Source organism: Nicotiana sylvestris, chromosome 8, assembly GCF_000393655.2.
Source record: "Nicotiana sylvestris chromosome 8, ASM39365v2, whole genome shotgun sequence".
Lineage (NCBI taxonomy): Eukaryota > Viridiplantae > Streptophyta > Magnoliopsida > Solanales > Solanaceae > Nicotiana > Nicotiana sylvestris.
The window spans coordinates 167,128,408-167,200,496 of NC_091064.1; the positions used below are offsets into that span (position 1 = coordinate 167,128,408).

The 72,089-nt window shown below is 39.5% G+C and overlaps 2 protein-coding genes across 2 annotated transcripts; one reads left to right on the top strand and one right to left on the bottom strand.

The window, feature by feature from the left end:
• Nucleotides 1–23,305: 23,305 nt before the first annotated feature.
• Nucleotides 23,306–25,113, top strand: LOC104224892 (uncharacterized). Its single transcript, XM_009776610.2, has 2 exons — nt 23,306–24,168; nt 24,663–25,113. Exons 1-2 carry the CDS (start codon nt 23,306–23,308, stop codon nt 25,111–25,113), a joined length of 1,314 nt encoding a protein of 437 aa, XP_009774912.2.
• Nucleotides 25,114–51,903: 26,790 nt separating this feature from the next.
• On the bottom strand, nt 51,904–55,636 carry LOC138875967 (uncharacterized). The gene is made up of 8 exons (XM_070154847.1): nt 55,237–55,636; nt 54,884–55,161; nt 54,447–54,725; nt 53,937–54,291; nt 53,406–53,698; nt 52,947–53,123; nt 52,221–52,730; nt 51,904–52,149 (listed from the first exon to the last, which is right to left on the bottom strand). The coding sequence occupies exons 1-8, from the start codon at nt 55,634–55,636 to the stop codon at nt 51,904–51,906; spliced, it is 2,538 nt and encodes an 845-aa protein (XP_070010948.1).
• Nucleotides 55,637–72,089: the final 16,453 nt, after the last annotated feature.

Consider the following 72,089-nt stretch of genomic DNA (forward strand, 5'->3'; position numbering starts at 1 on the left):
TTTTTCATAACGCACCAATCTCAGGTGACGCTGAGGACAATACTAACTTACTTTAAGCATCAAAACTCCATTCCTGCTCATCTGAGCCCATGATATCCTTGTCAATACCGAACTGCAACCTTGATCCTTACTTCAATTTTCATACCACTTACTGCACCCATCATGCCAATATGCGATAGAACATGATTTTCATCATAACTCCGAAACCACTAATATGTTAACACTTCATCATATAAAACTTTTCACTTAACTCACTTCAGGAGAACCATAGCAACACACAGGTGAATTCCCATAACCATGGAATATGCAAATCTTCAAGTAGTGGTCTAAGCCACCCTATCCCTTTCGGGATCTGCCTACACATAACAGGCCATAATGGTGGAATACTTCTGAATAATATCAATTACGATGGCCGACAAGCCTCACATGTACCGCCACAAATCACTTGCATAACTTGATCACGCTGAAGGAACTGATTACTACCACCAATATGCCAATTCAACTATGGTTAACCAGTCTACCTTCTTCCAATTTATCCTTGATTGCCTTAGAAATAACAACTCCATTCAACACATAACACACTTCATCTGCACTCATCCCGAGTGACCTGAATCACGAGACCATGTTGTCTCAAATCCCACGAACCATTTCATACCTCCCAATTGCTATACTGCAGGTCAAAACATCATAGAACATTCTGGGCACCTCCTCATAAGCTTCTACAAAGCTTGATTCATAACTGTACCTATAGACTCGATAGGCACCACACTTAACCCCTTTTAATCCACTAGGATCGTTATTGAGAGGCACCCGCTCTGACTTGGCCCCGAACATAATCAACTCCATGAATCTTCTAGCACATGAATACCTTCTCGACGAAGCACCCGACAGAATCACTTCCCTTGAAACTCGCATCTATACAAGGCATAAATTCTAAATCCTTCCCCATGTCTGAACATGAGCCAATAAGGACAATCATAGCACACCTTTAACAATTCCTTTGCTCAAATTACCACTTATATCCTTTTCCTGTAGCTGAAATAACCCATCAATATGTTAATAACCAGAAACTTCGCAAGTAGTTAACCATTCAACCCAATCATAGGCGGTGGGACTCTCCCACTTAGCTCGAAGCCACTATTACACAACTCTGGAATTCACTAGGATTCTTTATCTCTTATTGACATAACCTTGCGCAATCAACCGCCAAAATTCTTGGAATCTTCCTGTAAAATCCCTTTTATACTCTGAATCATTAACCACATTCGCATAACCGATCTCTTTGCTGTACAACCAATAGAATTCTTCGCAGAAGCCTCGCCAACCATGCGACCGCGAACCTGCTCACAGGGAATAACTCACCTGTGGAAATCACTTCCCGACATCTTCCAACACTGCTGCATGGGGTACAATCACTACGACATTAATAACCCATCCTGCGTCCGAGCTCACTCCTTAGCTGCATAAGTCCATTCATCCCTTGTGGACATCAATTAAATGTGCGACAATATCCTTCCAATTCAAAATTATGTTGTACCTTTCTTCGTATCAAGCAACTCTCTTCCGACGTATCCAATCTCCCGCCGCATAATAGTCAATACTTCTAATTAAATCCGTCGACCCCAATCAACAATCACTAAAGTTCCCAAATCATTCCAAACTCTCCTTAAGGTGCGTAGTCATCCTATCGCAAAGCCCATATGCAACTCCGCCACTCTCCCACTTTGGCGGAACTCACCCCTTTAATCGACTACTCGACCTTTGCTTCTTATACTTGGCCTTCTAGAAATTTTAAGCATCGCCTCACACTCCTCACATGTCCTTCCCCATCCTTTGCTGCTCAGTTGTTGCCTTAAGTAAAATCTATCTTCCTAGCGCTTGAACCCACAAATCGCTACTAACTTTAAACCCTTCCGAAGATCATCTTTCTCGAGCCGTCAATATTAGAATCACCAATTCAATCCTGAATCACCGCATCTCGCGATCTCTGATAGCCTTTTCTCCAATATTATTTCACAATATCTTACCCCAAAGGCGAATTGCAGAAGACCATAACACTAGCGAACTTAACATATTCAATCGCGGACGATGACACCACATCACAGATGAAAATTCCATCATGCTTGAAATCACCAAGTCTTGTTACTGCATCACTCCAAATCTGGACGTCCCTAGGCCAATTGTTTTTCCTCTACCGGAAGTGAAATATCAGATCTTTGAATCGTGCACTGAGTAGGCTTCCTTTCAAATCATTCACTGCCCCAACACATAGGCAAGTATACTACTATCAAGTCATTACAGTGCGATAACCAATCGTGAGCATCACAACAACCTGTGCATAGCCTCTATGCTCTAAAAAGCACAACTACCGAGCAGAAACGATAGAAAAATCCTTCCGCAAGGAGACGACAATAGCCTAATCAACTATACCGGGAGAAACATCCCACACCACGTTCGTAGTACCATTACAATTCCTCAATTCTCGATTTATAACTAGCGATTCGCGTCGCGTAAGGTTGAGTAGGAAGGAAACAAGGGCATAAGCCTCAAGGAAATCAAGTCGCACGATGAGGAATCAAGAAGGGAAGTACTCCTAACAGCCCTGTAGCCTCCCAAAGATAAGTACAGACGTCTCCATACCGATCCGCGAGACTCTACTAGACTTGCTCATGACTAGCGAGACCTAAGGGAACCTAGTGTTCTGATACCATGTCGTCACGACCCAAAATCCACTAAGGGTCGTGATGGAGCCAGACACCACTGTCAGGCAAGCCAACCACAATTTACTAGCAATTTCTCATTTTAATTATTTTGAAATCATTTCCTTTAAACAAATAAATAATAAAATCCGCTGGATAAATGAGGATGTCTTTACCAAATTTAACTACTAAAAGATCCTGTGATCATCCCAGAACCCGGTGTCACAAGTGCATAAGTATCTACAAGTGAATGAAATAAAATACAGTGACTGTCGGGGATACAAGTGGACAGAAATGAAAATGCAATACAATACTCTGAAGGAGACTATGTTGGCTACGGTCGTCTCGATAAATGCAACTCACCTGAGTCTCCATATCAACCATGCCGCTATGCCACTAGCCACACATAAACCTGTGCAACAAAAATGCACAGCAAGTGTAGTATGAGTACGAAAAAAATATGTACCCAGTGAGTATCCCGTCTAATCTCAAAGAAGTAGAGACGAGAGGTCGACTTCGACCTTTACTAGTGGTCCAATAGTAATATATTATTAATGCGAGAAATCATGGATTTATTAAGAACAATAGTAATTTCAAATAAGTTACTAAACAGGTAAGAGTTCCTTTCTATTAAACGTCTCCGGATTCATAATCCATTAATTAACAATTATCTCAAGTCGGGGAGAGCAAATATCAATATCAATAACTCTCAAGGCAAGCAATACAAGCATGCGCAAATCATGCCGAGATCGTACGGCCCGATCCAACAATATTTAAACTGTGCACTGCCAGAGAGTCGAATGGCGCGAACCATAGATGCATTTATTTAATCTGCCGAGGCGTTCGACCCGTTCCAGAATTTAAACACGCACAGACAATCAATCAAGAAGTCATCAGGAAACAATTATCCAAAGAAAAACAATTCTCTTTTAACAATTTTGAAAAAATGAAGTTTAATTCTTTTTAGAAATCCATTTACCAATTCGATAGGATTTAAGCAATCAACTGTCAATAAGGTTATAGATATTTCAAGTATAGCATGCTTTTGGGTCCTAGACTACCCGGACAATAGCATAATAGTATCTATACACGGACTCTCATCACCTTGTGCGTACGTAGCCCCCACAAATAGGAGCACATAACTAATTATTTCACCTATGGGGACAATTCCCTCTTACAAGGTTAGAAGGAGACTCACCTCGCTCCGAAGATCCATAACCGGCATTTCCACGCCTTTCTGAAGACCCAAATCGATGCTAAATGCTCCAAAGCTAGCCAATAATTATGCAAATCCATTAATATATGCTCAATTACTCATTACAATCCAATTTAGAGCAATTCCTAACCCCCGATCGAAAAGTTGACAAAATTGCCTTCGGGGCCACGTGCCCGGTTTCCGAAATTTTTCGAAGATAAAGTTTACCCATAACCTAAAGAACCCAAATATATAATTTATTCTCAATTTCATGCCCAAAATAGTGGTCAAATTCCAAGAATATCAATTTTCTAGGTTTTCCCTCAAACCCCAAGTTTTTACAAATTTTCATGCTCAAATCCGTAACAAACCCATGCATTTAACGTCTAATTAGTGGAAACAACTTACCTTGACATAGATGAAGAAAATCTCTCTTTCGAAAGCTCCAAAATCGTCCAACCCGAAGTGAAAATGGGTGGAAATGAACCAAAACTCGATTTTTAAAGAGAGCTCATTGCCTCTAGTCCTTTCGCACCTGCGGTCTCTTGACCGCTACTGCGGTCCCGTAGGTGTGGACCAATTGCCACTTCTGCGATCCGGGGCTCCCAGCCCATTTCCGCTTTTGCGCTCCTTCTTCCGCAGGTGCGGTCTAGCTTCTGCGGTGACCTATCTGCATCTGCGGTCCCAGCTTTCACCCTTCACCACCGCATCTGCGGCCCTAGTCTCGCAGGTGTGGTTACACCAACAACCAGCAACTTCAGCCTTTTCCAAAATTCCATTTTCGATCCGTTAACCACCCGGAATCCACCCGAGTCTCCCGAAACCCTAACCAATCATACCAACCAGTCCCAAAACACATTACGGACTTGCTCGAGGCCTCAAATCATATCAAACAATGCTAAGACCACGAATCGACCACCAATCCAAGCTTTATGAACTTTAGAATTTCAAACTTCTACTTTCGATGTTTAAACCTATCAAATCACGTCCGATTTTGCACACAAGTCATATTTGCCATTACGGACCTACTGCAACTTCCGGAATCGGAATCCGACCCCGATATCAAAAAGTCCACTTCCGGTCATACTTCTCAAAAACCTTCAAGTTTCTATCTTTAGCCAAATGACTCCAAAATGGCTCACGGGCCTCCGAATTCACTTCTGATCGCGCTCCCAACACCAGAATCACCATATGGATCTATTCTCAGACTCGGAATCCCAAACGAACATTGATAACACTGAAATGCACTTCAACCCAAACTTATGAAATTCCTTCAAAATGCTAACTTCCACAATAGGCGCCAAAACGTTCCCGGGTCTTCCAAAAATCGATCCGGACATATGCCCAAGTCCGAAATCATCATACGAACCTGCTGGAACCTTCGAATCTCGATTCTGAGGTCGTTTACTCAAAAATCCAATCTTAGCTAATTCTTTCAACTTAAAGCTTCTGAAATGAGAATTCTCTTTCCAAATCAACTTCGAACTTCCCGAAATTCAATTCCGACCATGCGTACAAGACATAATACCTAAAGTGAAGCTGCTCATGGCCTCAAACTACTGAACGACGCGCTAGAGCTCAAAATGACCGATCGAGTCGTTACACCGATACTCTAAAATGCACTTCTCGGGTGGAAAGACCTCCGGACGGCTCAAATCTAACCAAATTAACTTCAAATCACAAATAAAACACATAAGAAACTATTCCGGATAAAAAAGTCTCAATCTTTAACAAAATCCAAAAATCGGTCCAAAAGTCGTCCCTCGGGCCCGCACCTCGGAACCCGATAAATTTTACAAAAACCGAATACCTATTCCGATACGAGTCCAACCATACACAATTTATTAAATTCCGATACTATTTGGCCCCTCAAATCATGATTTTTTATTTTAGGAATTTTCTTCAAAAACCAACATTTTCCTCAACCCAAATCACAAATTAAATGATAAAAAGGAAGATAAATTCATGGAATATAATCGATTCTAGGTGAAGAACACTTACCCAATTATTTTTCTTGAAAACCCCACAAAGAATCGCCCAAAACCGAGCTCTAGAACTCGAAAAATGGTGAAAATGGCAAACCCTCGGAATAGAGTACTATGTATTCTGCCCAGGTCTTAAAGTATCACGAACGCGGAGGAAGTATCGCGTTCATGAAGAAGAAAAATGAAGGTTGCCCCATTTGTGCTTCGTGAACGCGACAGCACGCACGCGAACGTGAAGGAGGTAAATATTATGGCCCAGAGATTGCTCTTCGCGAACGCGTGAACTAGTACACGAACGCGAAGAGTGGAACGGCATAACTACGCAAACGCGTGAGAGGAACGCGAACGCGGTGAAGGATAAGACAAAGCTTCGCGAACGCGAGGTCTTAAACGCAAACGCGAAGAAGGAAAATGAAGCAACCAGCAGAGACACTTCGCGAACGCGAAGGAGGATATCATATACCAGAAACAGCAGTTCAAAAACAAGAGAAAATGACACGTAGGCCACCCGGAACACACCCGAGGCCCCTGGGACCCCGTCCAAACACAAAAACAAGTCATATAACCTAACACGGACTCGCTTGAGGTCTCAAATCACATCAAACAACGCCGAAACGACGAATCACACCATGAATCGAACTTAGGAACTTTCAAACCTTCCAACTTCCAAAACGCGTGTCGAAACCTATCAAATCAACCCGGAATGACGACAAATTTTGCTGACAAGTCCAAAAAGATATAACAGAGCTGTTCCAACTATCGGAATCGCATTCCGACCTCGATATCACAAAAGTTAGCTATGGGTCAAACTTCTCCATTTTCCAAACTTCAACTTTTCCAACTTTCACCGAAACACCTCAACTTATCCTACGGACCTCTAAATCTGAATCCGGACACGCGTCTAAGTTCAAAATTACCATACGAAGCTGTTGAGATCACCCGCAACCCATTCCGGGGCCGTTTACTCAAAAGTCCAATTCCGATTAAATTCTCACTGTTTAAACTTCCAAAACTAGTTTCCTTCTTCCAATTAGACTCTGAATCATCTATTAACTGAATTTAACCATGCACGCAAGTCGATATAGATAATATGAAGCTATTTGTGACCTCAAACTACCGAACTTGACGCAATTGCTCAAAACGACCAATCGGGTCGTTACAAAAAATTAAATTTTTAAAAAAAATTCTTTTTCCAAATTTCCGACGGAATTCGACAAAAACTTCCGACGACTATTTTCAGTTGGAAATTCCGATCGAAGTCCAGTCGTTTTCTAGTAGTGTCCCGATTATATTTTGTGAAAGCTTGTGGCTCTTAGAGATTATCTTTGTGTGTTAAATGTGAGGGATGTTTGAATGATGAGATACTTAGAGATTAAGGAGTCTTTGACCAAAATTACATTTAAAGGACTAGATATACAAAGTATAATTTTCAAACTCGTAGTATATGAGGATATATATTTATACCTTTTTCACATATGAAAATATAAAATTCAAACTCGTGACAAGCCAAGACTCTGCAAAAGTAATCAATAAAATATTGTATTTAGAAGTCCATTTATCTAAATTGAATTGTAATGTTGAGATATTGAGTAGAGACGGATGATAATTAAGTAGGTAAATTAACACCTTAGGTCGTGAAGGAATCGTTGTATATCACGAAAGATAGATAGTTACGAGCTATACTTGCAAATAATAATGATATTTATTGCAAGTGATTGGACAAGAAAAGTTGATTGTCTATAATATAAAAGAGGACTAATGGAGAAATCTGATGGTTGATGAATCAGCTTATGTTTCTGAAGAAACCAGAGCTTTCATGGAAAGTCTAGTTTCTCTTTAGGTATAGTGAGTGGTTTTTTCTTTTTGGTGCAGGGATAGTGAGTGTTACCTAGGGGTGTTCACGGTTTGACGGAAAACCGATTCAAACCGAAAATCGAACCAAATCGATTAAGTAAATCGATATTTTTCTTGATTTGGATTGGTTTTGGTTATAAATTTTAAAAACCGATAATATTTGGTTTGGTTTTGGTTCTATTTTAAAAAATCAAAAAATAAACCGAACCAAACCGACTAATTATATACAAAATTTAATAATTATTTATATACAATATAATATCTTTTTGTAAATAATTTTAAATTTGTTATGCATTTTAATTGTTATTTTGAATTTTGGTTTATCCTTTTATATCTTAAAAGACTGCCTAAGCCCAAAACAATAGGACTTGACCAATTTTCTTTTCATTAAGAGACTCTAATTCTCTAACCCTCCGCACATACTTTTGCCTAACAGAATAGTTCGGAAAAAAACCCACCACAAGAGTAAAGAAAGCAAATTCAAATTGCAAGACAACAATGGCTAAAGCTTGAGAAAGCAAACTTTTAGTTTGTTTTTTGTTCATTCTTTTCATATAAACAGGTAAATAAACTTTCAGTTCTGAAAAATATATATAAAAAAATATAAATTTAGCAAATTATTTTCAGATTCTTGTCTAGCGTTGTTTTACTATTATCGACTTATCATTAGGTTACTAAGAACCGAAAAACCGAACCAAACTAACAACAATCAAACTGATGGTTTGTATTTAATTTGGTTTGGTTTTGGTTTTAAAATTTTAAAAACCCATTAAATTGGTTTGGTTTTGGTTTTAATCAAAAACCGACCAAACCGAACCGTGAACACCCTTATGCAATACTATGAGATATATATTGTATTCCGGTATTACATCAATATTTATATAATTTCTTATTTATTTTTAGTGTTCTGCATAGTATTTTGTGATTTGGTCCTCGTATTTTGTTCAATAAAATGACTCATAGAGTTTTATGGATGGTATTTCTTTTGTCCTCGCTGAGCTCTGTCAACAGTTAATTCGGCATCATAAATTATAGTCTTCAAGGGGAAAAAAAAATTATATTTTAAGCCTATGTTGTCTTGAAAAGAATAATTTTCTCATGTTTTGACTTTTCTTTGAATCATGAGTTAATTTCACAATGAACTAATATAAATTTATTATAACCACTAATCTCACAGTGGACTAATTTAAATTTATTATATCCACTTATGTGCATATTGTTTCTAAGAAATATATATATATATATATATATATATATATATATATATATATATATATATAAGATGACGTGGCACCTCTCTTTGGCCAAGAAACTTAATTATCTTTTTTTTCTCCATTTTTTGCCTTTTCCCCTCATATTTACCTTTATCTTATTTAAAAAATTCAAAAAATCAAAAATTCAAAGCATTTATTTCCCCTTCTGCCATAATGCATGTGATTAATGTGTATTAAACATTAGTAAAGGCAAAAAACGTTTCATTTAATGTCCAAGGAGTTATATTTTGGAGAGTTACAAAACATTTTTGGAGAAATATACATATGCAAGAGGAGCTAGAGTGGGAATGCACTTTAACAAGGCATTGAAATAGCTTTTCTTGCAACAAATTTGTTCTGCTTACCATGGTTTGGGCCATCTCTATATCAAAGTCAATGGAGCGAAAAAGATCTATGCTAAGGTATATGAGAATTCTATCCTTTTTTGGGGACAAGTAAATACACTACATGTTTTACATCCTTGAAGTACTTCTATTTTAAAATTTAGAATTTCATAATTGTTCAAAAAGAACTTTGGGACTGACATAAAGGAGTTAGTATTTTAAAATTTTTGAATTTTTCGTGCCTCTGCTTCCTTGATGTTTCCTTGCACTTCTCAGAAAATATTTTAGGCCTCTCAAATCTCTATATATTGCTTTAACACTTGCGTTCTTTGCTTTCTATATGTATTACTTTAACACATTGATATTTTTCAGATAATACTATCATTTGAATCTGCAAAATAGTTTAAAATTCATGCATCAACAAGAATGAAAACTATAACAAATGAAATAATAAAAATTAAGAACTGTTTCTACTCAAATCTTTCTCATTCCTTGTAAGAAAAAACTTAAATCCATGTATTACAGTGCCAACTTTTCATATTCCTTTTTAATGGAATAAAAAGAAATTTTAGTGTCTCAAAATTTATCTCTTTTCTTCCTCCATTCTCATGTTCGCTGCTTTTTTTCTTTGTTAATTGATTTGGTTAATTCGAAATAAAGATGGTTTTAGACATTGCTACAAAATCATAGAATTTAATATTTTTACTGTTGTTCATATGTGTTTATGTGCAAACAAATGATTATAACTTAAATTGTCATTTTTTTCCTTACTTTTATTCACTTCGGGCTTGATTGGAGTAATACTTTTCTATACATGTGATGTTGTAGTTAAGCACTCCAATGGGTATTTAAAAATTAAGGATATGTCAAAAGATGTAAATTGTTATTTACATCCGGCAATGAGACAGGGTGAAACTAGGAAGTATATGTTGTGCCCCCTTTTTTTCTCGCGGAGATCGGATTTCGACATTTTGGGGATAACTCCTTTCCTTTTGGGAATTGGGTGTGAGATTTGAAGAGTCGCCACCTAACGGATTAAGGTGTGTTAGGGCACTTAGAAAAAATAACTCATGAACTAGTTTACATTACCAGAGATTGGGTAAGGGCTCGAAATTACTTTGAGGGGAAAGTGTTAGGCACCCTTCGAGTTTCACAACGGTGGGTCCCGGTCAAACTCAATTTAAGAGAATTAGTCTTATAAGCAGATAAACAAACAGATATTACTTTAAAAACAAGGAGTAAAGGGGTCCTAGGTTTTTTAGCCTATAGGATCATTTCTATGCAATACTTGGTAATCATCCCCAAATTGGGGTGCTACATATAACATTAGCGCACATGTCATCATATCCTTTACTATTCGATTACCCTCCCTTTTATTATTGTTACATAAGCGTTCTAATAGCACCCAGTATGTGCCTTATGCGTGCATTACCCGTCCCTTACCTGTGACCTTGGAGGTGTTTATGACCTCTAATTAAGGTGGTTCTAGACTCACTTATGCTGGTTAAAAGGAGAAAACTAGGCGACAAACAAAACAGGTAGGACTGTCACATAAAAGATCACTTAAGGGCTCATATTTACCTCCACAAACAGACACAAAGCAAGTGCACGTCATTTACACAAACAGTTTTATAAGTTTAGGAGTCTTATAGGCAGGATATCTAAATGAGTATAAATAGAATATACAACAGTTTTATTTAAGCGAGGCAGTGAATACTTATCAGATTGCCTACTGATTTTATCACTTACCGAATCTGAACACGTTTCAAGCAGCAAGAAAATCACAATTGTAACCTCAGGTTTTAACTGTCTTATAGGTTTGCCTAAGTGATAGCCGGGCAGAAACCTATTAGCATGGTATCTAAATGGTAAATAGTTACAGATTTTATCTTCAGACCCTATAGGCATGCTTTCTAAGTGCCAAGACTGATTACAAGCATTATTGTTAGTTTGTATGAGTCCACCAAATAGTAGATTACCTGGTCCTCCACAAGATTCTGCTGAGAATGCTAATAAAATAGTATGTAAATAAGGCAGAGGATTTTTACGTGGAAAAATCCCACACAAGGGGATCAAAAAGCCACGACCTACACCAGTAGGCTTTTAACTTCACTAACTTGTAAATGACTTATTACAAGCCACTTTACAATGACTCCTATTGCAAAGGATTTACTCAACTAACTTGTGAAATTCTTACCACAAGCCACTTTGTGACTTTCTAGTTACAAAGACTTTTTCTAACTTGTGATGCTTTCACAACAAGCCACTTTGTAATTCTACAATTACAAAGACTTTTGCTTATGACTAAATCTGGTCACAACATAAACTCAAGGAGTTTACGGATTTACAAGAGGATTCCTAATCAAACACTTCTAGCTAAGCAGTTTAGGAGATATAACAAGTACAATAACAAAGTTACAATTCAACTAGGACAACAACAAGCTATCTTTTAGGAACTGGTCTGTAGTTGCGTTCAACTTTGTTCTTCAAGCTTGAGAGGATTGATTTCTCTATTTTGGCAAGAAGCTTGAATGAGAAACTGAAACCTACAAGTTATGTTTTGTATAAAACTCATTGTAAGTACATCTTGATCACATCACTTGAAATAATATGAGCACTTTATTTGGTTAGAGAATGAGCGGGCGCTGGAGACAGTGCAATGTGGCAGAAATAGTGCCGTCAGTCACTTCATTTCTAGCTGTGTCCAATTGACTTTGTACTGCTATGAGGAAACCACAAGAGTATTAGGTCCTTGTGTGGATTTCTAGCTCTTGAAGCTGTAGTAGTTCACCTTTAGCTGGAATCCGTTAAAGCTTGCAGTATAGTCCAAGTAGGTCAGGTTCCTTATCTAGTTCTTAACAGTAAGTTTATGTCACGACCCAAACTGATGGGTCGCGACGGGTGACTGAGTCCTACCTGTCAAACACCCCTAAGCATACGTCTATGATATGAACTTGTATAATATCTTCTGATTTATGAAGATAACATACATGAAGGAAACCTGCCAACAAGGCATATGTACGTATATCTGCAGAATATAGGGGGCGAGCCGGCAAGGCTGCTATAGACAACTATACATCCAATAACTGAAAGTCGACAAGGCCACATATATCCCAACTAGACATACTGTCTATAGACCTCTAACAGAAACATAACTATACAAAGATGGGACTGAGCCACGTCATACCCATATACATACATATATATATATATATATATATATATACAAACGTATCATACCAACATCAAAAGTAGCTCCGAACTAAATGGAGCACGCCAACTCTCGCTGATCAGGGATCCTAAGAAGGGGGACCGTCAGCTTGCCTACCTGCACCTGCGGGCATGAAACGTAGAACCCGTGTAATAGGGCGTCAGTATGAAAAATTTACTAAGTATATAAGGCATGAAAATTTGTACGTAAAAGACATAGATGAAACATAGAATATAGAAACACCTTTAAATCTGAATAACTTTGTAAATTCTAAAACGTTTATAATGTCATGCACATACATATAAATGTCGTGTTATGCATAGGTATGAGTGTACATAATATCATCAAGCCACTGAGGGCATCCCATCATATAATCTCGGCCACTTTGGGCACATCATCAACATATACCAGTTGATCAAGTGGTGGTGCGTATATAATGCCATAACCTCTTCCCATATCCCATATACATATACATACATATATACGCGTATATAACACCGTCTGAGTCATATTTCAACCATTGTGGGCAACATCATCATATACCAGCTGATTAGGTAGTGGTGTGTATATAACACCGTAACCTTTTTTTCGTATCCCATATAAATATAATATACATATATATGCATATATAACGCCATCTGATCATGGGTCAATGCATATGTATAAATGAATGAAATGCATGAAAAATACGTAATAATCTCAATATTCCTTCCGGATAAACTTTTACAACTGCGTATTATTCTAAGACTCATGAACAGAAGATAATAATATTTTTCATGGGGAATCAAGAATATAGACACCCCTACTATTTCTATGAATAGAGTAATTTATGGAAACTGTGTGTTTGCTCGTTTCTTCAGTATAATTTGGACCATGCCAAAAGAAAGAAGGGAGGGCCTTAACATACCTGTTCCTTGAATTATTTGATCGAAGTGGAGCTTCTGCTTCCGTGAAATACGTTGGAACGAAAGGATGAAGCTTCAGCTTCTGAATTTGATCGAAACCTTGCTATGGATTGAATATTTAAACGAAATGATTCTATTTTCTAATGTCCTAGGTTCTCAATACTTGCCTTCATTCTACTACTCTTTTGGTGAGCTTTAACTTTACTTTCTGTATATGCATGACTTTTGTTATTAACTTAGTTTTAGAAATTTTATTGTGTAAAATGAATTCCACCAACGTCAGCTAACAAGGAGATAAGACTAAGAAGTCTTATTTTGATAGAGTTACTTTATTTACTCCTTAGGTGTAGACACCTATGTATAATTTATTATGAGTCATCTTTTAATTTGGTGACCTTATGCCACGTGGAGAGTAGGTGAAGATTAGTAATCTTTACCCACTTATTAGTTAACTTGGTAATGTCTCGTTACCCGGTAATTAACCAATTACCCGCATAATTTAAAAGTTACCATAAATTACTTAAAATTCTATTTTTTTAATATACTTCATATATACTTTATATATTATTCTACCGTGATCATATGGTACCTTCCATGGTACTAGTTTGTAATTATCGGGTATTACCCCTCGACCCGTATTTTATTCCAAATTGGCCACTTTCAAAGAAACTCATTTTCTTTAATCCGTGTATCCCTTTATCCTTCATAACACTTATTTATCGCTTGTTATAAATAACGTAAGTAGGTTAACGTTAAAATGATCTCATACCCGAGTCTACGTCAATTAATTGAAGACGAAACTTTTAACGTACGAAAACGCGAGATGTAACATCCTTCCCCTCTTAGAAACATTCGTCCTCGAATATTCAATTCCCCGTGATCTATATAAATTTGGCAGGGTCATCTCTGTAACAACACCACTACCAACTCTCCCCGTAGAAGCTTAATAACCCAATGACACACATGACCATAATTATGAATAACAACAATGGCCTCACATGACCAACGACAATAACCAATACAAGAATTTATACTCGTACCTTATGATTATGACGCCTCAGTCGGATCTCTCTCTTGAGGAGGAAATAAGTAGGAATATCTAGACCTCATGTCTTCCTCGGCCTCCTAAGTCACATCTTCCACATTATTGTTTCTTCAAAGTACTTTCACCGAAGCTACGTCTTTAGTTTTCGATCTCCGAATCTGCCCGTCTAATATAGCAATGGGAGTTTCTTCACATGATGGCTACTCTGTGACCTGAATGTCATCAACTAACACAATTCTGGAAGGATCTCCGATACATTTATGGAGCATAGACACATGAAAGACTAGACATACAGACTCCAAGTCCGAAGACAAGTCTAACTTATATACTACCTGGCTTACTTTGTGTATGATCCTCTATGGTCCCATGTACCGAGGGCTAAGTTTTCCTTTCTTTCTGAACCTCATGACAACTTTCATCGGTGATACCTTTTTGGAATACCCAATCGTCCACCTGAAATTCTGAGTCTCGTCATTGATTATTCGCATAATCTGTCTGACGGCTTTGAGCTGCCAATAGCCTTTCCTGTATAAGCTTAATTCTCTCGATTGCCTGCTATACCAATTCTGGTCCTACTAACGTAGTTTCCCTAATATCGAACCACCCAATAGGCTACCTACACTTTCGTCCATAAAGAGCTTTATATGTAGCCATCTGAATACTGGAATAGTAACTATTATTATATGTAAACTCGATAAGAGGTAGATGTTCATCCCTACTTCTTTTAAAATCCAACACACATGCTCGTAACATATCCTCAAGTGCCTGAATTGTGTGCTCGGCCTGTCCATTAGTTTGGGGATGAAATGTTGTACTAAGACTTGCCTGAGTTCCCAATCCTTTTTTTGGAAGGACCTCTAGAAATTAGCTATAAATTGAGCTCCTCTATCTGTGATAATAGAAACAGGGACACCATGCTGTCATACTATCTCCTTAAATATAAAGCCTTGCATAATCCTCTATAGAATATGTAGTCCTAACGGGCAAAAATGGGCTGACTTTGTAAGCTTATAAACAATCACCCATATCGAAACGAACTTACGCTGGGTACGAGGTAAGCCTATGATGAAATCCATATTGATTATTTCCCATTTCCAAGACGGAATCTATACCCTGCAATAATCTACCGGGTTTTTAATGCTCAATCTTAACCTACTAACAGTTAGGACACTGAGCAACAAATTATGCTATACCCTTTTTCATTCCGTCCCACCAATATACTTCCCTGATGTCATGATACATCTTTGTCATTCCTGGATGGATAGAATAATGAGAATAGTGAGTTGCTTCCATAACCTGCCGACGTAGCCCTATAACATTAGGGACACATAATTGTCCTCGATATCTGAGGACTCCATCTTCTGTAATTTCAAACGACGTCTTCTCCTTCTAAAGGGCGGTATCCCTATAATGAACTAACACATGATCCTCGTACTAGCGTTCCTTTACCTCAGTTACTAAAGAGGATGTTGTCGTACCCTGAAGAGTAATTCCAATATCACCTGAGTCAAGTAATCGAACTCCAAGACTAGCTAGCTGGTGAACTTCATGGGATATTCTCTTTTTTATTTTTTGGCTGTAAATATGATAGGCTACCCGTAGATCTACATCTGAGGTCATCGGATACTACGTTTGCTTTCCACGGATAGCATGAAATATCAATGTCATAATCTTTAAGTAACTCCAATCATCTTTTTTGACGTAAATTCAATTCTTTTTTTCTTGAAGATATACTGGAGGCTCTTATGATCCGCATAGATGTCAACATGAATGTCATACAAGTAGTGCCTCCATATCTTTAGTGCATGAATCACCAAGGCTATCTCTAAATCGTGGGTTGGGTAGTTCCTCTCGTACTTTCTTAGTTGTCTAGAAGTATAAGTTACAACCTTAACATGCTGCATCAGTACACAACCCAATCCAATGCCTGAAGCGTCACAATAGATAACATAACCATCGGTCTCTTCTGGGAGCGGTAGAACCGGTGCTGAAGTTAATCTGTCCTTTAAGGCCTAAAAACTCCATTCACAAGCGTCGATCCATTGAAACCTAGTTCCCTTTTGAGTTAACTTACATGGTTATCCTAATCTTGTACAATTCAGGAAATCCCTCTCTTCGGAGACCCAAACTTCATCTTTTATCTCTCACAATTGCGCCCTTATCCCACTATTAGGGCAACATTTCATCTATTCTAAACGTTACCAGTCTTAGACTCCTTTGAGTTAATTCGGGCTATACTGAGCCTCCTATAACATAGGGAAACCATCAGCTCTCTTATGAATTTATTCCCAAGGACTCATCCATTCTTGTTATCTTTTTACTCATCTTTTCTTATCCTTCCTCCTGTCTTCCTAGAACCTTGTCGCTCGACCATATTGTAGCTTGCGACCTACACATATTTATTTATACTTATTCGCAATATTTCTTCAACCTGCTTGCACCATAGATTTTCTTATGTTATTCCGGAATATCAAGCAAGACACCATATACCACTTTGGTCAAAGGTGCTTAGAAGAGAAGAAAATTTCGTTACAAGTTTCTTGTAATAACCTACCAAACGGAGAAGCTACAAACCTTTATCGATATTGTGGGTCTAGGAAAAGTCTTCACTGCCTTAGTCTCTTGTGTATCCACTCGGATGTCTTTACCTGAAATAATATGCCCAAGGAAAGCTATAGAGAATTCATATTTAGAAAATTTTGCATACAACTTCCCTTCTTGTAGAACTCTGAGCACAGTACGCAGATGATCTGCATGCTCAGCCTCTGAACTAGAATATACCAATATATCATCAATAAATATAATTACGAACAGATCTAAAAAAAGGCCTGAACACACGGTTCATTAAATCCATGAATATTGTTGGGGCATTGGTCAGACCGAACGACCTAACCCAAAACTCAAAGTGCCCATATCTAGTCCTGAATGCTGTCTTCGGAATATCTTCATCCTTAACCCTTACCTGATGGTACCGGGACCTCAAGTCTATTTTTGAGAAATACTTGGCACCTTGCAACTGATCAAATAAATCATCAATTCTCGGGAGCGAATACTTATTCTTGATCATCACCTTATTCAGTTTCCTATAATCAATACACATTCGTAAGGAACCATCTTTCTTTCTTACAAACAAAATAGGTGCTCCCCACAGTGATGTACTAGGTCTGATAAAACCTTTTTCAAGCAAGTCCCTTAGTTGTTCCTTTAATTCTTACAGCCCTGCATGGGCCATTCTATAGGGGAATATATATATTGGATGAGTATCTGGTAGTAGGACAATGACAAACTCAATTTCTTGCTCTGGCAGAAGACCTGAAAGCTCATCCGGAAAAGCATCGGGAAACTCATTATCTACAGGAAAGGACTGAATGGTTGGTAATTCTAATTCCACACCCCAAACCCGAACTAAGTGATAAATATAGTCATTTATGATCATCTTCTTTGCCTTGAGATAAGAGATAAATTTACCTCTTGGCGATGCAGTATTACCTTTCCATTAAAACAGGCTCTCTTGGAAGCTGAAATCAAACCATCTTTGATCTACACTTGATGTTAACATAGCAAGCCAATCAATCCACACCTATTATAATATCAAGTCCTTCCCAACCGAACACCACGTATCTTATCCTTGTTCATTATCAAATCTATTACGGGCCATTCCGGGTCACATCCATATATATAAGTATCAATATTAAAGCATAACTTGCATAACTAATTTACAAAAAGGTTTATATACATAGGGGTCGACTAGGCCATAGACATGTCATATCCAAAACTATATACAGGATAATGTCTACAAAACCTCTAAGTAGGCATAACCATAATATATACAAGTCGGGACGAGGCTCCCTACATCCTCATAAAACAACCTAACACATTTAGAATCCTGACTTGGTAATATTCCGAGAAGAGGTGGAACTCATCAACCAAAAAGTGACATTTGGAGGAAGTCTATAGTAGAGGGTCCTTGCCTCGTCCTCTATAAGAGCCTCGATAACACACTCCGAAGTGGAATCTTCATGTCCCTATTAGTTACCTTCCTCTTCTTGGCCCGACTACTATCTTCTTCCTCTGCGTATCCTATAACATACACTGATGAACCTTGATTGATGGACTCCCAAGACTGTGGACTATCCGGAACCTCAGAAGAGCTGGTGTCCTCAAATACCTTGACATAGTTTTGAGCCTAAGGGAATCTCGGCTGTGCCAATACATGCACTACTCCCCTCATACCCTGATCAACGGGCTGTGAAAATAAGGGCCTTGGTGAGGTTGGAACTCCTCTCACCCTATCTACTGCCGGAGTGGTCAAAACAACTCAAACGGATGACTCATATGGATCATCGAATGGATCCTCCTCAATAGAACCCATGATCTCTGATGGGTCCGAATCCATAGTATAACTTATCTCTCTTTCTAACACTTTTGTAGCCTTCTGACCCGTGCTAGCGGTTGTAGTCTTCGGAGGCATCACTAAAAACGTAACACATTGTTAGGAGCACGAATGCTTATATTGTACGATCTAAGATAAAAAGAGAGGATAGCATCCTATATATCCTGTAGCCTCATGTCTATAAGACACACCCATAAACAAGACTTTACTAAACACAGTCTGTAGACAACCCTAGGACAGAACTGCTCTGATACCACTTTTGTCACGACCCAAACCAATGGGCCGCGACGGGTGCCTGAGTCCTACATGGCAAACACCCATAAGCATACGTCTATGATATGAACCTGTATAATATCTTCTGATTTACGAAGATAACATACATGAAGGAAACCTGCCAACAAGGCATATGTATGTATATTTGCAGGGCGAGCCGGCAAGGCTGCTATAGACAATTATACATCGAATAGCTGAAATCCGACAAGGCCACATATATCCCAACTAGACATACTGTCTACAAACCTCTAACAGAAACATAACTGTACAAAGAAGGGACTGAGCCACGTCATACCATATATATATATATATATATATATATATATATATATATATATATATATATATATATATATATATATATATATATATATATATATATATATCGTACCAACATCAAAAGCAGCTTCGGACCAAATGGAGCACGCCAACTCTCGCTGATTAGGGATCCTAAGAAGGGGGATCGTCAGCTTGCCTACCTGCAGCTGCGGCCATGAAACGCGGGGCCCCGTGAAATAGGGCGTTAGTACGAAAAATGTACTGAGCGTATAAGGCATGAAAATTTGTACGTAAAAGACATAGATGAAACATGGAATATAGAAACACACCTTTAAATCTGAATAACTTTGTAAATTCTAAAACATTTATAACGTCATGCACATGCGTATAAATGTCATGTCATGCGTAGGTATGGGTGTACATAATATCATCAAGCCACTGAGGACATCCCATCATATCGTCTCGGCCACTATAGGCACATCATCAACATATACCAGCTGATCAGGTGGTGATGCGTATATAACGTCATAACCTCTTTCCATATTCCATATACATATACGTACATATATACGCGTATATAATGTCGTCTGAGTCATATTTCAGCCAATATGGGCAACATCATCATATACCAGCTGATCAGGTGGTGGTGCGTATATAACGCCGTAACCTTTTTCTCGTATCCCATATGTAGACATGTAATTTTTGACCCTCCCCAAATTTTTTTATATTTTAGCGTAAATATTTAGTTTAGGTTTAGTATCTCTCTCTTTACTTTATTTTATCTAAAAAAACTACAAAAATATTTTCCCTTATTCTAGCTAGTTGATATTTTGTTTAGTTAGCTTTATTTTTGGAAAAAATACAAAAATAGTCTTGGCATTTTATTTTCCAAAAAAAGATAAGAAGAGAAGTTCAAAAAATATTTTACATTTTAGTATATATTGAGTAGTATTTCAATTTCATTAATATAGTGATTATATGTCTTCTCTAAACATTTTCATTATCTTAAATATACTAGTATCTTTATAAAGCAATTTTTAATTCATTTTTAGAATAAAAGAAAAAAATGAAAAAAATAATAATATATAAAAAGAACAAACAAACAAATCAACATAAACAAAAGAACAAAGGAAGAAGAAAAGGGAAAACAGAAAACAAAAGAGAAAGAAAAAAACGTGAGAAGTAAAGGAAAAAAGAAAGAAGTTTAAATAAAACATAATAATGGTTTTTAAGTAAAGTGGAAACCAATTTTCTCTCTAGAGATCCGGCGATACAGTGCCAAATAGTAACGTCAACAGTGCCAAGCAGTTACGTGAACAGTGCCAAACAGTGACTTCGAAGAACTGTTCATCGCAAGAAAAACTGGCGATCTGAGCTTGTAAGGCCGCGATGGCCGGCGACCAGCCATCTTTAGAGGCTGGTATGCCTTCTTCAAGCATGGCACAAACTAACACAGCTACAAACATCATACCTCAACCCCTAGATTACTCAAAAATATTGAAACCCATTACTTTAAACACACAAGCTATGGCAGCTGCTGCAGCAGCGATCTAACCAATTCCGATACGACGAGCTACTTTTTTGAATGGCCAACCAATTGTGAAATTCACAGAAGCAGAAGTTCAGAGGATGAATGTTATCGAAGGTCTTCAATACGCAGTGGTCGGGAAATTATCTTATGGATCTCCTGAGATTCATGAACTTCATCGAATTATTCCGCTTCAATGTGGAATTAAAGGTGAGTGCAATATTGGATTTCTTAGAGATCATCATGTGTTAATTCGATTAACTCTGTGGCAAGACTTACTCGATTTCACTTCGAAGAGTACGTATTATATCAAAGCTAAAGATGGATACGAATATCAATTGCGTACTCTTATTTATGATGAAAAGTTTAAAGCGGGTGAAGAAACTCCGATGGCGATAGCATGGATCTCCTTTCCTGGACTACTGCCTACTTTTTATATTAAGGAAACACTGTTTTCTTTGGCTACAGCTGTGGGAAGACCATTGTCTCTAGACGCAGCTACAATAAATAAAACAAGACCAAGTTGCGCGAGGGTAAAGGTTCTTGTAGATTTATTGGCTGAGTTACCAAAGAAAATTTGAATAGACATCGATGAAGAAATTGGAGGAACAAGGACAGAGTGGGTCAAAGTTCAATACGAAATGTTGCCGAAGTATTGCAAAGAGTGTAAGATTCAAGGCCACAATGAAATCGAATGTTGGCGATTACATCCCGAGCGAATTGAGAAGAGAGCCCCTGTGATAAATGATGGTAACGCAGAAAACAGGGCTATTTCACAAGCAACAGTAGAAACTCAATGTACTGATATTGAAAAATACAAAGGTGATGCGAGGGAGGTTTTGAATGCTATAATGGCTAAACAACGGGGAATGGCTGTCGAAGGTATTGATGAACAAAGAAGAATTCCTAATGCATTGATGGCAGCTGATGACAATGATATCCAGCAGGAACAAGCCAATGTCGAGGCAACAGACAATGAGAAAGTCAATCAAATGATACTGTCTACTGGGAATGATACTTTTCCTCAAATGATACAGAAAGAAGTGAGGGATAATCGTGCTAAAAATGTCACCAACCAGAAGGAGAATTAAAGAAGAACTGGAAAAGAAATAGTTCTAGTTGATCAAGGTGAAGGGAAGCAGGCACTTATGGGAAATAAATTTGTAATTCTACAAGTTGAGGAAATTGGGGATGAAAATACAAGTGTAGAGCAGAAACAATTTGAAGATGCTAATGATGGGGTGATAGTGCAGAAGAATATCCATAATATGACCTCTCATATTTCAAACATGAGAAGTTTGCCTAAGTCAGCTGATAAAGGCCTTAATCCTAAGGCTCCGATGTTTATCCAAGGAACAAATTTGAATATGGTTACCACTAATCAATCTTGTCAGGAAATCACATCACAAACTCTAGACACTGGAATGCTTGAAGAACAAGAGAATTTAGAAAATCGAGTGCTAGTCCCAGGTGGGAAATTGTGGTGTAATCAGAGGGAAGAAGATTCAGTTTCAGAAGAAGGGGAGTTTGCTGATAATAATGAAGAAAAAAGACCAATTGAGGAAGATGATCAAGGGGAAGAAGAACAAAGTGTTAATGGTAACAATGGTAAATTATTATTACAACAAGGAGATGGCCAATCAAAGAATATGGAGGAGCAAGATAGAGTCGAATGTCCAGCAGTTGGAACAGTCGTTGCAAGCCATAAGCCATGCAGGGGTTTACAAGTATCAATAGTAATCCACGCCAATGACCTCAATGAGAATGTAGCTGTTCCCAATGAGAATGGGGAGCCCATTGATCCAGGTGACACCGTGATAAGGAAACAGCCACATGCTGATAATCTCAAATGTAGTCAGTTGGAACTAGGCAACGAAGGTGAGGACAATATAGATCCTAAATTTCCTAACAATAGGGAAGAAGGATCTGCAAATAAGAGAATCATAGCTCAAACAAGGAGTGAACTAGCTGGAAATAATGCAAAAGAAAATGTGAGCAAAAAATTAATACCCAAGGCTACTATAGATCAACTGATGGAGCACAAGGAACGCTTTAAAGGTGAGGAAAATCAGACAGGCAAAGGAAAGGACATGGATGCTGAATCTACTGCCCAGAACTTTATGCATGTTGCAAGGCTTGGGGATATTTCTCCACGTCAAATGGAAAAGTTTAAATCAGCAGGTCGTGGGAGAAAGAGGCAGACGAAGGAGACCCCTAGTGTGCAAATACCTGGAGTTCAAACAAGGAGAGCTAATTCCAAATCCATTATTTAGATATGAATGCTGTAATCTGAAATATACGATCAGTGAAAACAAAAAGAGCTTTTGAGAGGCTCATCACAATGCATAGACAGCATAAATTTCAGTTCATAGGATTGATGGAACCAAAACAACAAGGGAGAAATCTGGACAAATATCGGAGGAGCATTGATTTTCCACAGGCCATCAGAAATGTATCAAACAAAATATGGGAATTCTTTGATGATAGGTTTGAAATTACGGTGGTAATGGATATGGTACAACAGCTGACATTGAAGATATTTGATTCTGAGGATCAACGAGAATTTATGTTGACATTGGTGTGTGCAAAGTGCGATTCTATAGAAAGAATTGAATTATGGGATTCTTTATATGCATTGTCTAATGACATGACTCTACCATGGCTTGTAGGTGGAGACTTTAATGTCATTTGGGATGAGGAAGATAAATTTGGTGGTTTATCGGTGCATATCAATGAAGTATATGATTTTCGACATTGTGTGAATACATGTACTCTATTTGATCTTGGTATTAAAGAGAGTATCTCTACTTGGTGGAATGGAAGAGCAGAAGAGGATTGCATTTTTAAACGATTGGACAGATGTTTGGGTAACATGGAATTTCAACAATTATGGCCTGGATTAGAGGTAGAACATCTACCAAAAACTGGGTCAGACCACTGCCCATTGTTGATAAAACTCGATGCTCAAGTTACTCCAGTAAAGAAGCCTTTTAGATTTATAAATTTTTGGACTCAACATGAATCATTCCAGGCAGTTGTTCGTGAGAATTGGAATGCTGATTTCCAAGCTAATTCATTCACATTATTCAATTACAAATTGAAGAAGCTCAAGAAGGCATTATCAAGATGGAGCAAAGCTACTTATGGAGACATTTTTCAGAAACTTGCAAGTCTTGAGGAAGTTGTGAAAGTTCATGAGGCACAGTTTGAACTGAGACCATGCCGGGGCGATTTACCACAGAAGCTATCCACCTTATTAGGAGGATGGTGGAACAATACAGGGATAAGAAGAAGGATCTCCACATGGTGTTTATCGACCTAGAGAAAGCGTACGACAGAGTTCCTAGGGAGGTCTTATGGAGATGCTTAGAGGCTAAAGGGGTCCTGGTTGCCTGCGGTTTCGAGTTATTGACGCCAATCCCCGAGTGTTCGGGACGTTTTTGGCTTTGGGGCCGTTTTGTGAACTTGATGTTGCCTCATTGAGGGCTTACGAGTTTGAAGCTCTGACCCGGGGGTCGTGCGGTTTCGAGTTGTTGACGCTAGTCCCCGAGTGTTCGGGAATGACTACAAAACATTAATAGAATTATATATTTTTTTGTAATTTTCGAATTTATGTAAAGTACAAAATAAGGTACTATTTTTTGTATTTTTCAATTTTATGAGAAATACATAAATTAAAAGTTTATGTATTTGATCAGACAACCAACGAGAGAAGAAGTAAAACAAGCTGTATATGGATCAAATGGGCAGAGTGCTGGAGGACCGGATGGTTTCAATGGAAGTTTTTTCCATGCATGTTGGGAGACTATAGGTGATGATGTCGTGGAAATGGTGAAGGCTTTCTTCAATGGACACGAACTACCTAAATTTATTACTCATACAAATTTGGTATTATTACCAAAGAAGAAGGAAGTCATAACTTTTTCAGATATGTGGCCAATTAGCCTTAGCAACTTCATAAACAAGGTTTTTTCGAGGGTTATCCATGAAAGATTGGTGGGCTTGCTTCCTAATCTAATATCTGATGAACAGGCAGGTTTCGTAAAAGGAAGGAGTATTGTTGAAAATGTGCTACTAACACAAGAAATAATAACTGACATGAGATTGAGAACGAAGGCAGGACCTAATGTGTTATCAAGCTTGACATGACAAAAGCATATGATCGATTATCTTGGCTATTCCTGACCAAGGTTCTGAGGAAGATGGGCTTTTCTGAAAGATTTATTTGATTCGTTTTTGGAATAATTTCCAAAAATTGGTACTCAGTGTTGATAAATGGGCAGCCACATGGGTTTTCCAAATCAATGAGGGGAGTGAAGCAAGGAGATCCCTTGTCTCCTACTTTATTCATTATGGCAGCTGAGGCTTTGGCAAGAGGTTTGAATTCTCCACATCTAAACCTATATTTTTGTGGGTTTGTATTACCTAAGTGGAGCCCTAAGATTAATCATTTAGCATATGTGGATGATACGATAATATTTTCTTCCTCGGATGCTACGTCTCTTCAATTGATTATGAAAGTACTAAACGCATATGATAGGGCTTCTGGACAGTTGGCTAACAAATCCAAATCAGTTGTATATGTCCATCACTCTACTGAGGAGGCAGTGATTACAAAGGTTGAGCAGATCACAGGGATTGGAAGGCAAGACTTCCCTTTCATCTACCTTGGATGTCCCATCTTCTACGCTAGAAGAAAGATGGATTATTCTGAAGGACTGATTAATAAAATTTTGGACAAACTTCAATCTTGGAAAGGTAAGTTGTTGTCTATTGGAGGGAGAGCTGTATTGATTTCTCATGTCTTGCAAAGTATGCCCATCCATTTATTATCTGCAGTGAACCCACCAGCGCATGTGATCAACAAAATGCATAAATTGTTTGCGAGATTTTTTTGGAGTAGTTCAGTAGATGGAAAGGCTAGACATTGGGCCTCATGGGACACGTTATGTTTACCTAATGATGAAGGAGGTGTGGGGTTTAGGTCATTATATGATATGTCCAAAGCTTTGTTTTGTAAGCTTTGGTGGAATTTTAGAACCAAGCCATCATTATGGAGTTCGTTCATGAGCCAAAAATATTGCAAGAAATTAAATCCATTGATAGTTCCATGGAAACATGGGTTACATGTCTGGAAAAAAATGTTAGAATGTAGAGATAGTGTGGAACATCAAATTGTATGGAAACCTAAAATGGGGTCATCACTATTTTGGTTTGATAATCGGACAGCGCTGGGAGCTTTATACTTTGTCAACCCACAGGATTTTTATTGTAATGAATCAATTCATAACATTTGTGATGTTGTCCATGAAGAGGGGTGGGATGAGCAAAAGTTGCATGAAATATTGCCTGACGACCTAGCAATGCACATTCTAGAAAATATCCCTCCACCGTGTGTTCATGATGTTCTAGATAGACCATGCTGGAATTTGGAATCAAAAGGGAACTTCTCTGTAAAAACAGCTTGGGATTATCTAAGGAGGAGAAAAGATTATGCTATTTCATATAAAAACATATGGGTGAAGGGATTACCTTTCAAAATCTCCTTCCATATGTGGAAATTATGGAAAGTAAGACTTCCATTAGATGATGTTATTCGGAGGATGGGATATTTTATGCCTTCTAGGTGCTGGTGTTGTGTTAACCCGGACGAGGAAACAACGGAACATGTATTTTTTAAGTCATTTGCCGCAAGAAAAGTATGGGCCTACTGCTTCTCGTTTGCAGGATTATCATTAGAGGGACTAAGTTTGCACCATGCCATTGTGAAATGCTGGACTGTGGAGGTAATACCAAGACTTAAACCAATATTCTTAGCTCTACCATGTATCATTATTTGGGAATTATGGAAACGGACGAATAGTTATAAATATGGGGAAGCAGTTTAGATCAATAGGGTGGTGCATCAAATATGCAATACAATCCAGTCCTTAATCAAGGTGAGAAAATCAGGGATCAGTCGTGTACCTAAAAGATGGCCAGATATGCCATACATGATGGAGGGATACAAGCCTAGATTGAAGGTAAATAAAGTTCTGTGGGAGTTTCCTATAGCTGGATGGATCAAGATCAATACGGATGGTGCCTCAAGGGGTAATCCGGGCAAGAGCTCTGTTGGCTTTTGCTTGAGAAATGAACATGGAGACCTCATATATGCAAGGGCGAAAGAGATTCAGGAGATGACAAACACACAAGCAGAGGCAAGGGCAATGCTGGAGGCAGTACGTTATTGTATTAACCATGACATATCGCAAGTTTGGTTGCAAACAGATTCATTAATGCTCAAAAATGTGGTGGAGGGGATCTGGAAACCACCTTGGGTTATTGAGGAAGAAGTAGAGGAAATTAAAAGGTTTCTAAGGATGTGCAATGGGAAGATCTCACATATTTATAGAGAAGGAAACAAATTGGCGGACTATTTGGCAAACTATGCTCTTGACAATGGCAATATAGAATGTTAAAAATTTCATCATCTTGACACACATGGGAGAAGGCTGGTCAATATTGATAAACTACAATGTCCCTACTTGAGAGTCAAGGTAGCAAGGAATTAGGAATGGAAAAGATGCACTTAACCAAAGGGAAGAAGAATCTGGACAGCATGATAGATCAACAACTTCAAATCCTATAGGAGGGGAGGTTGGGGATCAATTTTTACTAACGATGGTTTCTTTGTTTGCAGGAAAATATACTGTACTCATGTCTCATCCTTTGGTTGAACTCCTATGGGTGGTATTAACACTGTGTTCATCCCCAAGGAGGAATATCGAAGATGAGCATAAGCATGGAAGCATGGACAAAAGTTGATACAAGGAGGAAAATATATCACATATTGGCTGTTCAATTCATGTCAAAGATCCTCAGTAACAGGGAATTAAACGCACAGGGAACTACACTTTGGTTTTAGGCAGTGGCCAACCAAGTGGAAATGCAAGTGCAACGCAAATACAAACAAAGTGGCTATGCGTGCAACCGGGCAGTAACAGTTCTTACTGCAGGCTATTTGTGCACGGTGTGCAAAATGCAGCTGCTGCTGAAGTATCATGATATTACCTATTTGAAGACTTTCCATTTAGTGGCGTCATGCAAAATCTGGACACCTGAGCAAATATTTGAGCACATGAGACATTTGCTGCACAGTTGGATGACGCAGCACTATTCATCTGGAGCCATGACACTTTTGAAAGGTACAGGTAATGGACATCGCGAGGGCTCATCGACACAATAGAATTGGATGGATCAAGTTAGCAACAATCACGTTGGGAAGCTGGAGCAACAAACCAACAATTGAACATCAAGGATGTACAACTTGCGAAAGAAGGTGCAATGGAATAGAGGGATATAGAACTGGACAATGGAATGCTGGGCAGACATGGATCAACAATTACAATACTGGACGAGGAAATTTTATATATACATGCACCATTACTCACAAATCAATGCAAGCAATACAAATAATGGGCACAAGTACTGTAGCAAGAAGCAAATGGTCAAAATTAATACATCACAACAATGGCTCAATGCACTGGATATCAAACAAGTATGCTGGAGATCACATGAACTCATTGAGCCAACTGCACAGGTCACACATCAGTGGAAGCATAATCAAAATTTTGGCAGAGCGCAATTTCTTAAAGTCAAATTTGAAGATATCCCATGGCTAGCTTTTGAATCTCATTTAATGTGCTTTATTAGTTTGCATAATGTGATATCAATGTTGTGTGCTTTGCTCAACATTGATAATAGGAATTATGTAAGCGTCAAAGTTTATTACTTTCATCGTGTAAGATCTTCTTACTTTGTATTTTTATTTGTTTTTATATATATAAAAACTAGTCCTAGGCTATACCTAGTGGATTGCTAAAAAAAAAAGAATGTTTCCTCCCCGTCACGTGCCCTTTCCTCTATTCTTGCATTGTTATTAAATTTTGATTATCCCTTCTCCAATAGGATGTCGCCATCTCACCTTTCCAAAGATTCCCTGTAACAAACCTTATCAATTTGCATGCAAGAGGACTCACGTACACTACATTTCTTTGAGAGTGGCCCACATGGCTTTTTGGATTGGGCTTCTTTTCCCCAAGATTTTTTTATACATAAGGACACACAGTCACACCAAATGCGCCTTCAACCCCCATTTTCGAGCAGCCGTTACACCCATGAGCACCCTCCCCCATCTTCCTCTCTAACACACAAACAGCCCCATATTCCTTCATCACCTTGACCCTTCAGCCGTGGAACAATGTGAAAACCTTAGAGGATTCTAGCCCAACTAAGAGATCACCAAACGACTTTCCTGTTCTTCATCTTCTTCAGCAGCCGCAACTGCCAACTTCGACCCCTCTGCTCCTTCACTCGCGCTGCTGCCTCGCCGGAATCGGCCACCGTCGAGTGACGACGCTGCTATCAGCAACAATGGACAGAGCTAACACTCATCTTTCTGAAGAGCAGCTATAAATCCGATCATCAAAGCTTCAGCTCTTCAAAACAAGTTTTTTTTTTTGAATTCCATTTTCTGGTCAGGAGATCTCTTTGAGGTCGTTAGCTCTTCGTTTCCGTTTGAGGTCCTTTCGTCGTCCTGATTTGGTTTGCTGTCCCTACTCGTTTGTACTGTCGCTTCTCAGACAAACTGTTCGCGTCGTGGTTTTGATCCGGTCAGTTGTTTTCTTTCTCTGCGATTTGGCCTTCATTTTTTCATGGATTCAGAAGTTGGGTTAGCTTCATTTTGTTGTTTGTTGTTATTTCATCAAGCTATAAATGTTTTCTTTTTAATTTCCTTCATAGGGTTCAGTTGACTTAACTTTATAATTATGTAAAGATGTTTAATGTTTTCGCTCCATGCACCGAATTTCATACTAGAAAAGTAGTAAGTGTTAACGTCAATGAGTGGGACCTATTTGCTGCTTTATTATTTCAACTGCATATGGTTTATAAAAAGAAGTCTTTAATTCATTTATAAATTCCATTATAGAGTAAGAGTTATCTAGATGGCATCACAAGATATACTCAACGCCTAGCTCAAGAAATAAACTATATTTTTATAGCTTGGGCATTACCATTAACTTCCCATAATACATTTCGAATTATTTTTATGGCTTGGGCATATGGAAATTGAAAGATAATCGAGGCCGTGTGGTTTCGAATTTAGAAGCCTAAAATTTACTTTAAGTGATTAATGTAAGTGATTATCTTGGTCTCAGTTTAATTTTATTTACTTGTTCATGACGCTAGGAGCATACTTAGGTCGTTAATATTCTTAAACATTGTAACTTGCTTTAGGTGCGATCGATAATAAATTATCGTGGCCATGGGTACGGTTCCCGTGGCATGATCACGAGATGTGAATTTCAAGCCGGGTGTGCATTTCATGTGACCCGTTTCTAATTTCCAACAAGGTTAAATAGAACGTTTCGTGAACCGCGGGTGCATTTCATGTAGTGTGGCTTACGATGTGTTTTAAATGACCTTGAATTTTCCTAAATTATTAAAAAGCGGTTAAAAGTTAAAAAATGCACATAGATTTAAAAGTGTTTTAAAATCAGATAAATAGGCCAATAATAATAGTTGAGCGACCGTGCTAGAACTACGGAACTCGGGAATGCCTAACACCTTCTTCTGGGTTAACAGAATTCCTTACCCGGATTTCTGTGTTCGCGGACTGTAAAGCAGAATCAATCTTTCCTCGATTCGGGATTTAAAACCGGTGACTTGGGACACCATAAATTATCCCAAGTGGCGACTCTGAATTTTAAATAAAATAATCCTGTTTCGATTGTCACTTAAATTGGAAAAACTCCTTTATATCCCCTTTTGGGGTAGTAAAAAGGAGGTGTGACAGCTCTGGCGACTCTGTTGGGGACAAGAACCCAGTACTTTTAGTTCAGGGTTCAAGAATTCGAGCTTAGAATAGGTGTTATGATTGGCTTTCATGATTGCCTGATATTACGTGTTTGAGCCTAATGTGCTAAATGTCGCTTTTTACATCTTTGATATTGTTTGAACTGTATATATAAATTGTTATGAAACCCTCTTCTCTCTGAGTCTTCTAAATCATCTGGGAAGTGTGCACTTCGTGTGACTTCTCTTCTGTTAGAGTCATATCCCAATTTTAGAACGAGGTTCGGACAAGTTGCAAAGCCGATGAAGCTTCTGTATTCCTGGTACGCTGCCCCCCTCGGCTCGAGCTATCCGATCGGGTAAGCCAGGTCTAGAACAAATAACCCAGATTTTTTTTAAACCTAGAATAACATAGCACCATGCCGAATTCCTAGTAGGAACGCTTGTTTGCATCACATGCATTTGACTTTGGGGACTCAACACAGGGGTTGGGTCCGTCTAGGACAAGTGTACCCAAATTAAAAGACCATCCTGAGACATCTTACATGCTACTTGCGTATCTATCTTTTTCGGCTTACATATTGACTAGCTTCTAGAATAGGGAAAGAAAATGGAAAAAAAGAGAGAAAAAGATCAAAATCAAAAAAAAAAAAAAAGAAAAGAGAGTGAGATGTAGGTATTTGAAATATCCTGAAACTCTGCCGAAATTTTGAAAAATAGAAAAAGAAAAGTCATTTCAAAATAAGTCGTGTTTTTCCTGTTCCGTCAAAACGGACGAACTACGCGGGTCTGATTCTTACCGGATGTGAGATACGTAGGCAAACCTCATCGGTTCTGGCCCACAATTTTCAAAAAAATCCAAAAATATTTTCCTTTACTTCCTTCTTTAGAAAGTCTTTCTTTAAGACCCCAATTTTCAAAAAATCCAAAAATATTTTCATTTACTTCCTTCTTTAGAAAAGTCTTTCTTTAAGACCCTAATTTTTTAAAAAAAAATCCAAAAATATATTTTTTAATTTCTTCTAAAAATCCAAAAATATTTTCATTCTTCTTTAGAAGTTTTTCTTTCGAAAAGTGAAAAGAAAATTCAAGATTCAAAAATATTTTCTTTAGAAGTCTTTCTTTCATAATTTTAACATAAAAGTCCAAAAATTCAAAGATAATTTATTTCTTCTTTATAAGTCTTTCTTTTCAAATTTCTCAACAAAAAAAAAAATCAAAATCCAAAAATATTTTCTTTATTCTTTATAAGTCTTTCTTTCGGAAATTTAAAAGACAAAAAAATGCAAAATTGAAAAAAAAGAGTTAGGTTATTTACTTTATTTCTGATCTTCCCGAACTACGCAAGATCTGATTCATGTTCCCACATGATACGTAGGCAACCCACATTAGGTTCGATCAACCATTGAAAAGAAAAATGAGAAAAAATGAAAAAAAATGAAAAAGATAAGTGAAAAAGAAAAGAGGAAGAATGATAATAATAATAAGGACCGACTAAGTCCATTCTAACGTGTCTCTTATTTTGAATTGTGAAGAAAGTTTAAGGTGATTGGTTTGTGGTAAACTGACAACACAAGATCCAAGGGAAACATATCATTGACAACTGACATCGAAGCTGTTACAAATGCTCAAGAGATTCAGGGTCAAAGGGTTCAACAAGAGTCTACTTTGGTTGAGGAAAATAGAGTACTGAAACACAAAATTACTGAAATGTGTCAAGCATGGGCCAATAGTCAAGGACCTCCCTTTTCTTCTCATGGTTTTCCAGAGTTCACACCCATCTCAACTACTGCCATTCCGGTCTCATTGTCTAATCAATCTTATCCACCTGGGTTTAGTCCTTATCCTAACTGTACGACTACTGCTGGAACTTCTGTTTCATGCTCTCAAAGTTTTCCATTGACAACCAATCAAACAACCACTACTGTTATGCTCGTTTTTACCATCCCATAACCGACGGTGGTGCAGAGGAAAACTCATGAGTCACAATTTTCTACCCAGCAAGAGCAGTACCACTCGTACTTGTTTGATCTTCCGGCAAACATTGAGAAGCCTGCCCGAAAGATGGCACAGGAAGAAATGACCTAAAGAGTGAATATCTTAGAACGACAATTGAAAAACATACAAGGGTTGGCAAGTCAGAAGAGTACTGCCTTCAAGAATCTATGTATGTTCCCCGATGTCCACTTGCCACCTGGTTTCAAGACTCCCAAATTTGAAAAGTATGATGGACATGGAGACCCCATAGCCTACCTAAAAAGGTATTGCAATCAACTAAGAGGTGCGGGAGGAAAGGAAGAATTATTGATGGCTTATTTTGGAGAAAGCCTTACGGGGGTAGCCTCCGAATGGTTTATAGATCAAGACATATCTCGCTGGTATGTATGGGATGACATGGCTCAGGCCATTGTCAAACAGTTCCAATACAACATCGACATCACCCCAAACCACAATTCCCTTTCAAACCTAAAGAAGAAACCAACTGAAAGTTTTAGGGAATATGTCATTAAATGGAGAGAGAAAGCAGCTAGAGTTAAGCCACCCATGGACGACCACAAGCTAATCACTGTCTTTCTTCAGGCTCAAGAGCCAGATTATTTTCAAAACATGATGTTCACAGTGGGTAAATCCTTCTTGAAAGCGATCAAAATGGGGGAAATGGTTGATAATGGTCTTAAGACAAGCAGAATTATAAGTCAAGCAGTTCTCAAAGCCGCAACTCAGGCTGTCCAAATTGAATCTGATAATTTTAGTGACACGAATGAGAAGGATGAAGAAATCATGATGACATCAGGGTCGAGAAGAAGTCCTAGGAGAGCATCTCGAAGGTATGACCAGCCTTGTCTGTTTTCCGATGATGTTCCTAAGCACTACTATCCACCTCAGAACTCATAATACTCTATTGCTCCACCTCAATATGTTGTCTAGCCACCAAAACACCCTAGAAGGCGAGCATGAGCACCGCAAAATCTCCACCAGCCTCTACAAAATTTTCAAGTGCCCTATAATCTACATCCAAGCCAGGGGTATAGAAGGGAACAAAGGTTAAAAGATAATTTTACACCAATAGGAGAGTCTTATGCAAGCTTATTCGAGAAGTTAAAGCATTATGACATGATTGCACCCATTCCTCCAAATCATATGGACCCACGTGCAAGAAGCTTCGACCCTTCTAAAAGGTGTGTGAATATCATTCCAATGCCCAGGGGCACAATGTTGAAAGTTGTCGGGATTTGAAAAGAGAAATAGAAAGGATGATGCAGGAAAAGCTAATTGTGATCCAATATAATGACACCTAGAATATCACGCAGAATCATTTACCTGCACATATTGATGCACACTTTGTGGGGATGATGCCTGGTGACATGGAGTACGAGAATCCTCTCGGGAACTTGCCGACTGAAATTGGAGAAGGCCATGGTGATTCTGATGAGCAAGTTTGTGGCTAAATGTCAAGCTTAGCAATTGAAAAGTCATTCTCTCCTCACTCGGAAGGAATCTTGGTAGCTTGTTTAAATGTTTTTTTTGTTATTTGGGTTATTTCAGGGTTGTGATCCAGATTTTATTTGTTTTATTGAGTCAAACCCTTCTATCCTTCTATTCTATTTGTATGAGTCATGTCTGTCTGTTTTGTTGTTGCTTTTATTATCTGGGTTATTTTAGGGTTGTAACTCAGATCTTAGGATGTTTGTCTTGTTGTCAAACCCTTTCATCTTTTATTCAATAAAATACAGTTTGTCCTTTTGTGTAATTCCATGCTTAGTTCTTTCGCCGCTAGTTCTAGTGACATGACATGCATGCGGAATTTTTGGTCAGATCATAGAAAACTGATATAATCTTGAATTGGATAGCCGAGAAAAAGACATTTTTAAAAAAGAATCAATTGAAATTTGTTGGAAATTTGACATTAAGGGATGGAAAGTGTCTTGTGACCACGACACACAAGAAGATAGACATGTTCGTCAATGCTGTGATCGCAAAAGGATAATATGTTTGGCGTTCTCGAGGCTGAGAGGCCCTTTTTCTGCTATCCAAACACTTTATACCCTTTGTTACCCCTTTTGAGCATGTGTTATTTTCTTTGACCACCCTCTTCTGAAATCAAGTTTAGAGTCAAGAGTCAAAAAAATGAAAAAAAAAAAAAAAAAAGAAAAGTTTGTGTCCCAAGAGTACAAACTGGGGCAACTCTTAGAAAGTTCAAATAATTAAAAAAAATAGAAGAAGAAAGAATAGTCAAAGGTCTATGCCCCCAGAAAATAGAAGTTGGGGCAATTTGTTTTGAAAAAAAAAAGAAAAAAAAGAAAGAAAAAAGAAAACAGAAAGAAAGATGGAAAAACAGTTAGGACAGATGTTTGAACTACGTTAGACCTGATTCCTTTTTTTTTAAAAAAAAAAAGGATACGTAGGTAGCCTCACAGTTCGGTCCAACCAAATAAGAATTCAAAAAAAAGAGGAAAAAAAAAAGAAAAATCCCAAAAATCCCCAATAGTTGAAACTGGGGCAGAGATTGTATTTCACCTTTGAAAGAGTCGATTCCAAGAGTTGTAAGTCCACAACCCCCTTTACTTTGAGTCTATTTTGAGCCTTTATGACGTCCTTTTTTCCAGCCATATCCAAAATCCTTCCTAATAAAGACCTCCCGATATGCCTTCAAGAATGCCCAGAGAAACATGCAATGAGCAACGGTTGTCACACGACATAGAACACTGTCAAGTTGCTCAAGAAAGCAACAGAAAAAAAAGAGAGAAAATGAAAAAATGTGAGAGTCTTACTAGTGAAAACCTTCACGGGCACTGTAAGGCGACGGTAAGCAGAGATGAACAAATGAGAGAGACTTATTAGTAAAAAACCCTCGGGGCACCACTAGTCGAAAGTGAGTCGTGAAGATGATGCAAAGGATTGGCACGAATAAGCCCGACTTCAAAGGTCATAAGAATGGCAAAAAGGAAGATTGGATTAGCTTGATAGATCAGGCCGTTGAGTCCAAAATGCATGTCATGACCATTAAGGCTAGTTATTGAAAAAAAAGAAAAAAAGAGAAAAAAAACGAAAAAAAAACTCTTACTTCTGTCCTTCCGACAGGAGCATTTCTTGTTAATACTTATTTTTTTGCATCATTGTGTCCTTCACTCTGAATCAGTCCTTGTCAAAACAAGCAAGAAAAGATTTCAAAATCTACTACCAGCTTTTCAGTTGTGTAAAGTAAATTTGGCCAGCACACTCAGTTGTTAATGTCAATATACCTAGAGGATTCATGCAAAAGCTTCCCCAAAAGACTCTTGTCAGCCTACTTGATGCAAGCAAAGACAATTTGTGATTCTCTCTGACAGACAAATTGCTCAAAAGCAGGAAGTCAGTCAAGATATCTGAAAAGGTCACCTAAGCAAAGATCTCCAGTTGGGATAAAGTTGTTTGAGCTACAAATACAAATGGTACTGGGTGTAAAACAATCAGAGTTGGTACAGAACGAAAGTCTTTTGAGACCAACTCAAGCTGATTGAGCAGAAGCCAAGTTGCTCAAGACTCAAGGCACAAATCGACCACCATTTTCAAAACTGACAAATTTTTTCTTTGTGTGAAACAGGAACAAATCAGTGCAAGGAAAGTGGTTCAAAAAAAAAGAAAAAAAAGAAGAAGAAAAAAACAAAAAAAAAGAGAAGGAAAAGAAAAGAAGAGAAGAGCCGACAAAGGGAAGTTTCTCAAATCTTTGGCTTTATTTGCCTTGCTATTGTGCATAAAATCTTGTCATTGATCTTCATATTTTTTCCTCCTAGGATAAAAGTCCTAGTCTGATGGATTTTCTCCCAATAAAATTTTAGTCTAATGAATCTTTCTCCTTAGATAGAAAACCTAGTCTGATGAATTTTCTCCTAGGATAGAAAATCTTAGTCTGATGAATCTTTCTCCTAAGATAACAAAAGGGACCTAGTCTGATGAACTTTCTCCTAGGATCAAAATCTTAGTGTGATGAATCTTTCTACTAAGATAGAAGACCTAGTCTGATGAACTTTCTCCTATGATAGAAATCTTAGTTTGATGAATCTTTCTCCTAAGATACCAAAAAAAAAGACCTAGTCTGATGAACTTTCTTCTAGGATCAAAATCTTAGTCTGATGAATTTTTCTCCTAAGATAGAAGACCTAGTCTGATGAACTTTCTCCTAGGATATAAATCTTAGTCTGATGAATCTTTCTCCTAAGATAACAAAAAAGGGAACCTAGTCTGATGAATTTTCTCCTAGGATCGCAATCTTAGTCTGATGAATTTTTCTCCTAAGATAGAAGACCTAGTCTGATGAACTTTCTCCTAGGATCAAAATCTTAGTCTGATGAATCTTTCTCCTAAGATACCAAAAAAGAAGTAGAAAAGAGGCCTAGTCTGATGAATTTTCTCCTAGGATCAAAATCTTAGTTTGATGAATCTTTCCCCTAAGATAGAAAACCTAGTCTGATGAATTTTCTCCTGGGATAATAATTTTAAAAAAAAGGGAAGTCTGAATTTGAAAAAAAAGAGGGGTCAATTTTTAGTTTTTTTTTTAAGTTATCAATGTCTAGTTTTCTTGAAACCAGGGATCCCGCCCGGAAAATAGGGTCAGTCTTTACTTTAGTCAAGCTTAGTTTATAGTTTTCCGCAAGTTCAATCATGTTTAGGAGACGCACATCCTAGTAGAGTCATTAATTTTACTCTCATCATTGCATCCTTCATCAGTAGCGTAGGTGATTTATAGTTCTACTAACAACTCACAAATCTTCCTAGTGCAAACTGGGGCAGAAAAATTTCTTTTGTTTTGTCTGTTGTGTTGTAATTAGGCGCCCACTTGGAGAACAAGGAAAGACAGTTCAAGTTTCAAGGGAAAACGGTTTCAAAGGAAAGCGGGTCGAGTTTAGCAGTCAGGCGCCCACCTGGAAAACAAAGGGAAAACAATTCAAGTTTCAGAGGGAAGGAATACAATTCAAATGTTGGTAATCAGGCGTAGGGGTGTGCATTCGATTTATCGATTCAATTTGACCCTTATCGAACATTACTTATCGATTATCGATTTGTACATATGTTTATCGTTATCGTTTCAATAAGGTTTTGATTTTTTCGATTTCGATTTATCGATTTTTGGGGCTTATCGATTCGGTTATCGATTACACCAATAAAAAAATTTGCGGGATTCCACGGAAAGTATATTGCTATAAACACGCCTAACTAATATGACAAAAAGAAGCTAAAATAAGACGAACACCGTTTATAACATAAAAATTGTGTCAACAAGCACATGCAACGAAACTAAAGTAAGGGATCAAATGTATGCCACCAACACTCCAACGGTATAAAAAGTTTACATCATCACGGCTAATTCTATTTTCCATTAATTTGAACTTCATTCCTTTGAGCTTTAAATACACTCACAGATCTGTTCGCCGTTGCCGAACACTCAGAGTTACTCTTCTCCTTCCTTCCATTGCCTCCTGAAAACTGATTTCTCTTCAAATGTATGCCAAATTTCCCTTACTTAAAAGTAATTTATTAGCTCTGTCTTACAAGTAAGTAAATTCGCGAAAAAGCGAAGGATAAGATACTTGAGAAATGCATTTTACTTATTTGATTAGAAATACTTGAATCAGCTCAAGTGTGTTATCTTAATATTTCTGAGTACTATTCCATATAATATAAATAAAGAACGAATGAAGAATGCGCATATTTCTGAACAATAGTTAATTAAGCTGGTAAACTAGCTGTATATGTCAATGCCTGTTTGATTGGAAGTCATTCCTATATTGTATCATCAGGATAGAGCCTAAGAATTCCCGGGAAAAAAATCATTTTTTTGAATTTTTATTTCCTAGTCGATTAGTTTCTATAGTGGTTTTGGGTTTAAAGCTGAATCAGTTGATTGATTAGATCTGTGAAGATGTACACGTCAAGGCAAAAGATTCACAAAGGCAAAGATGCCGAACCTTCTGAGTTCGAGGAGTCCGTTGCATAGGTTTCATTTTGTTTTTAGTTGACCCGTTCTGATTATTGTATATCTTCAATTTCATTATATAATTTGTGATTGTGGAATGAAGATTTAATTTTTTTGTTGAACATGCTTTGTTTGATTTGGAAAACACCAACCAAGAGCTGAAAAGTGAATTGAAAGATTAAGGACTTAGGGTAAAGGAAAGGATATTATAGAATAAGGATTTAAAAAAAATTAATATATCTTATCGGTTTATCGATAAACCGATAATCGAAGAGGACAAAATCGAAATCGAAATCGATAACTCGATAAGGAAAATTTCGAAATCGAAATCGATAAACCGATATCAATAAACCGATAACAAATAATCGATTCGATTTATCGATAAACCGATTCAAATGCACACCCCTAATCAGGCACCCACCTGGAGAACAAAGGGAAAGCAACAATGTTCAAGGGAAGACGGTTCAAGTTTAGCAATCAGGCGCCCACCTAGAAAACAAAGGGAAAATACTTCAAGTTTCATAGGAAAGGAAGACAATTCAAATGTTGGTAATCAGACGTCCACCTGGAGAACAAAGGGAAAGAAGCAATGTTCAAAGGAAGACGGTTCAAGTTCAGCAATCAGGCGCCCACCTGGAGAACAAAGGGAAGACAGTTCAGATTTCGAGGAAAAACAGTGCAAGTATTGGCAATCAGGCGCCCACCTGGAGAACAAGGAGAAGGCAGTCCAAGTTTTGAAGGAAGACAGTTCGAGTATTGGCAATCAGGCGCCTACCTGGAGAATAAGGGAATTCACTTCAGAATGCAATTCAAGTCAGCAACAAAAGAAACTCGCAGCAAGAATGCAAGTCAACAGTCCGAGATGATCAACGGAAGTTAGTCACAATCCAGAATAAAAAAAAAAGATAAAGGCAAGAAGTGAATCCAAATGCAGAAGTTGATGAAAGATGTGGGCTGCTCAAGACATGACTGAAGTCACAAGCATGGTGTGTCCGGTTTTGATCCGAAAAGCTGAAGAAGAATGAACTAGCACCTACACCTAACAAGCGCCAAGGTTCAAATCTAAAGTCAGCATGAAGAACCATTAAAGACTCAAGATCAAGGTTCAGAAGACTTATAGATAGGAATCTTGTAACTCATAGTTGACAGGCTTAGTTAGTCTTTTTCATTTTTTGATTTTGATGTAATAACAGGACCGCGGACCGGAACCTCGACAGAACGGCACCTCGACCGGCTCTCCACCTCAGTATACCCCATCATCTCACTCACTTCTAAACTACATGTGGCCTGATTCCTTTATAGCCAAGGATATATAGGCAGCTCAGATACCAGGGCTCGATCACATTCCTCTTTCTTTTAGCTTTTAGTCTCTTTAAATAAGGATCGGGTCAAAAAACATGTCTAGTCGTTCTTTGTCTGGAAATACTTCGTATTTTCAGTCAAAGAGATGCAGCTCTAGACATGTGATTTTTTACCCTCCCCAAGATTTTTTATATTTTAGCGTAAATATTTAGTTTAGATTTAGTATCGCTCTCTTTACTTTAGTTTATCTAAAAAATCTACAAAAATATTTTCCCTTTTTCTAGCTAGTTAATATTTTGTTTTGATATTATAGTTAAATAAGGAGGAATAATTTGTTGTTATCAAGCAGTGGTTCTCTAATTCGTGTATGTAAGTGTCTCTAATTCACTTACATTCGTTCGTTTCTTCTCTACCCACGAACCGCTAGCAGGTATTAACCCCCCCGGATAACACCCATTTCCATTTTTATTCTGCTTTTTGTGCTTTATATATTCATAATTTGAGTAGAATCTGTTGCTGCAATTGCTTTTTAATTCCAAAAATTAGGGGTTTGTAAGTTGTTTTTCCACATCGAGATCGTGTAGCTTTCTGGGATGTTTAGTAGGATCGAGTTTTCTTGCTCATTTTGAAGGTTTTATTACTTGGGTACTCGTTCATTACTGATTTTGGGTTCTTTTTTGGAATTTTTGTTTGTTAATTAAGTTCAAACCATAAGTTTGCATAAACCATCTTCTTTTAATATTGCATAAGTTTCAAAACTGAGCATTTGGTCAATTCCACTCCTATCTGATTTTTTTATATGAGAACTTCAGAAATAGTCGGATCTCCTCGCCTATTTCAGAAGCTTGCTTGTTGTTTTTCTTCAGTTAATTTCGGTTGCTAGTTACTTTCGGTGCTACACCAGTGGTAGCGGTGATAGCCCTTGTTGGTCTTTGGGTCGTGGTATTTTCTGTGTTTTCAGGGAAATTCTCAAAGTGGTTGGAGACAAGTTGGGCGCACGAGCACTAGCAAAGGAGAGCAACCTGGACGAGCATCAGCAAAGGGCGGTGGGAAGCATTGCGTGAGCTTGCAAGTATATCGAGGGCTGCAAATCAACACAGGTTTAGTTCTCGGGAATTGGTACCTCCCGTTCTACTGTTTTCCTTTTGGTGTTAGCTAAATTGATGTTACTTTAGTTCACAATAGTTAAATCATTCAATAGGTGTACAGGTAGTCACTTCTTTCCTTCTAGTTTGATTCGTTGTCCGTGGTGCACTAGCGAGTCTTTTGTAGATCTGTCGTAGGTGTAGTGGCGGCAGTCTGGGATGATAGATTAAAGGCATGTCCTCAGGTGGGGCAGAGGGGGGGGCAAAGAGTGGGCTCGGGGTCAGGGGGTGGGTCGGGAGGCAGGGGAGGTAGAGTGGGCAAGGGAGCCTATAGGTTGAGAATCGGGTCATGGAACATAGGTTCGCTAACGAGTAAGTCTATAGAGTTGGCGAAGATCCTTCAGAAGAGGAAGATTAATATAGCGTGTGTCCAGGAGACTAGGTGGGTCGGATCGAGGGCGAGAAATGCGGATGGGTATAAGTTGTGGTACTCCGGAGTCGTGAGGGGTAAGAATGGAGTGGGTATCCTAGTAGATAGCCATCTTAGGGAGTCGGTGGTAGAGGTCAGGCGTGTGAATGATAGACTAATGACTATTAAATTGGTGGTGGGTGAGTGTAATTTAAACGTCGTTAGCACGTACGCACCGCAAGTAGGTTGTGATGAGGAGATTAAAAGGCGTTTTTGGGAAGGGTTAGATGACATTATTTGTAGTATTCCGCCTTCCGAGAGGTTATTCATAGGAGGGGATTTCAATGGTCATATTGGGTCGTCTGCAGGTGGTTATACTGAGGTGCATGGCGGCTTTGGTTTGGGGAACGGAACGGAGGGGGCATCTCACTGCTGGATTTTGCCAAGGCATTCGATCTAGTGATTGCAAACTCGAGTTTTCCGAAGCGAGAGGAGCATTTGGTTACTTACCAAAGTTCGGTGGCGAAAACTCAAATTGACTATCTCCTCCTTAGGAGATGCGACAGAAGGTCGTGCGAGGATTGCAAAGTTATCCTAGGTGAGACCCTTGCAACGCAACATAGGCTCTTGGTGATGGACGTTAGTATTATGATAAGAAGGAAACAGAGGTCAGTACGAGGCCGCCCGAGGATTAGGTGGGGCGCCTTGACTAAGGTTAAAGCCCAGGAGTTGGAAGGAAGGTTGTCGGCAATGGGAGCTTGGAGAAGTAGTGGGGACGCAAACACTATGTGGTCGACGACGGCGGACTATATAAGGAAGGCAGTAAGAGAGGTGTTAGGGGTATCTTCAGGCCGCACTTGTGGCCACAAAGGAGACTGGTGGTGGAATGCAGTTGTACAAGGTAAAGTGGAAGCGAAGAAGGTGGCTTACCTGCGGTTAGTGGGGAGCACTGGAGAGGAGGAGAAGAGAGCGAACATTGCGAGATATAAGGTAGCTAGGAAGGAGGCAAAGATGGCAGTGACGGAGGCAAAGACGGCAGCTTTTGCTCGTTTGTATGAGGAACTAGGGAACAAAGGCGGGGAGAAGAAGTTACTCCGACTCGCTAAGGTGAGAGAGAGGACGGCTCGGGATTTGGACCAAGTGAGGTGCATAAAAGATGAGGACGTCAAAGTTTTGTTGGGGGATGACCAGATAAAGAGGAGATGGCAGACCTACTTTCATAAACTTCTAAATGAGGAAGGGGATCAGGATATTGTACTAGGTGAATTGAGGAACGCTGACAGCCCCCATGAACTAAGTGATTGTCGGGACATTGAGGTCGATGAGGTCATGGAGGCAATGCGTAAGATGAGAAGGGGCAGAGCTACCGGACCAGATGAAATTCCGGTTGAGCTTTGGAGGTGTGTGGGTAGAGCAGGCTTGGAATGGCTTACTAAGTTGCTTAATGTTATATCCAAGACTAATAGGATGCCCGAAGAGTGGAGGTGGAGTACAATGGTCCCGTTGTATAAGAACAAAGGCGATATCCAGATCTGTAACAACTATAGGGGTATTAAATTACTAAGTCATACCATGAAAGTCTGGGAGAGAGTGGTAGAAATGAGAGTGCGAAGGACGGTGTCTATTTCAGACAACCAGTTCGGGTTCATGCCGGGGCGATCTACCACAGAAGCTATCCACCTTATTAGGAGGACAGTGGAACAATACAGGGATAAGAAGAAGGATCTCCACATGGTGTTTATCGATCTAGAGAAAGCGTACGACAGGGTTCCTAGGGAGGTCTTATGGAGATGCTTAGAGGCTAAAGGGGTCCCGGTTGCCTACATTAGGGCGATTAAGGACATGTATGATGGAGCTAAGACTCGGGTTAGGACAGCAGGAGGCGATTCAGATTATTTTCCGGTTATTACGGGGTTGCACCAAGGGTCTGCGTTCAGCCCTTTCCTATTTGCCCTGGTGATGGATGCTATAACGCATCATATTCAGGGGGAGGTGCCATGGTGCATGCTATTTGCTGATGACATAGTCCTAATCGACGAGACACGACGCGGCATCAGCGAGAGGTTAGAGGTTTGGAGACATACCCTTGAGTCCAAAGGTTTCAGGTTGAGCAGGACGAAGACGGAATACCTTGAGTGCAAATTTGGGGCAGAGCCGACGGAAGCGGGAGTGGAAGTGAGGCTTGATTCTCAAGTCATCCCTAAGAGGGGTAGTTTCAAGTACCTGGGGTCGTTTATTCAGGGGTCCGGGGAGATCGACGAGGATGTCACACACCGTATAGGGGTGGGGTGGATGAAATGGAGGTTAGCGACGGGAGTCCTGTGTGACAAGAAAGTGCCACTGTTACTGAAAGGTAAATTTTATAGGGCAGTGGTTAGGCCTGCTATGTTGTATGGGACCGAGTGTTGGCCGGTGAAGATCTCACACATCCAGAGGATGAAAGTTGCAGAGATGAGGATGTTGAGGTGGATGTGCGGGCATACAAGGAAGGATAAGATTAGAAATGAAGATATTCGAGAGAAGGTGGGTGTGGCCCCCATGGAGGACAAGATGCGGGAAGCAAGACTCAGATGGTTCGGGCACATTCAGAGGAGGAACACTGATGCACCGGTGAGAAGGTGTGAACGACTGGCGGTGGTGGGTACGAGGAGAGGTAGGGGGAGACCTAAGAAGTATTGGGGAGAGGTGATCAGGCAGGATATGGCGCGACTTAGGGTTACTGAGGACATGGCCCTAAACAGGGAATTGTGGAGATCGAGCATTAAGGTGGTAGGTTAGGGAAATTGTGATGTCTTTGTTACAGCGCACTAGAGTGAGACTAGCCAGTTAGGAAGTAGTCTTAGGATGCTATTGATCAACTACTGATGATGGGCTTTATCTCCTGTGTATTAATACCTTACATCTTTCTCGTATTTCCTATATCTCTTATATTGTTGTTACTTTGTTTTTTATGGTATTTATGTTATGTTATGGATTTTATGGTACTTTATGTTGTTTTATTATGAGTCTATTGATAGTACTAATATAGTGTCTCTTGTTGCCTCTTTGAGCCGAGGGTCTCCTGGAAACAGCCTCTCTGCCCCTCGGGGTAGAGGTAAGGTCTGCGTACATATTACCCTCCCCAGACCCCACTTGTGGGATTACACTGGGTTGTTGTTGTTGTAGCTAGTTAATATTTTGTCTAGTTAGCTTTATTTTTGGAAAAAATACAAAAAAAATCTTGGCATTTTATTTTTCAAAAAAAGATAAGAAGAAAAGTTCAACATTTCCTCCCTATCACGTGCCCTTTACTCTATTCTTTCATTGTTAATTAAATTTTGATTACCTCTTCTCCAATAAGATATCGCCACCTCACTTTCACAAAGATTCCCTCTAAAAACCTTATCAATTTGCATGCAAGAGGACTTACGTACACTGCATTTCTTTGAGAGGGTCCCACAGATTGGGTCTTTCTTTTTCCCCAAGATTTTTTTATACATTAAGGACACACAGTCACACCTACGGAGGGGAGAGAACGAGAAATCTGGAACAGAAAAGAACAAAAGGGCTGAGAAACGAAAAAATACAAAAAAATAGAGCATCAAAAGAGAAAGAAAAAGCGTTGTTGCTTCATGCAAAAAAAAAAAAAAGGCAGCAGCTGCTACCTATCTTCTTCGTCCAAAAACAACTTCCCTCGGCCTGAAACCCAGCTGAAAACCAGTTATTTTCACACCTCTGAACCCCCTTCAAACCCAACCAAAGCAGTCATAAAAACGCGCCTTCAACCCCCATTTTCGAGCAGCCGTTACACCCATAAGCACCCTCCCCCCATCTTCCTCTCTAACACACAAATAGCCCCATATTCCTTCGTCACCTTGACCCTTCAGCCGTGGAACAATCTGAAAACTTTAGAGGATTCTAGCCCAACGAAGAGATCACCAAACGACTTTCTTGTTCTTCATCTTCTTCAGCAGCCGCAACTGCCAACTTCGACCCCTCTGCTCCTTCACTCGCGCTGCTTCCTCGCCGGAATCGGCCACCAGCGAGTGACGACGCTGCTATCAGCAACAATGGACAGAGCTAACACTCATCTTTCTGAAGAGCAGCTATAAATCCGATCATCAAAGCTTCAGCTCTTCAAAACAAGTTTTTTTTTTTGAATTCCATTTTCTGGTCAGGAGATCTCTTTGAGGTCGTTAGCTCTTCGTTTCCGTTTGAGGTCCTTTCGTCGTCCTGATTTGATTCGCTGTCCCTACTCGTTTGTACTGTCGCTTCTCAGATAAACTGTTGGCGTCGTGGTTTTGATCCGGTCAGTTGTTTTCTTCCTCTGCGATTTGGCCTTCATTTTTTCATGGATTCAGAAGTTGGGTTAGCTTCATTTTGTTGTTTGTTGTTATTTCATCAAGCTATAAATATTTTCTTTTTAATTTCCTTCATAGGGTTCAGTTGACTTAATTTTATAATTATGTAAAGATGTTTAATGTTTTCGCTGCATGCACCGAATTTCATACTAGAAAAGTAAGTGTTAGCGTCAATGAGTGGGACCTATTTGCTGCATTATTATTTCAACTGCATATGGTTTACAAAAAAAAGACTTTGATTTATTTATAAATTCCATTATAGAGTAAGAGTTATCTAGATGGTATCACAAGATACACTCAACGGCTAGCTCAAGAAACAAACTATATTTAGCATTACCATTAACTTCCCATAATATATTTCAAATTATTTTTATGGTTTGGGCATACGGAAATTGAAAGATAATCTAGGCCGTGTGGTTTCGAATTTAGAAGCCTAAAATTTACTTTAGGTGATTAATGTAAGTGATTATCTTGGTCTCAGTTTAATTTTATTTACTTGTTCATGACGCTAGGAGCATGCTTAGTCCGTTAATATTTTTAAACATTGTAACTTGCCTGAGGCGCGATCGATAATAAATTATCGTGGTCATGAGTACGGTTCCCGTGGCATGATCACGACATGTAAATCTCAAGCCGGGTGTGCATTTCATGTGACCCATTTCTAATTTCCAACAAGGTTAAATAGAATGTGTCGTGAACCGCGGGTGCATTTCATGTAACTTGGCTTACGATGTGTTTTAAATGACCTTGAATTTTCCTAAATTATTAAAAGGCGGTTAAAAGTTAAAATGCACATAAGTTTAAAAGTGTTTTAAAATCAGATAAATAGGCCAATAATAATAGTTGAGCGACCGTGCTAGAACCACGGAACCCGGGAATGCCTAACACCTTCTCCCGGGTTAACAGAATTCTTTACCCGGATTTCTGTGTTCGCGGACTGTAAAATAGAGTCAATCTTTCCTCGATTTGGGATTTAAAACCGGTGACTTGGGACACCATAAATTATTCCAAGTGGCAACTCTGAATTTTAAATAAAATAATCTCGTTTCGATTGTTACTAAAATTGGAAAAACTCCTTATACCCCCTTTTGGGTAGTAAAAAGGAGGTGTGACACCATATAAATATAATATACATATATACGCGTATATAACGTCATCTGGTCATGGGTCAATGCACATGTATAAATGAGTGAAATGCATGAAAAATACGTAATAATCTCAATATTCCTTCTGGATAAACTTTTCCAATTACGTATTATTCTGAGACCCATGAACAGAAGATATAATATTTTTCATGGAGAATCAAGAATATAGACACCCTTACTATTTCTAGGAATAGAGTAATTTATGGAAATTGTGTATTTGCTCGTTTCTTCAGTATAATTTGGACCATGCCAAAAGAAAGAAGGGAGGGCCTTAACATACCTGTTCCTTGAATTATTTGATCGAAGTGAAGCTTCTGCTTCCGTGAAATACGTTGGAACGAGAGGATGAAGCTTCAGCTTCTGAATTTGATCGAAACCTTGCTATGGATTGAATATTTGGACAAAATGATTCTATTTTCTAATGTCCTTGGTTCTCAATACTTGCCTTCAGTCTGCTACTATTTTGGTGAGCTTTAACTTTACTTTCTGGATATGCATGACTTTTGTTGTTAACTTAGTTTTAGAAATTTCATTGGGTAAAATGAATTCCACCAATGTCAGATAACAAAGAGATAAGACTAAGAAGTCTTATTTTGATAGAGTTACTTTATTTACTCCTTAGGTGTAGACACCTATGTATAATTTATTATGAGTCATCTTTTAATTTGGTGGCCTTGTGCCACGTGGAGGGTGGGTGAAGATTAGTAATCTTTATCCACTTATTAGTTAACTGGGTAATGTCCTGTTACTTGGTAATTAATCAATTACCCGCATAATTTAAAAGTTACCATAAATTACATAAACTTCTATTTATTTTTTTAATATACTTCATATATATTTTATATATTATTCTACCGTGGTCATATGGTACCTTGCATGGTACTAGTTTATAATTATCGGGTATTACCCCTCGACCCGTATTTTATTCCAAATTGGCCACTTTCAACGAAACTCGTTTTCTTTAATCCGTGTACCCCTTTATCCTTCATAACACTTATTTATCGCTTGTTATAAATAATGTAAGTACGTTAACGTCAAAATGATCTCATCCTCGAGTCTACGTCAATTAACTAAAGACGAAACTTTTAACGTACGAAAAAGCGAGATGTAATAGTTTGTTAGATCATCAAAACATAAGGCAAGAATATTTAAAACCTATAAATTTTCCTCTTTTTGATGATGACAAACTTAACAATTATCGAGTGGTTTTAGAGCAATAAAGAACTAGTTTAAGTAACAAAGGAAATACAGGGTCATAGGGTTCCCCCTGAAACTATGCCTTATCGTAATAATGAGTTCCCCTATGTGTTCCCCTGAGTTTATTCCCATGTGTTTCCCCTGAGTTGATTTTCCCCTTTTTGGCATCATTAAAAAAACAGAATAACAGCACAAAGAAGTCCAGCTAAACTAACTCATGCCACATATGTGCACACAATCATGATATAGAATAGAACACAGAAAGAGAGTATTAACATAATAAAATGAGGATTGATATTAATAAAGCTTTAAATATGCCTCTGCTTGGAAAAAGCGAGAGGCAACATTGGACTTGTTAACGGGAGCAATAGTGTTTCATCCCAACCACACAAAAAAAGGAAACAAAAAACAGCTATCAAAACATCAAAAAAAACATAACAAACATATCCAGAAACTGGTCACTTAAGGGGTACTTAGGGGGCACTATGAGTAAAAGGCTTGGTAGCTACAACAAGTGTTTGGAGAACGAGGTCTATTCGGGAGTTTGCCGACTTTTGCTCATTGAGCAGTTCTGCTTTCAGGTTCTTTACTTGCGCCCTCAGATCAGCATTCTCCTGAGTCAAACGAGCCACTTCATCCTTCAACCGACGAATTTCCTCAGCTGCACTATTCTGAGCATTTATAAGCTGTGAAACGGCTGATGTACTTCCTACCCCCATACTTTTCCACACACTCGCACTCTTCCAAAGTCGTCTATGAGAAGTTCTGCTTCCTAGTCCCCACTTTGCCCGTCCCCAGTGGGAATTTAAAGAATATGAACACTGGAGTCAGCAGCAACCCATAGGGAAGGCCATGATTACCATATTTGAAAGTGGCAACCTTTTGCATGTGTTCAATCATATTAGCAGGCAGACTTACAGGAGTAAAATTGTCCAGTTGCTCTATCAAGAATAGGTCAGACTTAGAAGTCACTGACCTCCTTTCAGCTCGAGGCAATAGAACTTTGTTAACCAATTCAAAAAGCAACTGGTAAACAGGGAGTAGGGCTTTCTTATGGATCTGGTCCCCTTTCTGGTTAGCATTGTCTTTTACCACTATATTTCTGAAGTTATATTGACACATATCTCTTACACTGGACACACCAGCTGTAGGAATTTTAAAATCTCTCCAAGCAACTTTACATCAAAGATGATGTCCACCCCATTGACCAAGGCACAAATATAGTCAGTATCAACTGGAAAGAGGCTAGCAAAGAAACTTTGTACCTACTCCTCATATACCTTAGGTGCATCAATTTGAAATAGATACACCCAACGTTGAAACTCGACCATTTCTAGAACTTGGCGCATTCCAGCCATCTCAGATATTGTTGGGTCAAACGTACGACCCAGTAGAATATTTTGATGCCTCAGGCGCTCAGAGCCAAGGCTAACTTCACTTCTCATTTTCTTCACAGAAACAGGTTCTTCAAAAGGTTCAGACTTGAGTTTCCCGGACTTTTCTCCACCGACTTTGCCTTTTCCCTTGGATTTGACTAGGACATCCTCATCAGACATGGAAAACTCACTCACCACCTCTTTCATCTTAGACTTAGATGTTGACCCTTTCTCTATTGACGTAGGATTTGTTTTTTACGAAGATCGTCTAACAAGTGAACCAGGTTCATCTAGGGTTTCCTCTTCCACCTTGACTACAGGGATCGCATCATCACTTACAAGTACACCATCTTTACCAACTTTCTTCTTTTCTTCTGACTACTCTTCTTGCTTTTTTGAAGAGCAGAATTGTAGGCCACTTTAACTTGAAGCCTGGTAGTAGGTCGTTGATTTCAGACTCAGGGGTGGACATAACCCTCCGCTTACTTATGAATGCATCAAGAGCCACATTATTTAGGTCTTCTTCATCACTGGATCTCATTTCAGGTGCTTGAATTTCCAGGGGCACAACATCGAATGCAGGAACAATACTGTCCTGGGAATGAGAGCCCTAACCTAGGTCCTCCGAAGAGGGATTAGCTTCCTCATGGGATGCCCCAGTAGTATCTGCTACTGCATCCATGTCAACAGCTACAATGGCCCCTTCTTCCTCCACACTTTGTGTCTGTTTTTTAAGAGATGTAATCTCATGTAGTACACCATCAGTGGATACCACAAACACAGTTACAACATTTTTCTCTTCCTCAACCGGTGCTTCCACCACCATGGAATCGGTAGCAACGATGGCAGAACTCTTTGTGACCTCAAGATTTTGACCTTGTTCTCCACTTAGTGGTTGACTGGTGGGAACATCAGACGATAGGGAGAACGGAGCAGTAGTTTCAAGGGTTTCTGAATTGGGAAGAGATTGGGAAACTATGGGAGGTGTGATTGTAGCAGCAGGAGTAATAGAGGGTGAGGAAGTCTCAGTGAAAGCGGAAGGTTCCATAGATTGATCAGTGGTAGTTACAACTGAGGCAGGGAGATTGGAAGTCATCTCATCTATTGAAGGAAGTGGTGTGATGATCCATTTTGGGTGATTCTAGTGTAAGACTTAAGGTTAATAAGGGCAGAAAAAAGGGTTTTAAAAGGAGAGGATAATTATAAAGAGAGAGGAATAGGCACTGGTTCTGAAACGGCGGTTAGGCATAGAGAATTACAATGTTTCAGAGGGAGATGGAACGATTTGAAATGAAGAGACGTGACAGCAGGATATGAAAAGTTGATAACACGACAGTTGTGTTTTGTACCTTTTTTTAGACGTGCATTAAAGGATGCACAGAACTACTAACCTTTGGTACAAGAACCAGGTTCTAGACCCTTTTTTTTAAAGAATCAATCATCTTTTATCATTCATGCACTGCATCTACCGCTTCTATACTCATCATGTGTGTTTACCTGCAACGGTATTGAAGTGAGTTAGACATGGCCAGAAATCACTTTGAGCCAGTTATTTCTAGAAGGTAAAAGCCAGCTAAAGAGGAATCAGGTTCTCAATTGGGCTTTAAAAGCCCCAGCTTCATTCTGTTTCTTTCAAACTGTTCCCTACTTAGTGCCTTGGTGAAAATGTCTGCTATTTGATCTTCTGTGTTGTAGAACTTCATACATATCAGCCCTTTCTCTACATTGTCTCTCAGAAAATGATGCCTCACGTCGATATGTTTTGTCCTTTTGTGTTGAACTGGATTCTTGGCCATATTGAGTGCACTGGTGTTGTCACATAGAAGGGGCACACTCTCAGTAAGTACCCCAAAGTCCTCTAGTTGCTGCTTGATCCATAAGAGCTAAGCACAGCAGGATGCTGCAGCTACATATTCAGCCTCGGCTATTGAAAGAGCCACTGAATTTTGCTTCCTTGTTCCCCAAGAGATAAGACATGAACCTAAGAAGTGAGCCATTCCAAAAGTGTTTTTCCTGTCCACAAGATAACCTGCATAATCTGCATCAGCATACCCAATCAGATTAAAACTGTCACCTGATGGATAATACAGCACCAGGTCATGTGTTCCTTTGAGATATCTTAGTATTCTTTTGGCATCCTTCAAGTGAGATTCCTTGGGATTTGATTGAAATCTTGCACATAGCCCCACACTAAAAACAATATCAAGTTTGTTGATAGTGAGATAGAGGAGAGACCCAATGATGCCTCTATACATGGTTTGATTCACAGGAGATCCAGTTTCATCCATGTCCAGTCAAGTGGCAGTAGCAATGGGAGTGTCTATCACTTTTGATGTTTCCATGTCAAACCTCTTCAAGAGTTCCCTGATGTATTTTTGCTGACAAATGGATATACCCTTTGGAGACTGTTTTACTTGAAGACCCAAGAAGAAGTTCAGTTCCCCTATCATGCTCATTTCAAATTCACTTCCCATGAATTTTGCAAATTCTTCACACGGAGAATCAGTTGTTGCTCCAAAAATGATATCATCAACATAAACCTGAACAATGAGCAAGTTCCTTCCTCATTTCTTTAAGAAAAGAGTGTTGTCAATTTTCCCTCTTTTAAAACCATTTTCCAGGAGAAACTTTGACAATCTTTCATCCAAGCTTGAGGAGCCTGCTTTAACCCGTACAGAGCTTTGTCCAGTTTAAACACATATTCAGGGTGCTCATGAAATTCAAACCCTGGGGGTTGCTTCACATAGACTTCTTCCTTAAGGAGTCCATTCAAGAATGCACTCTTGACATCCATTTGGAACAAGGTGAATTCCATATGAGATGCAAAAGCGATTAGAATTCGAATAGCTTCCATACGAGCTACTGGAGCAAACGTTTCATCATAGTCAATCCCTTCCTCCTGATTGTAGCCTTGCACCACTAGCCTGGCCTTATTCCTTGTGGTAATTCCATGTTCATCGAGCTTGTTTCTGAATACCCACCTGGTTCCTATAATGGTTTGATCTGGGGGTATAGGTACCAAGTACCACACATTGTTTCTCTCAAACTGATGTAGCTCATCTTGTATGGCCGTAATCCAATCTGCATATTTCAAGGCTTCCTTGATATTTTTGGGTTCTATCTGGGAGAGAAAGGTTGAGAAGGCAAGTGAATTTCTGGCTCTTGACCTGGTTTGTACTCCGGAATCTAGAGGGGTGATAATGTTGTCTATTGGGTGTGAGCTTTGGTGTCTCTAGTTAGACGCCTGAGGTTCATTTTGAGAGGAGGAAGATATGTTTGGCTGATTTTCCTCTATACTTCTCTTAGGTTCTAGTGGAGTCCCCTGAACTGCATCTACCACTCTTTCTTCAACTTCAGTGGTTGTAATTGAAGTGCTTGGTTCTATTGAAGATGAAGCAGCTTTGTCTTTATTTGGATCCTTTACTTGACTCATCATATATGCCTTTCCATTTGTCATGTTAATGACTTCACCAGGAACTAGTGAGGGTTCTCCATCTTGATCTTCCTCAGCACTCTTCTCAAATGATAGATAGGATTCATCAAAAATAACATGAATACTTTTCTCAACACATTGAGTCCGCTTATTATATATCTTGTAAGCCTTGCTTTGAGAGGAGTAGCCCAGAAATATTCCTTCATCACTATTGGTATCAAATTTACCAAGATGATCCTTTCCATTGTTGAGAACATAGCATTTGCACCCAAATGTTCTTAGGTGAGTCAGCTTGGGTTTCCTTCCATTCAACAGTTCATACGGGGTTTTGTTCAAAAGTGATCTGATCATGCATCTTTTTACCAAGTAGCCGGCAGTATTGACAGTTTTAGCCCAGAAGTTCTTTGCAATTCCACTATCGATCAACATTGTTCTTTCCATTTCCTCCAAAGTTCTGTTCTTCCTTTCTACTACTCTATTTTGCTGGGAAGTTCTGGGAGCTGAGAAGTTGTGTGTGATGCCATTTTCAGTGCAAAATTCATCAAATTTGACATTGTCAAATTCTGTCCCATGATCTAATCTAATGTATGTGACTCTAGATTTCATCTTCACCTGGATTTTCTTCACAAATGCCAAAAATACCTCAACAGTTTTATCTTTGGTTTTGAGAAACAGAGTCTATGTGAATCTAGAATAGTCATCTACTATCACGAAAATGTATCTTTTTCCTCCTCTGCTTTGCACTCTCATAGGTCCACATAGATCCATATGCAGAAGCTCTAGCGGCTTTGAGGAGCTCACATCCCTTTTAGGCTTAAAAGAGGACTTCACATGTTTTCCTTTAGCACATGCATTACAGATTTTTTTGCATCTTGAATTGTGACATAGGCAGACCATGGACCAGGTCCTTCTGAATTAGTTTGTTCGGAAGAGAAAAACTTGCATGGCCCAATCTTCTATGCCATAGTTCAGCTTTATCATCAACAGCTTTCAGACAACTCAGATCACCATTCTGTAAGGACTCGAAATCAGCGACATAGATGTTCTTGCATCTCTTGGCCATAAGTACTATTTCGCCGGTCATAAGATTAGTGATTGTACATATTTTGGATAAGAATTCCACCTTGTTTCTTTTATCACAAATTTGAGAAACACCCAAGAGACTGTATTTAAGGCCATTTACATAGTACACATTTTCAATAGAATGAGTGAGTGACTTATCGACTTTTCCAACTCCAAGAATGTACCCCTTTTTGCCATTGCCAAAGGTTGCAAGGCTTTTAGTGAAAGAAAGTCTGTGATGTTCCCAGTCATGTGTTTTGAACACCCACTATCCATGAACCATTGTTGACCGCTTCCTTTCATTGTTCCATGCACAAGAGATTAGGAGTTAGTTTTAGGAACCCAAATAGGTTTGGGTCCCTTGTAGCAAGCAAGAGGATGAATAAGAGTTCTCTTAGTCCATGCAGGTAATGTGCGTTTTTTGTGAGTGAAATCTGGTCCCTCTTTTGTAGTCACCATTTCAGCAAACACTTTGTTTTTTTGAACTGATTGATTCTTGGCCTGGACATCTTCCTTGAAGCGCCCAGTGTTCCCACGTCGGGTACAAGTCCAGTTATTGGAAACAATGACGTACTTACTGTGAGGGTTGTGAGAAGTTTTCTCCCTTTGGAACTCTGCTGCCTGCCTGTTTTCACAATCATTAGTATGCAAGGCAGTGGTAGCTTCTAAGGACCAGGTCCACTTTAGGGACTTTTCAAGATCATTCTATACTCTTTGCAGATTAGTTTGGAGAAGCTCATTTTTCTCAATTTCAACACGCATCCTAAATCTCATAGCACCTCATTTTCAAGCCTAATGTGTTCCTCAATTGCTATCTCCTTTCCCTTTCCAAAACTTTCACGTTTTGACTTAGTCCATGGTTTTACTATTGTTTCCCTTTGGTCTGCAATTTCTGCCAACAGATCACTCTTTTCTTTTCTGAGGGTTTCAATGGTTTTCTTATGGTCAGTAACTACAGCCACTAAGTCGTCTCTAGTTTGTTCAGATTCTCCTAATTCTAAGGTCAAAGAATCTCTATCCTCCACAAGACTATGAAAAGCAGTGATTAATACATCAGCTAAAGAAATGAGTTTTTTTGGAGAACAGGATTTCAGATTTCTCTGAACATCCCTGAAGTTTACCTATTTGTTGCCATTGTCTTCATCATCATCTGATTGGGCCATCAAAGTAAAAGTAGAGTCATATCCAGTCTTTTCGCCTTCAACTGCCATCATGGAACTATCACCAGTATCAGATTCATCTTCAGACTCACTAGATGAATCCCCCCGTGTTGCAAGAGCATGTCTCATCATGTTGTTAGTAAATCTTTTTCTCTTGAAGTCCTTGACAGGAACCAGGTTCGTCTTAGCTGTTTTCTCATGATGGTTCTTGGAGAATTCTTGCTTCAGGAGAGGACAGTCTTTCATGAAGTGTCCAGGCTTTCCACACCTATAACAAAGATCATAGTTTCTTGGTCTGATAGACATGTCCCTTTTTAGCATTTTTCCATTTCTTCTGACCATCTTCTGAAATCTTTTGGTTAGGTAAGCCATGTCACTGTTTTTCTCACTTGAATCATTGTAATCAGCTTTAAATACCAGGTTCTTTCCCCTTTTTTATTTTCTTCTTTCACTGTTTATCTTTTTCTCCAACTCATGGGTCTTCAAGTTTCTGATCAGCTCTTCTACGGTCAGCTCTAGCTTGTTTCTGGGAATGATTTCATCAAGGGATTATAACTCATTTATGATGGAAGTGAATCTCGTATGCATATTTTGAATGGATTCATCGTCCCTCCTTTTGAAGAGTTCATACTTGGTAGTGAGCATGTCAATCTTAGACTGTTTTACTTGTGTAGTTCCCTCATGAGTTATTTGCAAAGCTTCCCATATCTCCTTGGCAGTGTCACAGGTGGAGATTCTATTGTACTCTTCAGGTCCTATTCCACATACTAGAATTTTCTTGGCACGAGAATTCTTCTCCCACAGCTATCTTGTCTGCTTCAGTGTACTCTTTGCTGATTTTTGCCATGAAAATGGAAGTTCCTCTAGTACTCTGGTTGGAAAATAAGGACCATCGCATATGATATCCTATAACTCACAATCCTCAGCCATGATAAAATCGTGCATTCTTGCTTTCCACCACCCATAGTATTGTCCATTGAACTTGGGTGGTAGATATGTAGATTGACCTTCTTCTAAATTTGGTGGGACAGCCATGAGGATCCTTCCTAGGTGTTAGCCTGATAGGAAAAACCCGCTCTGATACCAATTGTTAGTTTGTATGAGTCCGCCAAACAGTAGAGTACCTGGTCCTCTATAAGATTCTGCTGAGATGCTAATAAAATATTATGTAAATAAAGCAGAGGATTTTTACGTGGAAAAATCCCACACAAGGGGATCAAAAAACCACGACCTACACCTGTAGGATTTTAACTTCACTAACTTGTAAAGGACCTATTACAAGCCACTTTGCAATGACTCCTATTGCAAAGGATTTACTCAACTAACTTGTGGTACTCTTACCACAAACCACTTTGTGACTTCCTAGTTACAAAGGCTTTTTCTTACTTGTGATGCTTTTACCATAAGACACTTTGTAATTCTACAATTACAAAGACTTTTGCTTATGACTAAATCTAGTCACAACATAAACTCAAGGAGTTTACAGATTTACAAGAGGATTCCTAATCAAACGCTTCTAGGTAAGCAGTTTAGGAGATATAACAAGTACAATAACAAAGTTACAATTCAACTAGGACAACAACAAGCTATCTTTTAGGAATTGTTCCGTAGTTGCGTTCAACTTTGTTCTTCAAGCTTGAGAGGATTGATTTCTCTGTTTTGGCAAGAAGCTTGAATGAGAAACTGAAACCTACAAGTGATGTTTTGTATAAAACTCATTGTAAGTACATCCTGATCATATCACTTGAAATGATGTGAGCACTTTATTTGGTTAGAGAATGAGTGGGCGCTAGAGACAGTGCAGTGCGGTAGAAACAGTGCCATCAGTCACTTCATTTCCAGCTGTGTCCAATTGACTTTGTACTACTATGAGGAAACCACAAGAGTATCAGGTTCTTGTGTGGGTTCCTAGCTCCTGAAGCTATAGCAGTTCACCTTTAGCTGGAATCCGTTAAAGCTTGCAGTATAGTCCAAGTAGGACAGGTTCCTTATCTGGTTCTTAATAGTAAGTTTGTTAGATCATCAAAACATAAGGCAAGAATATTTAAAACCTATTAATTATTTTATGATGCAGAAGACCGATTTTATATGCATTCCCTATATACATGATATCTAAGTGCAGAAACTGATCTTAAAACCTTATAAGCATAGTATCTAGATGACTTCAGTTCCTACAGGCAGGATCTCTATTATTCATGCATAGGCAGAATTCTTGGAGCGTATTAACAGGGAAAATAGTTATTCAAATAGTCGATATCCTACAGACATGGTTACTAATGCATATTGGATTAAAAAATACGTGCAATTCCTATAAACAGAATATCTAATGTGCAGCAATAAACGTAAAGCCCTATAACATGATTTCTAATATGCAGATGTGCAACACAGAGTCAAAACAATAATACAATACCAGCATAATCAAGTCCTATAGGCAGGTTCTCTACCCAATTCCAACATAGATATATAAAAATCCCTCCCAACTTTTACTAATAACCCCGATATCTATTTTTACAAGAATTATTATTACAGACCAATATGAATGAATTACATAATGAAAGAACCATTATACTATAGGGAGCCTTCATAGGCCCAATATCAACCTGGGAACAAGGCCTTCAAACATAGCACCTCTGAGCATAGTGGTAACCCATAACACATAAAACTGGTTTCTGGTGTGTCAAAGTTCCTAAGGGCCTCAAGGACCCCGGGCAATGCTCATATCAGGATCAAATGTTCAACAAAAATCACAAAGAATTAGAAAAACCAGCCCCAATTTGTCAGATTTCAGAGGAATCTCATGGATCCTAAGCAGTGCTCACACTGGGGCGGCAGGACCCTAGTTAACTAAGAATAGGAGTTGGAAAATAGTATAAAGGAGTAGGGGATAGTTTTATGAAAAAACAATTTATTTTCAAGAGCAAACAGAAGTATAATTCTACCTAGACAAACGGGGTCCGAGCAGATTGGTGTGAACACTGGTTCAACTAAAGCAATCACAAAAGAGTAGGGGTACAAACAGAACTGACCATATATTTGCAGTATTATGGAGGTATACAACTGAATCAGCTAGGATTTAAATGTCTAAAGTTGATTTGGCTTATTATTTACCACTAGGTGGAAACATGTAAACATATTTGAACAGAAGCATGCTGAAGCTAAGATGACCAATCAAACAAACACATAGAGTAGAACAGTAGGAAATTAAAGCAGACCAGTATAAAAAGAAACATATGAGAATCATGGATCAAATAGAATCATATTAGGATAAATTATCCATACTAGCACACATAACTGGATAATTTAACAGGAGTTAGGCATACTAGTTAAGAAGAAAGCAACAGGAAACATATGATAAAACAGAAGCATATCGAGGTTTGAGGTGAATTAATCATATAATCACATGGAGCAAAGTAAGATTACAAGAGCTAAGGCATAGAAATGATTAAGAATCATGTATCAAACAAGAGCATGTTGAAGGTTGTGGTAAAGTGGACTACATGAAATACAGAATAGAGCAAGATAATAGGAGTTAGCACATACTAGTAGAGTAGAAAGTAAATATGCAGAGATAAGTTGGTTCCAGAATAGCTTGGCCTTGGCTTTTAGCCGGCCAAATAATAGTCACTTAGCACAGAAGTAAGAGAGAGAGAGAGAGAGAGAGATAGAGAGAGAGAGAGAGAGCATAGGTTTGTAGTGAAAAATAGGAGAGTTCTGAGGTATGTCCTCATAAAGGGAGAAGGGGAAGGGTTTTATAGCATGCAATAGGGCAGAACACACAAGGTAATGAACGAATCACACACAAATAACTTTTAAAATCAACCAACAATCAATTTAGGTCGACATAGATCAATTAACAGGCGTAAAATTGGGCTAACATCAGTTAATGGACTCAATCAGTAGACAAATAAGGTAAGGAATAATTCCGGAATCAATTAGAATTCATTTAGGGCATAAATCAAGGATTTGGTAAATCAGGGAAACACACAAATTATTTTTCAAAACATTTAAGGCAAATACTAAAAGCTAAAATTAAGGAAACACACAAAATTATTCTGAATAATTAAGGCAAATGCACAAAAATACCAAAACACAAATCGTTCAGAATATTTAAAGCAAATATTAAAGTAAAAAAAATAGGAAAACACAAGAAAAATAGAGTAATCGGACACAGAAAAGGAAAGATTCATCAGAACTAGTAAGGGAAAGGGAAAAGTTTCAAACCCTAGTGTAACGACCCGGCCGATCGTTTCATGAGTTACCACTCCGTTTCTCCCATTTTTGCTTCTTATTATCTTGTTCAGCTGTATTATGTGATATCGGTTTGGTTGGCTCGGGTTCGGAGAGGTTTTGGAAAAGAATGAGACACTTAGTCTCTTTTGAGTAAGCTTAGGTTGGAAAAGTCAACCAGATGTTGACATATGTTAAAAAAGGGCTCGGATGTGAATTTTGATTGTTCGAATAGCTTCGGGAGGTGATTTGGAACTTAAGAGAGTGATCAGAATGTGTTTTGGAGGTCCGGAGTAGATTTAGGCTTGAATTGATGAAATTAGAATTTTGGCATTTTTCGGTTGATAGGGGAGATTTTGATATAGGGGTTGGAATGGAATTCCGGAAGTTGTAGTAGGTCCATTGTGTTATTTATGACGTGTGTGAAAAATTTCAGGTCAGTTGGAATTCTTAGGCTTGAATCCGATGAAGTTTTAGTGTTTTGATGTTGTTTTGAGCGTTCCGAGGGTTGGAACAAGTTTGAATGATGTTATGGGATATGTTGGCATGTTTGGTTGAGGTCTCTAGGGCCTCGGGTGAGTTTTCGGTGGTTGAACGGATCAAATTCATGTTGGAAAAGTTGGAGATTTCTGATGTTGGTGTTGCAGACATTTGGCTTTCGCGTTCGCGAGTGGGATCTCGCGTTCAAAAAAGGATGTGGTGTGAGGCAAGAAGTTTAACCTTCACATTCGCGATATTGGTCCTGCATTCGCGAAGGATTAGGTTCTGTGTTCATCGCGAATGCGATGAGGTTCCCGCGTTCGCGTAGGGTAATGGGAGCAGCTGGGGTCCAGGTTCATTTGTGCTTCGCGTTCGCAAGCTAGAGGTCACGTTCGTGATGGGTTGAGGAGCTGAAGCTTCGCGTTCAGGATGCCGCGTTCGTGAAGAAGGATTTTAGTGGTAAATATTTTTGTGATTTGCGAATGCGAGGCTTTTACTTCGTTCGCGAAGAAGGAAAGGGTCACCTGGGCAGAACGTTTAAATAGCCATTGTCCGCGATTTTGGGTCTAACTTTCACCATTTTTGAGCGATTTTGGAGCTTTTTGAGAAGGATTGAAGAGGGAATCAAAGGGAAACACTTGGAGGTAAGATTTATATAGTTAATACTCGATCCTATTGTGATTTCTACCTAATTAAACATGAAATTTGTGGAATCTAAAGCCTAAAATTGGGGAGTTAGGGCTTGGAATTTGAGATTTTGATTTGAGGATTTGAGGGGCCGTTTGTTGTCAGATTTTGATGTATCTGATGCGTATGAACTCGTGGGAGTGTAAGGATTCTATTTTTGTGATTTTTATTGGAATTCGAGACGTGGGACTGGGGGTCGGGTTTGGCCAATTTCATAATTCTTGATGTGAATTGGTTATTTTCGAGTGAGCGTTGGTCCCTTAGCATATTTTGATGGTGTAAATCTATTTTTGGTTAGATTTGGAGCATCCGGAGGCCGAGTCGAGAGGCATAGGCATCGCGGGCTAGAGTTTGAACCGGGTAAGTAATGATTGTAAATGTTGTCCTGAGGGTATGAAACCTTGCATTTCACATCGTTGTGCTACTTTGAGGTGATGCACACGCTAGATGGCGAGCGTGGGGTCATGCACCGTTAGGATTGTGACTTAGTCTATCCTGTATGACTATTAAGTTGCGTATTTGATTGAAAACTGCTTAATATCATTGTGTTTTGAAAAGTATTATCATGTTTTGGGTTGAATGCCATATTTGGGCCTCGTGCCAACTGTTTTGGACCCTTGGGGGGATTTTTACTACTATTCCTCACTGTTTTGACTTAATATTTGTACTCAATCATGTTGTATTCTACTATTTTCATAACTCAGCCATATTTACTCCGTTTTTGATATTTTAAATAATATTTTAGGTTGTGCATCATGTTTTACTATTGCCGAGTGGCTTGAGAGATTTCTGACTGAGTGAGGCCGAGGGCCTATGTAGTGAGGATATTATGGGATCGGGTTGTGCGCCCAGTAGTATTGTTCTGATTCATGATTATGAGGCCGAGGGCCTGATTTGTTACGCCACAAGGTGGCTTGTTATGAGGCCGAGGGCCAGTTTGATTATGCCACGGGATGGCTTGTTATAGTGCTTGGGCTGTAGGAGCCCCTCCGGAGTCTGCACACCCCCAGTGAGCGTGTGTACCCAGTGTGAGATGTGATATTGCCCGAGGGGCTGTTGTTGTTTCATGTTATTGCTCGAGGGGCTGTTGTTATTTCATGTTATTGCCCGAGGGGCTGATACGAGTGATTGTTAGGTAGCCCAAGGGGCTGGTTCTGTTGGTATTTTGCCCGAAGGGCGGTTATGGTACTTGTTTTGCTCGAGGGTCTGATCTATGTTCTATCTTATTTTCATCACTCGCTTGAACTACTGAAAGATGTTTTAAAAAGGTTTTTACTGAACTGAGATATTTTTATGAGTTTTACTGTTTTACTGCATTGTTCTGGATTTATACTGCTTTGTTGTAGCATTATGCTATAGTCTTACGTGTTTTCTTACTGCTCAGCTACCTTTACTTTTATTACTTACTAAGTTGGCATACTCACATTACTCCCACCCGCACCCTGTGTGTAGATCCAGGAGTCTCGGGTCACGCTAGCGAGTGCTGATTGTCTTCTAGCAGGCTTTTTGAAGTTGACTAGGTAGTTGCTTGGCGTTCGCAGCCCAGTGCTTCTTCCTATCTTTATTACGCTTTGTACCAGCTTTGTATCAGACTATGTTGTCTTTTCATATTCCTAGATGAGTTGTAGATGCTCATGACTAGTGACACCCCATTGTCGGGCTGTGTTTGTTTTCGCACTATTCTATTCTACTCCACATTTTGGGATTTTTAGCTTATTAATGACTTTAAATGAATTATTATAATTGTTTTGGTTGGTTTGGGATTTGCGTCGGCTGGCCTAGTTTCACGATAGGCCCCATCACGATCGGGTCCGTTTTAGGGTCGTGATAAGTTGGTATCAGAGCCTAGGTTATATAGGCCTCACGAGTCATAAGCAGGTTTAGTAGAGCCTCGCGAATCAGTACAGAGACGTCTGTATTTGTCCTTGGGAGGCTGCAGAACCTTTAGGAAAACTTCATATTCTTGAATTCTTGTCGTGCGAATATGTTGATCCGAGTACTAAACTTTTGTTATTCTATTCTCTCACAGATGGTGAGGACATGTGCTACCAGTCAGGATGGACGACCACTAGTACCACCAGTTAGGGCCACTAGAGGCCGAGGACGCGATCGAGGCCGTGATAGGGGCAGGGGTGTAGCCCGCACAGCATCTAAGGCAGCACCTGTAGATCCACCAGCCGCCCTAGTTCATGATCAGGTCCCAGTTGTTGATGCTCCAGCAGCACCAGCTGTGCCTATTGTGATTCCAGGCCTTTAGGAGGCCCTGTCCCAGATTCTATCAGTATGCACTGGCCTAGCTCAGGCGTTCTTAGTTACTAAAGTTGTAACTACTTCTCAGGCTGGGGGAGGTACTCAGAATCCCGCCGCTCGCACACCTGAGCAGATCGTGCAAGGACTTCAGACACCAGGGGCACCTTCAGCCCAGCCGGTTGCAGCTGCTCGGGACTATATAACTTTTGTTATACCAGAGGACGAGCATCGCAGGTTGGAAAGGTTTGGTAGACTTCAGCCTCTGACTTTCAGTGGTATAGAGGGTGACGATGCCCAGGGTTTCTTGGACAAGTGTCACAGGATTCTTCGTAACGGGTATTCTGGAGCCAGCGGGGTAGCATTTACTACTTTTCAATTTTTTGGAGCTGCCTTCACTTGATGGGAGGCTTATGAGAGGCGTAGGCCGCCTGTTGGTGCAGCGCCCCTTACCTAACAGCAGTTTTCCGTTCTCTTTTTGGAGAAGTATGTGCCACAGTCTCGCGAGAGGAGTTGTGCAAGCAGTTCAAGCAGTTGCGTTAGGGAGATATGACTATGATGCAGTATGAGATGAGGTTCTCGGAGTTAGCTCGTCATGCTATTTGGTTGGTTCCTACGGATAGATAGAGGATCAAGAGGTTCGTTGATGGCCTCACATATCAGCTTCAGATTCTCATGACCAGGGAGAGGGTGTCTGGTGCTACTTTTGAGGAGGTTGTTGACATTGCTTGCGAGATTGAGTCAGTTTGTCGCTAGGAGCGAGATGAGAGGGAGGCCAAGAGGACTCGGGGATCTGGTAGTTTTGGTGGTGCTCCTTCGAGGGATCAGTTTCAGCACGGCAGAGGCCGTCCATTCAAACATGCTCAATCAGCTCGCCCAGGTTATTTGGGGAACCATCGGGTCATGGTTCTCATAGTTCTCATCAGGGCCATTCATCGCTCATTGCCCTTCCAGCCTAGAGTTCGTCCCGTGCTCTATCAGTTCAGGGATCTCCTATGCCAGGTGCATCTGCTAGTCATTCTGGTGTTAGGTGTTCCCTTTAGTCCCCGTTTCCAGCACTAGGGAGTTGTTATGAGTGTGGAGAGTTGGGTCACATGTGGAGGTAGTGCCCTCATCGTCTTGGGAGTTCATCTCAGTAGAGGAGTCAGCCATCAGCTTCAGCGCCAGTTACTTCACCACTACCCACCCACCCAGCTAGGGGTGGAGGACAGTCATCTAGGGGTCTCCCTAGAAGGGGAGGTCGATCAGGTGGTGGTTAGGTCCATTTCTATGCACTCCCAGCTAGACCCGATGTTATTGCTTCAGATGCTGTGATTACAGGTATTGTTTCAATCTGCCACAAAGATGCCTCTGTGTTATTTGATCCCGGTTCCACTTTTTCATATGTGTCATCATACTTTTCTTGTTATTTGGATACGCCGGTGAGTCTCTTGTTTCATCTGTCCGTGTATCTACTCTGGTGCGGGATACTATTATTGTGGACCGTGTGTACCGGTCATGTGTGGTGACTATTGGAGGTCTGGAGACCCCAGTGGACCTGTTATTGCTTTGTATGGTGGACTTTGATGTGATATTGGGAATGGATTGTCTATCTCCGTGTCGTGCTATTTTGGACTGTCATGCTAAGATAGTGACATTGGCTATGCCGGGTGTACCATAGATCGAGTGGCGAGGTTCGACCGATTTTGTCCCCAGTAGGGTGATTTCGTTCTTGAAGGCCCGGCGGATGGTTAGGAAAGGTTGTCTTTCATATTTAGCCTTCGTGAGAGATGTCAGTATAGAGACTCCTAGTATTGATTATGTTCCTGTTGTGGGGGATTTTCCTGATGTGTTTCCTGCAGACCTGCCAGGCATGCCACCGGATAGGAATATTGATTTTGGTATTGATCTAGTATCGGGCACTCAGCCCATTTCTATTCCACCGTATCGTATGGCACCAGCGGAGCTGAAGGAGTTGAAGGAGCAACTTCAGGAACTCCTTGATAAGGGGTTTATTCGGTCTAGTGTGTCGCCTTGGGGTGCGCCTGTTCTATTTGTGAAGAAGAAGGATGGCACGATGAGGATGTGCATTGATTACAGGCAGTTGAACAAAGTAGCAATCAAGAACAAGTATCATTTTCCTCGTATCGATGATTTATTTGACCAGCTTTAGGGAGCGAGAGTGTTCTCCAAGATTGACCTCCGTTCAGGTTATCACCAGTTGAAGATCAGGGACTCGGATATTCTTAAGACAGCTTTCAGGACCCGATATGGTCATTATGAGTTCCTGGTGATGTCTTTTGGGCTGACCAATGCCCTAGTAGCATTCATACATTTGATGAACAGCGTGTTTCAACCTTATCTCGACTTGTTCGTAATTGTTTTCATTGATGATATTCTGGTATACTCGCGTAGTCAGGAGGAGCACGCGGAGCATTTAAGAGTTGTGTTGCGGAGATTGAGGGAGGAGAAGCTTTATGCAAAGTTCTCCAAATGTGAGTTTTGGCTTAGTTCAGTGGCTTTCTTGGGGCATGTGGTGTCCAGTGAGGGTATTCAGGTCGATCCGAAGAAGATAGAGGCGGTTCAGAGTTGGCCCAAATTCCTCAGCCACGAAGATTCACAACTTTCTTGGTTTGGCGGGTTATTACCGTCGGTTTGTGCAGGGATTTTCATCTATAGCATCACCCTTGACCAAGTTGACTCAAAAAGGTGCTCCTTTCATGTAGTTGGATGAGTGTGAGGAGAGCTTTCAGAAGCTCAAGACTGCCTTGACCACTGCTCCAGCGTTAGTTCTACCATCAACTTCAGGTTCATATACAGTGTATTGTGCTGCTTTGAGAGTTGGTATTGGGTGTGTGTTGATGCAAGAGGGTAGAGTTATTGCTTATGCTTCTCGTCAGTTGAAGCCCCATGAGAAGAACTACCCTGTTCATGATTTGGAGTTGGCTGCCATTGTTCACGCGTTGAAGATTTGGAGGCATTATTTGTATGGTGTGTCTTGTGAGGTGTTTACTGATCATTGTAGCCTCCATCACTTGTTCAAGAAGAAGGATCTCAATTTAAGGCAGCGGAGATAGTTGGAGCTACTAAAGGATTATGATATCACTATTTTGTACCATTCGGGGAAGGCCAATGTGGTGGTCGATGCCTTGAGTAGGAAGGCGGTGAGTATGGGGAGTTTGGCATATATTCCTGTTGGGGAGAGACCTTTTGCAGTCGATGTCCAGGCCTTGGCCAATGGTTCATGAGGTTAGGTATTTCAGAGCCTAGTCGGGTATTGGCTTGTGTGATTTCTTGGTCTTCCTTATTTGATCGCATCAGAGAGCGCCAATATGATGATCCTTATTTGCTTATCCTTAAGGACAGGGTTTAGTACGACGATGCCAAAGATGTGACTATTGGTAATGATGGGGTATTGAGGATGCAAGTTCGGATATGCGTGCCCAATGTAGACAGGCTTCAGGAGTTGATTCTAGAGAAGGCTCAAAGCTCGCGGTATTCTATTTATCCGGGTTGCCGCGAAGATGTATCAGGATCTGAGACAACATTATTGGTGGATGAGAGTGAAGAAGGACATTGCAGGATTTGTAGCTCGGTGTCTCAATTGTCAGCAGGTGAAATATGAGTATCAGAGATCGCGTGGCTTTCTCCAGCAAATGGATATTCCAGAGTGGAAGTGGGAGCGGATCACCATGGATTTTGTAGTTGGGCTCCCACGGACTTTGAAGAAGTTCGATGCTATTTGGCTGATTGTGGATCGGCTGACCAAGTACGCGCATTTCATTCCTGTGTGTACTACCTACTCTTCAGAGCAGTTGGCAGAGATCTATATCCGAGAGATTGTTTGTTTGCATGGTGTCCCAGTTTCCATCATTTCAGATATAGGTACTCAGTTTACTTCACAGTTTTGGAAGGTTGTACAACGAGAGTTGTGTACTCAGGTTGAGTTAAGCACAGATTTTCACCCTTATATGAACGGTTAGTCCGAGCGCACTATTCAGATATTGGAGGACATGTTGCGCGTTTGTGTCATTGATTTTGGAGGGTCATGGGATCAGTTTCTACCGCTCGCAAAGTTTGCTTATAACAACAGTTATCAGTTGAGTATTTAGGTGGCTCCATTTGAGGCTTTGTATGGGAGACTGTGTAGATCTCCGATCGGTTGGTTTGAGTCGGGTGAGGCTAGACTTTTGGGTGCATACTTGGTGCAAGATGCTTTAGACAAGGTGAAGGTGATTCAGGAGAGGCTTAATACAGCGCAGTCGAGACAAAAGAGTTATGCTGATAGGAAGGTTCATGATGTGTCCTACATGGTTGGTGAGAAGGTTCTGTTGAAGGTTTCACCCATGAAGGGTGTTATGAGATTTGGGAAGAAGGGTAAATTGAATCCTCGGTTCATTGGGCCTTTTGAGGTGCTTCGGAGGATTGGGGAGGTGGCTTATGAGATTGCTTTGCCACCCAGCTTATCGAGTGTGCATCCAGTATTTCATGTTTCTATGCTCCGGAAGTATATTGGCGATCCGTCTCATGTTTTGGATTTCAACACGGTTCAGTTAGATGATGATTTGACTTATGATGTGGAGCCAGTAGCTATTTTGGAGCGTCAGGTTCGAAAGTTGAGGTCAAAGGATATAGCTTCAGTGAAAGTATAGTGGAGAGGTCGGCCCGTGGAGGAGGCTACCTAAGAGACCAAGCGGGAGATGCGAAGCAGATATCCTCACCTATTTGAGGCTTCAGGTATGTTTCTTGACTCATTCGAGGACGAACGATTGTTTAAGAGGGGGAGGATGTAACGACCCGGCCGGTTGTTTCATGAGTTACTACTCTGTTTCCCCCATTTCTACTTCTTATTGTCTTTTTTAGCTATATTATGTGATATCGGGTTGGTTGGCTCGGGTTCGGAGAGGTTTTGGAAAGGAATGAGACACTTAGTCTCTTTTGAGTAAGCTTAGGTTAGAAAAGTCAACCGGATGTTGACTTATGTGAAAAAGGGATTGGATGTGAATTTTGATGGTTCGGATAGCTTTGGGAGGTGATTTGGGACTTATGAGCATGATCAGAATGTGTTTTAAAGGTCCGGAGTAAATTTAGGTTTGAATTGGCGAAATTGGAATTTTAGCGTTTTCCGGTTGATAGGGCAGATTTTGATATAGGGGTCAGAATGGAATTTCGGAAGTTGGAGTAGGTTTGTTGTGTCATTTGTGACGTTTGTGCAAAATTTCAGGTCATTCGGATGAGATTTAATAGACTTTTTGATCGAAAACGGAATTTGGAAGTTTTTGAAATTCTTAGGCTTGAATCCGATGATGATTTGGTTTTTTGATGTTGTTTTGAGCATTCCGAGGGTTATAACAAGTTTGAATGATATTATGGGATATGTTGGCATGTTTGATTGAGGTCCCGAGGGCCTTGGGTGAGTTTCGGGTGGTTGAACGAATCAAATTCATGTAGAAAAGTTGCAGATTTTTGCTATTGGTGTTGCAGACATTTGGCCTTCGCGTTTGCGATGTTGGTCCTGCATTCGCGAAGGGTTAGGTTCTTTGTTCATCGCGAATGAGATGAGATTATTGCGTTCGCGTAGACTAATGGGAGCAGCTGGGGTCCAGGTTCATTTGTGTTTCGCATTTGCGAGCTAGAGGTCGCGTTCGTAATGGGTTGAGAAGCTGAAGCTTCGCATTCGCATTTGCGAAGAAGGATTTAAGTGGTCAACATTTTTGTGCTTTGCGAATGCGAGGCGTTGACCGCGTTCGCTGAGAAGGAAAGGGTCACCTGGGCAGAATGTTTGAATAGCCATTATTCGAGATTTTGGGTCTAACTTTCACCATTTTTGAGCGGTTTTGGAGCTTTTTGAGAAGGATTGAAGAGGGAATCAAAGGGAAACACTTGAGGTAAGATTTATGGACTTAATACTCGATCCTATTGTGATTTCTACCTAATTAAACATGAAATTGGTGGAATCTAAAGCCTAAAATTAGGGAGTTACGGCTTGGAATTTGAGTCTTTGATTTGAGGATTTGAGGGGTCGTTTGTGGTCAGATTTTGATGTATTTGATATGTATGAACTCGTGGGAGTGTAAGGATTCTAGTTTTGTGATTTTTATTGGAATCCAAGACGTAGGCCCGGGAGTCGGGTTTGGCCAATTTCAGGATTCTTGATGTGAATTGGTTATTTTCGAGTGGGCTTTGTTGCCTTAGCATATTTTGATGGTATAAATCTGTTTTTAGTTAGATTTGGAGCATCCAGAGGCTGAGTCAAGAGGCAAAGGCATCGCAGGCTAGAGTTTGGACCGGATAGAGGTAAGTAATGATTGTAAATGCTGTCCTGAAGGTATGAAATCCCGGATTTCACATCGTTGTGCTACTTTGAGGTGACGTACACACTAGATGACGAGCGTGGGGTCGTGCACCGTTGGGGATTGTGACTTAGTCCGTCCCGTATGACTATTAAGTCACGTATTTGATTGAAAACTGTTTAATATCATTGTGTTTTGGAAAGTATTATCATGTTTTGGGTTGAATGCCATATTTGGGCCTCGTGTCAACTGTTTTGGACCCTTAGGGGGATTTTTACTACTATTCCTCACTGTTTTGACTTCATATTTGTACTCAGTCATGTTGTATTCTACTATTTTCATAACTTAGCCATATTTACTCCGTTTTTGATATTTTAAATAATATTTTGGGCTGAGCATCATGTTTTACTGTTGCCCGAGTGGCTGGAGAGATTTCTGACTGAGTGAGGCCAAGGGCCTGTGTTGTGAGGATATTATGGGATCGAGTTGCGAGCCGCAGCAGTGTTGTTCTGATTCATGATTATGAGGCTGAGGGCCTGATTTGTTACGCCACAACGTGGCTTGTTATGAGGCCGAGGGCCAGTTTGATTATGCCATGAGATGGCTTGTTATATCGCTTGGGCTGTAGGAGCCCCTCCAGAGTCTGCACACCCCCAGTGAGCATCAGTACCCAGTGTGAGATATGATATTGCCCGAGGGGCTATTGTTGTTTCATGTTATTGCCCGAGGGGCTGTTGTTGTTTCATGTTATTTCCCGAGGGGCTGATACGAGTGATTGTGAGGTAGTCTGAGGGGCTGGTTCTATTGGTATTTTACCCGAGGGGCGGTTATGGTACTTGTTTTGCCCGAGGGGCTGATCTATGTTCTATCTTGTTTCTCATTGTTTTCATCACTCGTTTGAACTACTGAAAGATGTTTTAAAAAGGTTTTTACTTAACTGAGATATTTTTACGAGTTTTACTGTTTTACTACATTGTTTTGGATTTATACTGCTTTGTTTTAGTATTATGCTGTGGTTTTACGTATTTTCTTATTGCTCAGCTGCCTTTACTTTTATTACTTACTGAGTTGGCGTACTCACATTACTCCCTGCACCATGTGTGCAGATCCAGGAGTCTCGGGTCACGCTAGCGAGTGTTGATTGTCTTCCAACATGCTTTTCAGAGTTGAGTAGGTAGCTGCTTGGCATTCGCAGCCCAGTGCTTATCCTCCCTATCTTTATTTCGCTTTATACCAGCTTTGTATTAGACTATGTTATCTTTTCATATTCCTAGACGAGTTGTAGATGCTCATGACTGGTGAAACCCAATGTCGGGCTGTGTTTGTTTCTGCACTGTTCTATTCTACTCTACATTTTGGGATTTTTAGCTTACTAATGACTTTAAATGACTTATTATAATTGTTTTAGTTGGTTTGGGGTTTGCGTCGGCTGGCCTAGTTTCACAATAGGCGCTATCACGACCGGGTCCGTTTTAGGGTCGTGACACCTTGTTAGGCAAGCAAATAAATTAATATGTTAATTGACAGAGCTAGGTAAGCAGGCAAAATATTATGACCAACAGTCATATAATTGAAAACCCTAAGGTGTAAAGCCATAGAGATGAAACTCCAGTAAGATCAGTCGAAAAAGTAAAGAAGAAAATCAGAGTTGAAAATGCCTAAACGTTTAAACTATTTTGCAGAAATCTCTTAGAAAAATCGAAACCCTATCTTTTTAGGAAAAATAAATCGGTTGACAATAATAATAAAAACCGAGAAACCTTAAAGGAAAAATACCAAACAAACTCAAAACCTTTCAGATCTAAAGAGATCTAACGGATTCAACTAGAAATAACTAAGTTTATATTTAAAAAAAATATGAACAGAGGTGGAAAATCTGGATTGAACCAGAGATTTGAAGTCATAAAAACACGAAAGTGATAGTACTCACAGATATAGGGTTGAATATAGGCGGATTAATCGAAAAGGTGAGAGATTTGAACTAAATCTGGTTCGAATCCCTTGAGATCCCATCAAGTAACATAAAAATCGAACAACCAATAGAGGTAGGAGGTCGGATAAGGCGGTAAATCACCAAATGATTCCATATCTGTTTGGGAATCAAAGGGATTTGGGAGGAATTTTGAGTGACAGCGCTCTAGGGTTTGAGAGCGTCTGAGAGAGAAGAGAGGAGGAGAGGATTCAGAGGCGGCGGTGTTTGAGACAAATGGGTAGGATTTGGGGGGTCGTTGGATTAAAAAAGGAAAGGGATAACGTGGACCGTTGATCTCAAAGATCAACAGCCACGATTAGAGGAGGTTTTGAGTCAGGTTAAAATAGTTAGGTTATTGGTTCTGGGTTAGATTAGGGTATTGGGCTAAGGTTTAATTGGGCTGGGGTCCGAAATTGATTAGGAAAAGGGGCTATTATTTAAATACTCAATTATCTTAATAAAATAATTTATAAATAATAAAAATATTATTTATGCATGAAAATAATTTAAAATAATTACTTAGTATTATAAAAATATAAAAGGTTATTTTCTTGTGAAATAAGGTATTTATGCACACATGGGCCATTATTGCAAAGTTATTGTAATTATAACCTAACATGTACATATGACTATTCATGAATAATTAAAACTTAGTATGGATATAAATAATAAAATCAAGCGCTAAAATTACCATAAACCCATTTGTGATGCAATTAGTAATTATTTGGATAATAAAATACTAGAATAAATTATTTAAAATCCTTTAAAAATTACCGAAAATTATGGAAAATGCTGGTTGATGCTCATGCACTATTTTGAAAGTCATGTATATGCATTTTAAAAATATATGAGGGAAAAATTGAGTATCAACATTATGCATATGTTTGCATGAAGATGACAAATGAACATATAACATAAGCCAAGTGACAAAGATATTAAA

Excerpts from the sequence above, each read along its gene's own strand:
- LOC104224892 (XM_009776610.2), top strand. The coding sequence starts at position 23,306 with ATGCATAGACAGCATAAATTTCAGTTCATAGGATTGATGGAACCAAAA. Across the intron at positions 24,169-24,662 it reads GTGAAAGTTCATGAGGCACA|ACAACCAACGAGAGAAGAAG; the intron begins GTTTGAACTGAG and ends GTATTTGATCAG.
- LOC138875967 (XM_070154847.1), bottom strand. The coding sequence starts at position 55,636 with ATGGCTTACCTAACCAAAAGATTTCAGAAGATGGTCAGAAGAAATGGA. Across the intron at positions 55,162-55,236 it reads AGATGATGATGAAGACAATG|CTGATGTATTAATCACTGCT; the intron begins GCAACAAATAGG and ends TCATTTCTTTAG. Across the intron at positions 54,726-54,883 it reads ACATTAGGCTTGAAAATGAG|GCAGCAGAGTTCCAAAGGGA; the intron begins GTGCTATGAGAT and ends GAAAACAGGCAG.